The following is a 72,089-nucleotide window of genomic DNA, read 5'->3' as shown; positions in this document are numbered from 1 at the left end:
TATCAGCGTTGTAATATATATATATATATATATATATATATATATATTATTATTATTTATTGTCATAGCGCCATTTATTCCGTGGCGCTTTACAAGTGAGGAGGGGTATACATAATAAAAACAAGTACAATAATCTTATACAATACAAGTCATAACTGGTACAGGAGGAGAGAGGACCCTGCCCGCAAAGGCTCACAATCTACAAGGGATGGGTGAGAATACAGTAGGTGAGATATATATATATATGTATACACACACACCACACATTTATTCTATGTGTATATCTCTATTCTATCGTAATCTAACCTGTCACTCTGATTAAAATGTACGTGGCTGATCATTTGCCGGCTTTTAATCTATCTATCTATCTAGAATATACACTCACTGGCCTCTTTATTAGGTACACCTGTCCAACTTCTTGTTAACACTTAATTTCTAATCAGCCAATCACATGGCGGCAACTCAGTGCATTTAGGCATGTAGACATGGTCAAGACAATCTCCTGCAGTTCAAACCGAGCATCAGTATGGGGAAGAAAGGTGATTTGAGTGCCTTTGAACGTGGCATGGTTGTTGGTGCCAGAAGGGCTGGTCTGAGTATTTCAGAAACTGCTGATCTACTGGGATTTTCACGCACAACCATCTCTAGGGTTTACAGAGAATGGTCCGAAAAAGAAAAAAAATCCAGTGAGCGGCAGTTCTGTGGGCGGAAATGCCTTGTTGATGCCAGAGGTCAGAGGAGAATGGGCAGACTGGTTCGAGCTGATAGAAAGGCAACAGTGACTCAAATCGCCACCCGTTACAACCAAGGTAGGCCTAAGAGCATCTCTGAACGCACAGTGCGTCGAACTTTGAGGCAGATGGGCTACAGCAGCAGAAGACCACACCGGGTACCACTCCTTTCAGCTAAGAACAGGAAACTGAGGCTACAATTTGTACAAGCTCATCGAAATTGGACAGTAGAAGATTGGAAAAACGTTGCTTGGTCTGATGAGTCTCGATTTCTGCTGCGACATTCGGATGGTAGGGTCAGAATTTGGCGTAAACAACATGAAAGCATGGATCCATCCTGCCTTGTATGGAGCATCTTTGGGATGTGCAGCCGACAAATCTGCGGCAACTGTGTGATGCCATCATGTCAATATGGACCAAAATCTCTGAGGAATGCTTCCAGCACCTTGTTGAATCTATGCCACGAAGAATTGAGGCAGTTCTGAAGGCAAAAGGGGGTCCAACCCGTTACTAGCATGGTGTACATAATAGGCCGGTCAGTGTATATATACATTTTGAAGAATATTACGTTTTAAAACTATGTGTAAATGATTAATAACATTTCTGTATGTAAAATCTCATGTTAAAATCGCACTGCAGTCGGATGTAGATCGGGTGTTAGGTGTGAAAAGTCAGATTGTACTCGCACAAGAAACGCCTGACACTCACATGACACTTGCATTGCACTCGTCAGACTTTCCTGCAATAAATAGGACCGATTTTTAAATCGCTCGTGTGTCTCCAGCCTGTGTATGTAATAGTGGTGTGAGATCAGTGGCCAAGGTCATTTAACCCCTTAAAATTCAGTTACTTATTCAAATCATTAAAATCAATGCCAACTTTGATGCCAATTCTCACGGCCAGAACCCATTTGGGAAAAGCTAAAGTGACATGAATTTCATGCAGGGCATCAAAATGCATGTAATAATGGTGTCAGATCAGTGGCCCAAAGTCATTTAACCTCTTAAAAAATCACTTACTTATTCAAATATGTGAAAATGGGCTGTTTGCCCCCTTTGATGCCAGTTTTGATGCCCAGAACCCATTTGTGCCAGGCTGAAGTGATTTGACTTTGATGTGGGGCATCACTAGGTATGTAAATCAGGTGTTAGATTAGTGGCACAAAGGCATTTAACCCCTTAAAAATTGCTGTTACTTATTCAAATCTGTGAAAATGGGCGATTTGCCCCATTTGATGCCAGTTTTGATGCCCAGAACACATTTGTGCCAGGCTGGAGTGATATGGATTTCATGTGGGGCATCAGTAGGTATGTAAATCAGGTGTTTAATAAGTGGCACAAAGGCATTTAACCCCTTAAAAATAGCTGTTACTTATTTGCATGTGTGAAAATTGGTTCTCTGCCCACTTTGATGCCAGTTCTGATGCCCAGAACCCATTTGTGCCAGGCTGGATTGACAGGAACTTGATGTGTGGCATCGCAAGGTATGCAAGTCAGGTGTCAGATCAGTGGCACAAAGCCATTTAACACCTTTAATACCATACCTCAGTGCCCACTTTGATGCCCATTTGTGCCAGCCTTCTAATATTTTTATCTGTTTTTAAGTGTATTCACAAGAGGGCACATGACCGCATAATATTATATACTTAGAATGGTTTATTTTTATTGAAAAACCTGAAAAAAACAGAAAATAAAAAATAGCCGAATAAGAAACTGCTGAATAAGAAACCAACTTCAGCATCGTGGAAAAGCTTCATGATCTCAGGTCAAAGGGGCGAAACCATTCACTGCAGGAGAAGACTGCAGCCGGCCACTGTGCCAGCCTGCAGCTTGTCAGACGGGAGCAGACATTATACTGCTCTGCTCCTATGCTGCGTTCTGCCTCGTCACAGAAGTGGCCCTGGCTCCCAGTGGGCCCCTTCATGTGACAGGGCCCAGGGCGATGGCCCCCTCTGCCCCCCCAGTAGCTACGCTACTGATACGGTATATATATATATATATATACAGTGGGGCAAAAAAGTATTTAGTCAGTCAGCAATAGTGCAAGTTCCACCACTTAAAAAGATGAGAGGCGTCTGTAATTTACATCATAGGTAGACCTCAACTATGGGAGACAAACTGAGAAAAAAAAATCCAGAAAATCACATTGTCTGTTTTTTTATCATTTTATTTGCATTTTATGGTGGAAAATAAGTATTTGGTCAGAAACAAACAATCAAGATTTCTGGCTCTCACAGACCTGTAACTTCTTCTTTAAGAGTCTCCTCTTTCCTCCACTCATTACCTGTAGTAATGGCACCTGTTTAAACTTGTTATCAGTATAAAAAGACACCTGTGCACACCCTCAAACAGTCTGACTCCAAACTCCACTTTGGTGAAGACCAAAGAGCTGTCAAAGGACACCAGAAACAAAATTGTAGCCCTGCACCAGGCTGGGAAGACTGAATCTGCAATAGCCAACCAGCTTGGAGTGAAGAAATCAACAGTGGGAGCAATAATTAGAAAATGGAAGACATACAAGACCACTGATAATCTCCCTCGATCTGGGGCTCCACGCAAAATCCCACCCCGTGGGGTCAGAATGATCACAAGAACGGTGAGCAAAAATCCCAGAACCACGTGGGGGGACCTAGTGAATGAACTGCAGAGAGCTGGGACCAATGTATCAAGGCCTACCATAAGTAACACACTACGCCACCATGGACTCAGATCCTGCAGTGCCAGACGTGTCCCACTGCTTAAGCCAGTACATGTCCGGGCCCGTCTGAAGTTTGCTAGAGAGCATTTGGATGATGCAGAGGAGTTTTGGGAGAATGTCCTATGGTCTGATGAAACCAAACTGGAACTGTTTGGTAGAAACACAACTTGTCGTGTTTGGAGGAAAAAGAATACTGAGTTGCATCCATCAAACACCATACCTACTGTAAAGCGCGGTGGTGGAAACATCATGCTTTGGGGCTGTTTCTCTGCAAAGGGGCCAGGACGACTGATCTGGGTACATGAAAGAATGAATGGGGCCATGTATCGTGAGATTTTGAGTGCAAACCTCCTTCCATCAGCAAGGGCATTGAAGTTGAAACGTGGCTGGGTCTTTCAACATGACAATGATCCAAAGCACACCGCCAGGGCAACGAAGGAGTGGCTTCGTAAGAAGCATTTCAAGGTCCTGGAGTGGCCTAGCCAGTCTCCAGATCTCAGCCCTATAGAAAACCTTTGGAGGGAGTTGAAAGTCCGTGTTGCCAAGCGAAAAGCCAAAAACATTACTGCTCTAGAGGAGATCTGCATGGAGGAATGGGCCAAAATACCAACAACAGTGTGTGGCAACCTTGTGAAGACTTACAGAACACGTTTGACCTCTGTCATTGCCAACAAAGGATTTATTACAAAGTATTGAGATGAAATTTTGTTTCTGACCAAATACTTATTTTCCACCATAAAATGCAAATAAAATGATAAAAAAAACAGACAATGTGATTTTCTGGATTTTTTTTTTCTCAGTTTGTCTCCCATAGTTGAGGTCTACCTATGATGTAAATTACAGACGCCTCTCATCTTTTTAAGTGGTGGAACTTGCACTATTGCTGACTGACTAAATAGTTTTTTGCCCCACTGTATATATATTTATATATACTGTATTTATATTTAATTCAGCGCGAGATATGTGAAAAGCCGGTAATTCAATTGCCGGCTTTTTCTTTCTCCTTCTCAAACCCGACATGATATGAGACATGGTTTACATACAGTAAACCATCTCATATCCCTTTTTTTTTCCATATTCCACAATACTAATGTAGTGTGTATGTGCAAAATTTGGGCGCTGTAGCTTGTAAAATAAAGGGTTAAATGGCGGAAAAAATTGGCGTGGGCTCCCGCGCAATTTTCTCCACCAGAGTGGTAAAGCCAGTGACTGAGGACAGATATTAATAGCCTAGAGAGGGTCCATGGTTATTGGCCCCCCCGGCTACAAACATCTGACCCCAGCCACCCCAGAAAAGGCACATCTGGAAGATGCGCCTATTCTGGCACTTGGCCACTCTCTTCCCACTCCCGTGTAGCGGTGGGATATGGGGTAATGAAGGGTTAATGTCACCTTGCTATTGTAAGGTGACATTAAGCCAGATTAATAATGGAGAGGCGTCAATTATGACACCTATCCATTATTAATCCAATAGTACGAAATGGTTATATGCTATATAATATGATGACTGCAATGTATTAAGAGAATAAAACTGTAATGGGAGGAGGAGGAGGAGGAGGAGGAGGAGGAGGAAGAAGAGGAGGAGGAGTGCTACTTTAAATACAATCATACATATCCGTATCCCTTTATCTGTTTAGTTACCATTAGGGCATCCACCAAATGATGGACACTTTAATTGAAACCAAGCGCCCCCCATTATAGCTAAGTCATATTAGTTTCCATTACTGTCTTTGGGTCTGACATGTAAAATATAGGACGTCAGGGGTGAATATCGCTATTTATCCTGTGTATTGTGTAAATTGCTCCCAAACAATGAATGATTCTATATAGAACTTTGAAATCACACTCCCTGTTGAGCCTCAACCCTAAAGTACTCCACTTTTTTTTTCTTTTGCTGTTATTTTTTGGTAAAAAAGATGGGGTACTTTAGAGGTCCTTTTACCCAAGTCTCTGACTCCTTCCTTTACTGAGGGGTCATCAGGGTGGGATGTGGGGGGCACCGTCAGCTTCATCTGCCTAGGCCACCAACACTCTTGGTCCCGGCCCTGGTATACACTGCAATGATTAGATGCAATTCATGACAGAGGCCGCAGCAACAAACAATGTAACGTCAAGCAGATTTTCTCTGAAAGCGCGGAGTGTTACGCTGAATAATCACATTGCGATACAGCTTAAGGGTATGTCTCCACGGTCCGTCTTGGGGCCGGTATCGGCGCAGCGGCGAAGCCGCTCGGCGATAAGCCCCGCCCCCTTAATGGGACGCGATGTTGCCGGATGTGTACAGTACACATCCGGGATCATCGCACCCCTCGCCATAGGGCCCTGTGATATGCCTTGCGGGGACGCTGCGTCCCCGCAAGGTGTACGGACATGCTGCGTTCTGAAAAGACGCGCAGCATGTCCGGAGTCGCAGGGCCGCCGCGTGCGGGTTTCCACGCATAGTGGAGACGGGATTTCATAAAATCCCCTCCACTATGCTGGAACATCTGGACGCTGCTTGTTTGACGCTGCAGCGTCAAACAAGCAGCGTTTACTGACCGTGGAAACATACCCTAAAGGGGTTTTCCGAACTCAAGACAAATTTCTGCAGTCGCTCTATATGTGACTCCTCACACTGTGTATGTGTATTACATGAGCTTTTCTGCCTCAATCTTGGAAATCCCCTTTAAAGTGAACAGTGCTTATCAAGTCCTTTATTAGGAAAAATAATAAAAACATTCCAAAATTGTACGCTGCTCAAAAATTATTTAAATGAATACTTGTACATCACAATATAACCCCAAACCAGTAAACATTCAGAGATATCAATCTGTCCAGTTGGGAAGTATTGATTCTGAATCAGTGTGCAATGCTTTGGTGCAAATTAAAATGACAACATGTGCAAAAACTCAGGGTCGACACTGGGTGGTTTAGAGGGAGGACTTGCAGGTCATGTTACCCTGGCGCAGAGGGCGCTGTCGGACCACCTTATGCGGCTGTCTGAAATGTCTCCCAATGGGCAGCATTTTGACACCCCTAATGCTATGTGCACAATTTCAGGATTTTTTGCGTTTTTTCGTCCGTTTTCCGTGGAAAAAACGCTAAAAAAACCCACATACATATGCATCCCATCATTTTTAATACATTCCGCAATTTTTGTGCCCATGCTGTGTTTTTTTGTGCAAAAAAAAGCATCGCGGTAAAAAACGCAGCATGTTCATAAATTTTGCGGATTTTTTTCGTTTTTGCAGCTATTTATTGCATTGGGAAGCTCCGGAAAAAAACGCGAAAAATCCGCGAAAAAAAAAAAGCGCAAAAAACACGTGTGGACTTCCTGCAGACAAAGTCCGGCTTTGTTCCGCAAAATTCTGCACACTTTCCTGAACGTGTGCATATAGCCTAAGAGTGAGAATTTGCAGTTCTTTGAGTCGGTTGTTAAACTGACAGCCGCATCGGAGAACAGTTAAAAGGACTGTCCAGTGCATGGAATTCCACTCACATCTTTCAGGCAAAAGTATAATTGAAGTTCTGACCACCTGTACTCCTGGGGACAAGGCGACATGCAGGAGTGTGATGAGGTCACCTGATCATGCTGCTGACGTCAATCCTAATAAAAAAAAAAAAAACACAGTAGCAGTCATAGAGTCCCATCAATATATATAACCTTTATTGAATAAGAATTAAAACCTAAAAATCCAGGTGCAATGACATGAATGGGAAGTGAATGCACGCTCACAATGGCCATACTGAAAGGGCTAAATTGGCCAACCACCCCTGCAACACCATAATGTCAAACCGCATTGCGGCAGGTATCTACAGCTACACTGTTCATGCAGGTGCAGTATCATTCAATAATCAATATGCTGACAATTATCCCAAAAATTAAATTCATGGTACATACCTAGTGAATGCAGGCATGGAAGGCAAATAGCCCTACCCCAAAGCGCGTTTCGCAGCTAACAGCTCCTTTCTCAGGGGGCGTGTGGAGGAAGCGTGGTGTGTGTATATATATATATATATACACACCACCAGCTGGAAATGTCCTACATACTTACACTCCGCGCCACCCATCCCCGTCACCACGCACAATGCATCCCCCATCTGTCTGAGCTGGAAAAAAGGGGGGCCCCCATGTGACCAGGCGCTGGACGTGAGAAGGAGGCCGGCACACGGCTATGGGAAAGGAGGCGCCTGCGCACAACCGTGAACACATTGCGGCCATTTTACATAAGGGCAACAACAAGGGCAACTACAACAATAAGCGCTAATAATAGACAAAACATTGCATGCTATACATATTGCTAGACTGAACAATGAAGGCATAAACATACTTAACGGCAATATTTACAAATATGGCAAATCCGGTTACAGAGGCCAATCGTATTAGCCGGAATTATACAGCACTTATATATACCCCATATACAAAAACCCACATATCAATGTGAATATATATCAATAAATCAACAATACATATATGTAAACATTACCCCATCTTATATCCACAGCCCACCCACATGTATGTACATATAAATATATGAAAATACACATAATTATAAAAATATAGATAGGCGAAAATCCCTCACAATACAGAAGATACACAACTGCATATATACCATATAGAACTACCAAGGAAACATATGCAAACTAATCTAATCCCTAATCTTTTGTATTAATAAATATTTGTTGTATTTTTTCATTAATTTGGACTTCCTTGATTGTTGTTTTTTTCTACTTTCGTTTTTGTATAAGCCCATGAAGGCAGGGTCTTCTCTCCTCTGTACCCATCTGTCACTGTTAGTTTCTTCATTGTAATTTATATTTTGTATGTAGCTCATTTTCACATGTACAGCACCATGGAATCAATGGTGCTCTAAAAATAAATAAATAAATAATAATAATAATGTAATAAAAAGTTGATACATGTAGTATTAGTATTCTACCACTAGGTGGCAGTGATGGCTCACTAATATTCTCGCTGTACTCTGTATGCAGTTTTATATTCATGAATTGGTCCACTTTTAAAGGGAATCTGTCACCAGGTTTTTGATACTTCGGTCGGGTTCACATTGCGTTAACAGCAGACCGTTCAACACACACGTTAACGGGCTGCTGTTAACACAAGTGCCGGTATGGCTGCCCGCTAGCGCAGATAGAGCATCTGCTAGCTCTATCTGCGCTAGCGGTGACGGACCCGGAAACGCTGCAGCCCGCATCTCAGGGTCCGTCACTCAACCCATTGTGGGCGTGCGCTAGCGATGCGTCCAACATTGCAGTCAATGGCGGTGTTAACGGACTACGTTACACCACGTTATGCCGCGGTGTAACGTAGTCTGTTTAACGGACGAGCAGAACGCAATGTGAACCCAGCCTTAGGCCGGGTCACACATGCAACTGCAATGCGAGAAACTCCTGCGGTTCGGACCGGAGCATTCAGCTGCATAGAAATACATGCAGCCGCACACTCCGGCCCGAGTGCCGCTGGCAGTGCCAGGTATTGAGGCGACAGACTCGCCCGAGTTTCTCGCATTGCAGTTGCAAGTGGGACACCGGCCTTAATCTGAGAATAGCATGAAAAAAAACACAAAAATTGAGCTTGACTTAAAGGGAAGGTGCCATCAAAAAAAAAAAATTTCCAACGATTGAGAAAACGTAAGGAATTAATGTTTACATTTTCTTTAAAAATATTATCATTTGTTTATAATTTAGTAAAATATGAAAACTAATTTTAATAGGTTTGGCATTTCCACTTTTAAACACTGGGGGGAGCAGCTACTGACATTTGACAAAAACCTAGTGTACAACTAGCTGACATTACGGCACTGCAGTAATTATGGGCGGAGTCTGCTGACATGGCTGTGAACACAGTGAGAAGCCATTTTGTTGGTGACTGCGGAGTTATACTGACCAGTAGACAGTCACAGAGGATGGCAGGCAGCAAGGATTCTGGGAGATATGTGGTGGAGGGAGCAGGGTGACAGCAGCACAGAGTATTTCAGGAGAGCAGTGTGCTGGTCTATGGGGGGCACCTGTTCGGTGCGCGGAGCAGCCAGGGATTGTACATAGAACGCTGTCTTTCATACACATGGATGGACCGTCTGCTCCACAGAAATCCAGGAAACGTTTTTGTGGATTGATGGCCTGTTCTGATCCAGACTTTGCATACTAAGACCCCATTCCCCTCCTCAGATCTTGTCCTGGCGATGTGTGAAAGCGAGGCGACAGGCGCAGTACGGGGTGACGCTGGGAAGGAAATGTAGCCATATAGTAAAAATAAAAATGAGACCCCTCTCTTCAGCTGCCTCTCCAGCCTTCCCCTGACTGCACCTAACTGGAGGTCATGCTGCCCCCTCTATTACACCAGACCCGTGTGCAGCTTCTCAACCAGAACCACCCTAGAATGGGTCCCCTTTCTGAAGATAATACTGCCATAGTGTTCTCACATAATACCGCCATACAGATCACACATAATACCATCATATAGATCGCAAATAACGATGCCAGTGTTCTCACATAATACCGCCATATAGATCACACATAATACCACCATATACTTCTCACATAATACCGCCATATAGATCACACATAATACTGTCCTATAGTTCTCACATAATACCATCATATAGATCGCAAATAACGACGCCAGTGTTCTCACATAATACCGCCATATAGATCTCACATAATACCGCCATATAGATCACACATAACAGGGGGGAGAGGAGTGCATAGGAGAGGATTAGATACACGGCTCAGCAGTCAGTATCACAAAGGATAGCATTCGATACACAGCTCAGCAGTCAGTATCACACAGGGGAGGATTAGATACACGGCTCAGCTGACAGCATCACACAGGAGAGGATTAGATTACCTCTCCCCCGATACTTACTTCACGGCTCCGCTGCTGAGTCCTTTCTCCCTCCCGTCCTTGGTCTCCTCCTATAACCGCAGGGCTGCTGCGATTATACTGGGAAACTGGCGCTCACAGCACACTGTGAGCTCCAGAAAGATGGCACCGATCTCCTGCCTCTGCTGTGATGTGGACGGCTCAGGGTGCGTGGCCAGATCACAGCAGGAAGCAGCTCAATGTAAAGTATAGGGTCGGACACCGACCGCAGTCTCCTATGCCCAGGGCTGCCGTATTTGCAGAGTGTAAGTGTCGTGCAGCTACACTTACACTCCTGCAAAGCAAAATGGCGGCGCCCAGTGGCTGAAAAAATAATACGGTAATTAAAAAAAAAAATGTTAAAGTTAAAAAATGTAAATTTGTATTAAATATAATTGTTTATATAAACAATCATTTTTAATACAAAAAATAAATTGCAGTGCCTTCCCTTTAAGTTGGTATATATGCAGCACTGTTATGATCCGGTGACCTTGGAGCCGCATGCGAGACTTTCTCAGGAGTAGGTGGTACCTGTACTGACCGCAATCCCTAAACTAACACCGCAACTAGAAGTAGCCGTGGAATGTACCTAACACGTCCTAGACACCTCGACACAGCCGGAGGACTAAATACCCCTATAGATGGAAAAGGGAATTCTATCTTGCCTCAGAGCAGAACCCCAAAGGATAGGCAGCCCCCAAAAAAATATTGACTGTGAGTATAAGAGGAAAGACACACGCAGGCAGAAAAACAGGATTTAGCAAGAGGCACTTCTAGCTAAATAGAAAAGGATAGGACAGAATTCTAAGCGGTCAGTATTAAAATCCTAAAAATATCCACAGCAGATAATACAAATATTCTACATCTAACTAAAGACATAGAAAGTATATCTGCATCTCCTGAGAATCCAGCATGACTGAAAAATCCAAACAAAGTCTAAGCTGGACAAAAACACAATGAATTGCACTGAACTGCAAAGCACACTGCATGTGTGCACAGAGACAAAAAACCAGACACTTATCTTAGCTGAGTTGGCAGCAGGGCATGAGGAACCAGAGAGAGATGCAATCCCTCCAAGTACAATGGACAACTGGCAAGGAATCATGGATCCTGCACACCTAAATACCTAATAGAGCTGAAATCAGCAGAAACACCTGCCCTGGATTACAACCCCAAGACAACTGCACTACCACCAACAAACACCGGAGGGAGCCCAAGAGCAGAATTCACAACACAGCACATAAAACGCATGTTCACATAAAACCTACAAGAGAAAAAATAAGCAAAAACCCTGCTGTAAATAAGTAAAAAGAAAAAAAGTGCATCTAAATAACAGAGTATTTAGTAATACTGTTTTTGATCAAAAATAGCATAAAATCCATCCCACCACGACAAGGTGACTCTGATCGGGACGGTCCTACACTGTCTAATATTAAACCTTACCATGTGTCAATGTTGACCTCAGTGTGAATAAGGGCAGACAACAGGACTGGGCCCAACCAGTAGACACCAGTCTGGGGGAGCTTTATATAATGTGGGGCAGAGTCTCTGATTCCAGCGATGTATCACTGACTGTGCTATTTAGTGTAGTTATTTTAAAATCATTGTTTTATCAGCAGGAGATTATCAGTCGAGGACTACTTGGCTTGCTGCCAAGTAATCCAGCCTTGCCCCCACCACTGATTGGCAGCTTTCTGCCTCTGCACAGTGTGCACAGACAGCTGCTAAACAGTGCAGGGTTATACAGAGCTCAGCTGTCACGATTGGACTAGCGAGTAAACTGGGACCAGGGGCACCTTTCCTGGCCCTAGCTCTAGGGAGCGCCCTAACTCGCCCTGTTCCCCGGGATACCTCAGATGGCGAGGATGCCGGGGCCTCCGCCCTTGCCCTGTCTCCTGACTGCCGCCCTGCGTCTGTCCCCCTCCCCACCCGGGGAAGAGAGGCGCTACCGTGTACAACAGAACACCAACCCAACAAACAGGGGAATGAAGACAAGGGTAAAAAGAAAACTCCACTCACACAGAATATGCTCTCACAAATAACAGGGGTAACCACCAGGGTGTGAAGGACGGGGAGAGTAAATAAGGCAGGTAAGGATGAGGATTATTCCAAGCGTACAAACCATACAACTGTCGCACAATAAATTCCTCCAGCTCTCCAAACACCAGCTCCTCACTACTCCAGGTCTATCAAGCAAGTGCTATCTCAGACAAAGGTCTGATCAGAAGGCCAAGCTTATATAGGAGAGAGGAGTGGCTAACCGAGCACAGCTGAATGCAGGAATTTCCACATGGCCTATTAACCCCTGTCCTGCTGAAAGAAAACAAAACACCATTAATACACAGGAGAAGTGCTTCTTCTCAGCGATGAAGCAGAAGCCATCAGACGCCGTGGTCTTCTGGTACTGCTCTGTCGCGGTAACTCCATGACATCAGCATTCAACAAAACTGGTAGATCCGCAGCAGATAAAAGTTTTTAATCAAAACTGCCACAGCCAATAAAGTAAGTGATAAATCGCTGGAGTCAGGGTCTCTGCCCCTACAGCATGCTGTTCTTATATGTGGTAGCAAAGACTTAGTGACAAATTCCCTTTAATAGTTTTTCTGTATTACATATTCATGCAATGTGCTCTACACGTTGTGTCGCTGCTATAGTCTACTGGTGGTTTTCTTGCATTTTTTACAGGTCAATGATTACTGATCTTACAGTCTATTTAACATCCAGGCAAGTGATTCCCTGGCAGAAACATGGATTTCAGATCATGCCTGGGTGAGGGCACTGGCTTTTTGGTAATGGTGGTAGCTGTTAATTATGTCCCATTCCTCCAGCCTATTCCACACCACTGTACGTAGATTGGAATCACTCACATTGGTGGATACTTCTAATCTAGAAGCTGGCCCACTTACAATGGATATCTGAACTTGTGATTTATTGTTTTTTTTGCCATTTCCAAAAAGTCCATATGTTCTGCGCTCACCTGTAGCACACAGAGACCAAATACATATTAAAGCCCATTATTCAATGTGATGATAATTTCTCCAAGGTTCTCTATGACAACAAGGCCAGTGATCCTATACTGAGGCGCCATTGCTGTATTTTACTTTTATCATTTTACACAATATATCAATGTATACTATAATACTGAAGACAGTGGCTGAATACTGCAGCTTCTAACTCAGAACAGCGATGAAGCATGGTGGCCAGCGCCCGGGTCAGGACAAGTATTGTGCCCTGCTGAACCATGGACCCTTCCATTAGCATTCCCTGAGGTCCTCCCACCAGTCCAGTATGGGACCCCCTATTCCCTACGCAGATTTATAGTATTATAAGGAAATACCAATGTCATTAAACTTTTTGCTTTTCCATAAAATAAAAAAAAACAATTAAGTTATACATTTCCATTTTGTTTACTTTTTTACATTTTTTGTGTGGTTTCTTTTATCTATTTTATTACCAATCACTAAAGCTAACCCTCACCTAGCCCTAACCCTAAATGTATATTTAACCCTAACCTTAGCCCAAGCCCGCTTAGTCTCTTGATTGCTGCCAATGCAGAGAGCAGCAGCTGTGATGAGTTGGTCTGCGCTCTGCATAGGCAGTGGTGGCAGTGACCGAGCTGACAGAGCAGCCGCATATTCATATAAGGAACTTAGCCCCTATTAACACCCCCAAAAAAACAACCTACTGGTACCGCCCCTAAGTATCCACCGCCCTAAGTACAGCATATTAGGTGACAAGAGACAAAATGTGGGGTGAATGAGCCTGTGTATAAGGCCATTGGGACTGATATCCATTTGCCTAACAAGTTTTTGGCCAACAGCAACCAAAACTGCATAGTGAGCATTATCCCAACCCACCAATAGGGGGCGGAAGCCCTACAGGGGCCCAGAGCAGCATGAACCCTAAATATGGCCCTATCTGGGTAATAAGGCTTTCACCCTGAGAAGCAAAGGATCAAACCCCCATGAATGTGAATACTTGGTTTGTTAATACTGGGAATGTTAGAGATGCTTCTTCACACGATAATACTTCCCTCCCACTTATTGTAGCTAAAGTCTCAAGTAGATTTATTATTTAGGGTAAGTTCACGCTAGGCATTATTTTATGCTTTTTTATCCAACTTTCAGCTGCATTTTATAGTACCAGCTTGTTTTTTTTGTCATCAGTATGTTGCGCTTTCCATGGTGTTTTGCGCAATAGAGCGTGTCACATCTTTCACACAGTGTCTACATAATTTATACACAGCATCATTGCCTCCTATTTGATGTACACACCATTCTGTGTCTCTTATATGATGTAAGACAAAAAAGGCAAAGCGCTCCTTGTGGAAATCTGTATATCTAGCTTCAACACCAACTCTGTGACCATTCTTGACCTAAACCCAATTGAGCATCTCTAAAGAGACGTGACATGGCTGACTGAGACCGGCAGGTGCTGGATGGATATTGTTCCCCACTGCGTCAGAGGGCTTATCGCTCCCCAGAATATAGTCAGAAAAGTCATTTTTGTTCAGCTATGATATGGGTATGTCTCCTGATGAACCTACAGAGGGGAAACGCGTCGAGCAAAGCATACTCAAGGCTATAAGCTAAGCACATCTAAATGCTTAAATGTTTACATACTTGGTCATATCTAGTGTCACTGGGTTAATGGCAATTTTTGCACTTTTTTGCACTAATTTTGCACTTTATCTTGCCTGCACATTATCTTGCCTGCCTTATAAATTTCTATTATAGTCTGTCACCTACCTTAGGGTTTAAAAGGGACAGACGACGAGAGCGGGGGCGCCATTTGCGTAGGTTTGTAGGGTGCCAACCCCCGCAGGCAGGTAGGGTGTATTTTCTAGGTACAGCTTAGGTCTATTTATAATCTTCATATGTGCAATACAATATACGAGTCAACATATACACTCGTTGCACAGCCTTTGCACCGAATAATATAGGTGCATTAGCATTCTCTCCATTTAGTGCAATATAGTCCAAGTGACATTTGTTTGTTTTTGTCTTGTCTGTCTAGACGTATGGTCTGCTGATTGTAATTTTTTTCCTCACGATAGGGCCTAATAGGGTCAGTTGGGGCTAGTCTACGTTGAGCGGGGGCGCCAATGCGCAGGTCTTGTGGGGTGCAAACCTCCGCTGCAAGGTAGGAGACAGATAGTTGGTCCTATAGGGAACGAGAGCACCTTGTATCTTTGTTAGCAGACATATATGTTTTTAGGTCGTGTATGTTGTATTGTTTTATTATTGAATTTAGTAAATGTTAAGTTTTATTGGTGTCATTTACTACATTTGTTATAGTGTCATATATCGGTGAGCAGGTTAGAATAGGACACTTTATTTGATGTTCTGTGAGATATGACATGGCTGTCCACCAACGTTCACCATCCAACCTGACAGAAATGGGAGAGGATCTGCATGGAAGAATGGCAGAGGATCCCCAAATCCAGGTGTGAAAAACTTGTTGCATCGTTCCCAAGAAGACTCATGGCTGTACTAGCTCAAACGGGTGAACACCTCCAGTGGAGGACGCGATAGCAGGGAAGATGAAGATCGGTCTCAGGAGCGCAGAAAGAAGACTCGAACACCAGGTTGTATTTGAACCACAACGCGTTTCAACGGATAACACCGTCTTCATCAGGTGGGCAGGTTATTAGTGGTGACAAAGAGGCAGTATTTAAATAAACATCAACCAGTCGCAAAGCTATTACAATTACATATGCCAATGTGTAGGTATAATAGATAATTACAAATAGCCTGTGCACGGTGACACATACACAGAGACAGCAGAGCAAACGCAGCGGGGGGCTATCACATCATACAAACATAATAAAACCAACCTAGGATAAAAAATAAATAAAACAGCTAAATTAATCATAAAAAATAAGCATGAAAACAAAAAAACTATTCCTACACACACACACACACACACACACACACACACACACACACACACACACACACACACACACACACACACACACACACATATATATAAACATACATACACATATACACATGCAAAAAAATGAGAAAATCCCTTACCCAGGAGGATTGTATCAACAGCATCAAAGCGAAAGCCACAGAGTCTTCCTCCCCTAAGATGTCATTGAGTAGGTGCAGTTTTATCACCACCTTTAATCAATCCCATGGAATTGTTAGGAAACTACTGTCAAAATATTGGTTTATTCTTAAAGGGGATCCAGTACTTTCGAAACATATACCTCCTCACCCTATAACAATTTTCCATAAGAATCGAACCTTAGGCAATAGGATTGCACCCAGTAATACTACATTAGCTCCATTATACCTAGGTCCTCAGTTACCTTCGAACTATGGTTGCTTTGCATGCAGGAATCCTAAGTGCCTTTGCTGTGCTTCCATAGTAAATGGAGCACGGGAATTTAAATGAAATACAACAGGCGCCCTTTTTAGAATTCACTCATCTGTTAACTGTCAGTCTACTTACGTAGTCTACCTGATCGAGTGCGGTTGGGGTCTACAATATGTGGGCCGCACCATACAAACGATGCACGCCAGATTGAATAAACATCGACAGAACATAAAAAATGGTTTCTTATTACAGTCTGTCCAAACACTTCTTGCTAATGCACCAAAAAAATTGGAAATCTTTGAAATTAATAATCATTGATCACATATCCGATAACGTGGCAGATCGGTTCAGTAGCCTAATAAAAAAAGAGAGTTTCTGGATATTCAAACTGGGTACGTTGGCCCCTGAAGGATTGAATCTTATGATTGATAAAGTGACACGCTAGATATGGTTCTCTTCTCCTTATTTTTTTGCATGTGTATACGTGTATGTATTTATATATGTATGTGTGTGTGTATGTATAATTTGCTTTTGTTTTTTCTTGCTTATTTTTTATGATTAATTTTGCTGTTTTGTTTATTTTTTTTATCCTAGTTTGGTTTTATTATGTTTGTATGATGTGATAGCCCCCTGCTGCGTTTGCTCTGCTGTCTCTTAAATGCTCTGCGTATGTGTCACCGTGCACAGGCTATTTTTAATTATCTATTATACCTACACATTAGCATATGTAATTGTAATAGCTTTGCGAGTGGTTGACGTTTATTTAAATACTGCCTCTTTGTCACCACTAATAACCTGCCCACCTGATGAAGACGGTGTTATCCGTTGAAACGCGTTGTGGTTCAAATACAACCTGGTGTTCGAGTCTTCTTTCTGCGCTCCTGAGACCGATCTTCATTTTCCTTACTTTCTATTATCTATCACTGTTTTATAGTCCACATATTTTGTGGCTTGTATATACCTTGTACTACCATGATTACACTATGGTATTATCTTTTATGTTGTTATTTGCTTATAATTGCTCTTTGCACTTGTCACTTTTTGCACTTATCACTTTAGTTAGGCTTATAGGTATGGGATGTTTTTATCTCCTTTGATATACATATATAGTTTTTGCACTATTCTTCTGGACCCCATAGGGGTTTCTTTCTCCATACATTTTTTCTAACTTGACCTTCCCAACATGTGCGCATGTTCACTGTGGCTGGAATCCTGATACATTCTCGTGGGCCTCCGTAATGTCCAACGGGTGATATGACGTCATGGGTATTCCCCCTTCACCCGCTGAGACATGTGTGCGGCTTGCGAGGATGTGTCATTTGGGGCCTGCACATGCGCCATCTATTGCCGGGGAGATTTCTACAAGCGGCGGGTATATATGTCATACCTATTGGTACGCCGTATGGTATCCATACTTTAGTGCGCATGCGCGGGTGACGATTTACGGCAGTGACGACATGTATGACGTCTGTCATGTTAATGTGCGCACGCTCCGCCTACGTGAATTAGGAGTGGGAACAGCTGTGCCTTTGGCATATAAGCATTCGTTAATGACACACATACACAGCCCCCGGAAGAAGGCCACGCAAAACGCGCGTCGGGGCTGCTGTGGAGCACACACTGACAGATATTACCATGGGTAAGTTGAGCGACCTTTAAAGGGGTCCTTTACATTTTATACTTTGTGGGATTGGATCAAGGTTATGAAGTATTTCCTGCCCATTATTTACACTGAGGTCTTGGCATATCCATTTATACCCTGCCTTATGGAATAGGCTTTGGATTGTGTATGGTAACAGTGGATACGGACTGTGCCTTTGGTGGTTTGCTCACTTGCTCATTCTGTTATTGCAGTTGTGGTGCTTCCCCCACATGAGTTGATGTCTGTGCTTTTCATGTCTGTTGTTACACTGGTTATTACCATTATGATGACTATGTATTTATTAATAAAATATCTATTTTGTTAAAATTGGTTTGGACATATACTCCTTCGGTTCTGTGTAGGATTTATAGCACTACAAAAAGTGTAGCCTAAACCTAACTGACAACTGGGCGTCGCTATTCCCCTTCCCCCAGGGATGTGTTGTTACAGTCTGATATTGTGAGAGATAATGGTACACTGCCAGACTGTTAATAGAAGAATAGAGACAATTTATTCAATTAAAGCCGCATTCACACATCCGTGTGTCGCAGTACGAGTACAGACGTCATTCACAAACTGGCCACAGTTATTTTGACCCAAAATTAACAACCTCATAAGTGGCGCACCGCCTTGTGAGATGCAGGGCCTAGTATCTCGGAGGATGGTTCAGTCACGGTGACTCCGATGGCTCTAACAATCCCTAGGTTCGGTGGCAATTATAAAGGAGGAGACGACGGATATATGAGACTGTGAGTTATGTTGTTGCCCGCAAAGTATGAGGCTGCAGACGAAAGAAGCATACACCGGGGTCTCGTGCAAACTTGAAAGATGAACTTTACTGAATATTTGTAGCAATCCTTATATTTTTCAATATAACAGTCATGGGTAGCCGATAAATTTTTCTTACAATTGCGACGGTCAAAGCCTTTTCTCGGTCCCAGCCTTGGGAGGATGGTGGTAACTTTTCATTTGACTAACTGTGCTGCATGAAGGGGGAGGATCAAACTGACCTTAATCAGATCGGAGTATCCAGGGAATCTGCTGCGCAGTTCTGCAGTTCCTTCTCTTGTCTCAGCACTCTGTTGCTGCATAACGCGGGGCACTCCGAATAGGGTGCTATTTGTACACCCCACTTGTCCCAATCCAGGAGCCCCAATTTTCTACCTCCTCTCCCCACCAAAACCGTCCATAAAGCCCTGTTTGTCCCGCACGCACCACCTCCAACTGCCATTTATCTTCAAATCAGAAAAACACATTGCAATGCCAAACTAAGGCACAAGAGGGCAGTATAGTACTACAAGTTGTAATACCAAAACAAGGCAGGAGAGGGCAGCATAGAATTAAATAGTTTACCTCCTCCCAAGGCAAGACAAGGAGCCGGTGTCGCAAGTGTAATCATGTAAGGAATAGAGAACACACCATATGATATATAACATACATTAGTAATGGCTTTCCTGGTCACTACATAAGCATATACAGTATGAGGCTGTAAGTTCAGGACAGGACACCTGGGGCCGGTCAGTGAATAACTGTCTGTACTCAGCCTGTGACACATGGATGTGCTGCTGCTCTCTCTTCCTCCAGATGTATGTGATATGTCCGAAGGTGGGTAGAGTGAAGCCAGGGCTGATTTGCTATAGGGATGCCAACACTGCTGGAACGGCGCCGGAACCGGAGGTGAGTATACATTTTATTAATTTAAAAGGGGAAAACATTCGGATTGAGAAGGGTTTGTCTGACTAGTGGACAACATATTTAAGCAAGGTGTGTAACAAGTAAAGCAAAATTCTGCACGACCTGTCAGTGTTCTATTATTCGGGTTGAGGACACTTAGTGTATGTGGGCTAGTGAATTGTGTGTGCCAGGGCTGCTTTTTAGTCCCAGTCCGGCCCTTAATCACCCCCATTATCTGAATGCAAGGAAGAGTGTGAACTTGTGCTAATTGTGCAGTAACACGTTGTCATCTCTGCTCCGTCCTGTCTTCCAGCACAGGGTTAAAATTGCTCCGACTCCATTTCTGGCTTCATGGCTTGATCATAGATGCTGGATCCTGATTCCCAAGAAAATCTCCCCAACCCAAGATTGTGAAAGAAACACACCAAACACTTTTATTGGATGATAAATTGACCGAATTTTATTCCAAATCTCATTATTATTATTTCTTTCAGTGTCTCAAATTTAGAATCAGCCAATTACTATGAAAGAGACACTGAAAATGGCACAACCTCCGACTCACGAAGAATCGTCCTTCAGCACTCAGGAGAGGAAAAACCCCATGGTGGAAACCTCTAGGGAACGATGGCTGGAGGACTGCCCTTCCCTTGGGCTTAGAAGGTTAATGCCGACACATAACAGCAAATTGTACCAGAATTTGTACATTGTGTCATATTTGGTATGGAGAAGCCTAATGCGACCTCTCCAGGCCGTACACATAAAGGTGAAGGTGGCGAGTACCGGACGTGAGGGAGATCTGGCTGCAACATCTGTCACCCCATTGATCGCTAGGGTTAGTTTGATCTGGCTGGCTAGGCGGTATGGCTGATCTGGCTGGCTAGGTGGTATGGCTGATCGGGCTGGCTAGGCGGTATGGCTGATCTGGCTGGCTAGGCGGTGTCCCCTTCCTCCCATTGTGGAGTGATGAAGCTCCAGGTCTCCAGACACATCAAGTACGGCTCCTCATACGGCTGAATGACTGGTGGTTCTGGAATCTTCTCCTGTATCATAGACGTATGTGTTTATGACATCAGCACAGTTGCCGTAGTTACCACAGATGTTTATTGCTGATTGTTCATTGGCTAGAAAGTCCCTCTGTGTTCCAAAGAATTAACCCTTGAATGCCTGGCATTGTGCCTTTCTCCATAAGTCTGTAAAATAAACTTCTCACTAGGCAGGACCATTATCAATATTTTATCATTATTATATTTTAAAGTTACCACCCTAAAAAAGTCTGAATTGTAATAACATCTACAGATTTGATGTGTAACGATCACAATAATTCCCTTAAGCCATACTAAATACATAAACGCACAATATGAGTACAGAGCAGTCCCATAGAGAAATAAATTAAGGGGCTGGAGACAAATGAAAATGAGAAGAAAGCCCCTCATGACTGGGACTGGATGAGAGGTTCAGTTTGGAATGCTTAAAGGGAAGGTGCCATCAAAAAAATTTTTTTTACAGCAAATGAAAAAATGTAAAGAATTAATAATTACATTTTGTTAAAAAATATCATAATTTGTTTATAATTTAGTAAAATATGAAAAATAATTTTAATAGGTTTGGCATTTCCAGTTTTAAACACTAGAGGGAGCAGCTACTGAAATTGGACAAAAACCTAGTGTACAACTAGCTCACATTACTGCACTGCAGTAATGATGGGCGGAGTCGGCTGACATGGCTGTGATGTCTCCTCTCCTCCCCTTCTGGGTGTTTGCTAAGGGATAAGAGCAGATGAGATTTAAGGTACCTTCACACGAAATGACTTTGTAACGATATCGCTAGCGATCCGTGACGTTGCAGCGTCCTGGCTAGCGATATCGTTTAGTTTGACACGCAGCAGCGATCAGGATCCTGCTGTGATGTCGCTGGTCGCTGAATAAAGTTCAGAACTTTATTTGGTCGTCCGATCGCCGTGTATCGTTGTGTTTGACAGCAAAAGCAACGATACCAGCGATATTTTACACTGGTAACCAGGGTAAACATCGGGTTACTAAGCGCGGCCCTGCGCTTAGCAACCCAATGTTTACCCTGGTTACCCGGGGACCTCGGCATCGTTGTCGCTATCGCTGCAGCGTCGTTTCGTGTGAAGGTACCTTTAGGAACACATTCAGCAGCCATTTTCTTAGTGACTGCAAAGTTATACTGACAAGTAAACAGTCACAGAGGATGGCAGGCAGCAAGGATTCTGGGAGATATATGGTGGAGGGAGCAGGGTGACATCAGCACAGAGTATTTCAGGAGAGCAGTGTGCTGGTCTATGGGGGGCACCCTGTTCGGTGCGCGGAGCAGCCAGGGATTTACATAGAACGCTGTCTTTCATACACATGGATGGACCGTCTGCTCCACAAAAATCCAGGAAACATTTCTGCTGATTGATGGCCTGTTCTGATCCAGACATTGCATGCAAAGACCCCATTCCCCTCCTCAGATCCTGGCTTCTCCATCCTGTCCTGGCAATGTGTGAAAGCGAGGTGACAGGCGCAGTACGGGGTGATGCTGGGAAGCAGGTTGGGGGGAAATGTAGCCATATACTAAAGATAAAAATGAGACCCTTCTATTCAGCTGCTTCACCAGCCCTCCCCTGACTGCACCGAACTGGAGGTCATGCTGCCCCATCTATTACCCCAGACCCGCGTGCAGGTGCTCAGCCAAAACCACCCTAGAATGGGTCCCCTTTCTTAAGATAATACCGCCATATACATCACACACAATACCGCCATATACTTCTAAGTCATATAGATCACCCATAATACCGACACATAGATCACCCATAGTACCGCCACATAGATCACCCATAATACCGCCATATAGATCACCCATAATCCGCCATATACTTCTCTTATACCACCATATACTTCTCACACAATACCGCCATATACTTCTCACACAATACCACCATATACTTCTCACATACTGTCATATAGATCACACACAATACCACCATGTAGATCACACATAAAACCACCATATAATTCTCACATACTACTGCCACATAATCACACATAATCCCAAAATATAGTTCTCATATAATATCGTCATATAGTTTTCACATCATTCCACAACACTGATCAAACATAATACCACCAAATAGATCACATATAATACCGTCATATAGATGACACAATGCCATAATACAGATCACACATAATACTTGGCGGCATCATGTGTGATCTATATGGCAGTATTATGTAATAAATATATATGGCCGCATAATGTGTGGTCTTTATGGGAGTTTTATGTGATAAATATATATGCCGCCGCATTATATGTGATCCATATGGCATTGTGCTGGTCTAGGGGGGTCACAGAGAGAGGTATGGTGGAAGGAGCAGGGTGACAGGAGCACAGAGTATTTCAGGCGAACAGTGTGCTGGTCTATGGGGGGAGTGTGCTCACACAACTGTATACTTAGCCTTTACTGGCTTTTGAAATGGGGGACCTCCCCCCCTCCAAAAAAAAAAAAGATGTGGGGTCCCCTATAATTAATAACCATTAAACGCTATGCAGACTGCTGCGGGCTGACATTAATAGCTTAGGAAGGGGCCATGGATATGGTCGCCCCACAGGCTAAAAACATCAGCTCTCGGCCGCCTGTTAGATGCGCCTTTTCTGGCGCTTTGCCTGGCAATTCCCACTTGCTCTGTAGCGGTAGCAAGTGGGGTTCATATTTGTGGGGTTGATGTCACCTTTATATTGTCCGGTAACATCAAGCCCATGGCTCACTAATGGAGAGGCGTCTATAAGACACGTATCCATTACTAATCCTGTAGTTGTATTGTAAATACACAGCCAGAATAAAGTCCTTTATTAATCTTAATTAAACCATAATCCCCGACTCCCTCGTCTCCTGCAACAAAAATAATAAACCACAATGGGGAAAGACATGCAGGGGGAGAGGAGAGCATAGGAGGGAGAGCGACCCATGGGGAGAGAGGAGTGTACAGGAGAGAATTAGATACTGACTGCTGAGCTGTGTATCTAATACTTTCTGGTGTATTTAAACCTGTCCTGTGTATCTACTCCTGTCCTGTGTGATACTGACTGCTGAGCCGTGTATCTAATCCTGTCCTGTGTGATACTGACTGCTGAGCCGTGTATCTAATCCTGTCCTGTGTGATACTGACTGCTGAGCTGTGTATCTAATCCTGTCCTGTGTGATACTGACTGCTGAGCTGTGTATCTAATCCTGTCCTGTGTGATACTGACTACTGAGCTGTGTATCTAATCCTGTCCTGTGTGATACTGACTACTGAGCTGTGTATCTAATCCTGTCCTGTGTGATACTGACTGCTGAGCCGTGTATCTAATCCTATCTTGTGTGATACTGTCTGCTATACAGGACAGGATTAGATACCCAGGACAGGATTAGATAGACAACTCACCAGTCAGTATCACACAGGACAGGATTAGATACACAGGACAAGATTAGATACACAGGGCAGAGGTAGCAGTGGTAGGTGGTATATCGGCCAACGGGTCTGCCACTATTAGCTGTACGCAGGGGCGTTGCTAGGGTCAGAAAAGATTGGGGGCCCAAGACAAAGAGTTGCCCCCAACCCCCTCTTAATTTTTTTTTTAACTCTTCAGATAATACAGTGCTAACTCTCTGAGAACAGATAATGTAGTAGATGTCACCTGCAGTCCTATGTAACACCAGAGATAGCAGTGATAATTCTCTGAGTACAGATAATTTTGTATACAGGTCCTTCTCAAAAAATTAGCATATAGTGTTAAATTTCATTATTTACCATAATGTAATGATTACAATTAAACTTTCATATATTATAGATTCATTATCCACCAACTGAAATTTGTCAGGTCTTTTATTGTTTTAATACTGATGATTTTGGCCTACAACTCCTGATAACCCAAAAAACCTGTCTCAATAAATTAGCATATCAAGAAAAGGTTCTCTAAACGACCTATTACCCTAATCTTCTGAATCAACTAATTAACTCTAAACACATGCAAAAGATACCTGAGGCTTTTAAAAACTCCCTGCCTGGTTCATTACTCAAAACCCCCATCATGGGTAAGACTAGCGACCTGACAGATGTCAAGAAGGCCATCATTGACACCCTCAAGCAAGAGGGTAAGACCCAGAAAGAAATTTCTCAACAAATAGGCTGTTCCCAGAGTGCTGTATCAAGGCACCTCAATGGTAAGTCTGTTGGAAGGAAACAATGTGGGAGAAAACGCTGTACAACGAGAAGAGGTGACCGGACCCTGAGGAAGATTGTGGAGAAGGACCGATTCCAGACCTTGGGGAACCTGAGGAAGCAGTGGACTGAGTCTGGTGTGGAAACATCCAGAGCCACCGTGCACAGGCGTGTGCAGGAAATGGGCTACAGGTGCCGCATTCCCCAGGTAAAGCCACTTTTGAACCATAAACAGCAGCAGAAGCGCCTGACCTGGGCTACAGAGAAGCAGCACTGGACTGTTGCTAAGTGGTCCCAAGTACTTTTTTCTGATGAAAGCAAATTTTGCATGTCATTCAGAAATCAAGGTGCCAGAGTCTGGAGGAAGACTGGGGAGAAGGAAATGCCAAAATGCCTGAAGTCCAGTGTCAAGTACCCAGTCAGTGATGGTGTGGGGTGCCATGTCAGCTGCTGGTGTTGGTCCACTGTGTTTCATCAAGGGCAGGGTCAATGCAGCTAGCTATCAGGAGATTTTGGAGCACTTCATGCTTCCTGGCACCTGCTCACAGTGCCAAAACCACTGGTAAATGGTTTACTGACCATGGTATTACTGTGCTCAATTGGCCTGCCAACTCTCCTGACCTGAACCCCATAGAGAATCTGTGGGATATTGTGAAGAGAAAGTTGAGAGACGCAAGACCCAACACTCTGGATGAGCTTAAGGCCGCTATTGAAGCATCCTGGGCCTCCATAACATCTCAGCAGTGTCACAGGCTGATTGCCTCCATGCCACGCCGCATTGAAGCAGTCATTTCTGCCAAAGGATTCCCGACCAAGTATTGAGTGCATAACTGAACATTATTATTTGATGTTTTTTTTGTTTGTTATTAAAAAACACTTTTATTTGATTGGACGGTTGAAATATGCTAATTTATTGAGACAGGTTTTTTGGGTTATCAGGAGTTGTATGCCAAAATCATCAGTATTAAAACAATAAAAGACCTGACAAATTTCAGTTGGTGGATAATGAATCTATAATATATGAAAGTTTAATTGTAATCATTACATTATGGTAAATAATGAAATTTAACACTATATGCTAATTTTTTGAGAAGGACCTGTATATCACATGCAGTCCTATGTAACACCACAGATAGACATAGCATTTCAGAGTAAGACTATGATCACATGCAGCATTTTTTTCAGTAGCCAAAACCTTTTCTATTAGCAGTAAAAATGTTGCGTTCAAAACCCCTGTTTTTCAGCTTGTTTTGTGGTGTTCTTCACACTTTTTTCAGCTTTTTTTTGGAGTGAGGATGTTTGTTTTGTCTACAGTATGTTTAAGGCCACGTTCACACGCTGAGTGTTTGGTCAGTATTTCACATCAGCATATGTAAGGCAAAACCAGGAGGGTGAGAAATACAGAAGTGCTGACGGGTTTCTCAGGCTATGTGAACACGTTGTGGATTCTGCTGTGGATCTACAGCAGTTTTCCATGCGTTGTACAGCACCATGTAAACGTATGGAAAACAAAATCCGCAGTGCACATGCGGCGGAAAATACCGGGCGGAAACGCTGCGGGTTACATTCAGCAGCAGCATGTCAATTCTTTGTGCGGATTCCGCAGCGTTTTACACCTGCTCCATAATAGGAATCCGCAGGTGTAAAAATGCTGTTGAAAACCGCACAAAAACCGCGGTAATTCCACGATAAATCCGCGGTAAATCTGCAGGTAAAACGCAGGCCTGAGTTCTCTGTAAACAGATGCAGATTCTGTGCGGAAAATTCCGCAGGCCAATCCGTAACGTGTGCACATGCCCTTAATGGTTGGTAGGGGATCAAATACTTATTTCTCACTGCAAAATGCAAATACATTTATCCAATTTATACAATGTGATTTTCTGGATCTTATTTTTTATATTTTATCTCTCAATGTTAAAATTAACCTACCCTTAAAATTATAGACTGTTCATGTCTGTCAGTGGGCAAACTTACAAAATCAGTAAGGGATCAAATAATTATTTCCTTCACTGTACATTTTGTGCTCACTCCTAGGCGCCAGCTTTTCTCTACCATCACATGGTTGTCTCCCTAATCTTTTGTATTAATAAATATTTTTTTTATTTTTTTCATTAATTTGGACTTCCTTGATTGTTGTTTTTTACTATTTTCGTTTTTGTATAAGCCCATGAAGGCAGGGTCTTCTCTCCTCTGTACCCATCTGTCACTGTTAGTTTCTTTATTGTAATTTATATTTATATTTTGTATGTAGCTCATTTTCACATGTACAGCACCATGGAATCAATGGTGCTCTAAAAATAAATAAATAATAATAATAATAATAATAATAATAATAATAATAAATGTAAAAAAAAAATTTATACATGTAGTATTAGTATTCTACCACTAGGTGGTAGTGATGGCTCACTAATGAATTCTAGCTGTACTCTGTATGTAGTTTTATATTCATGAATTGGTCCACTTTTAGGCTTTGTGCACACGATGCGGAATGGGGTGCATAATTTTCTGGACAAAATCTGCATCTCCTGGCAGAATCCGCAGGTGCAGATTTGCTGCGGATTTTGTGAGGTTTTTATGCAGAATTGATGCGGATTTTCTGCGGTTTATACCACTGCGGATTTCTTTAATGGAAGGGTGCAGAAACGCTTCAGATCTGCACAAAAGAAGTGCATTTCCGCGCGGATTTTTCCACACCATCTGCACAGTTTTTTTTTTCACATTGATTTACATTGTACTGTAAATCACAGTGCGGATCTGCAGTGTTTCTGCACGGAAAAATCCGCTGCGGATCCGCAGGAAATCCGCATCGTATGCACATAGCCTTAAAGGGAATCTGTCACCAGGTTTTTGCTACTTAGGCCGGGTCACACATGCAACTGCAATGCGAGAAACTCGCGGGAGTCTCTCGCCTCAATACCCGTCACTGCCGCCGGCGGTTCGGATCAGAGCATTCAACTGCATAGAAATACATGCAGCCGCACACTCCGGTCCCGAGTGCCGGCGGCAGTGCCGGGTATTGAGGCGACAGACTCGCCCGAGTTTCTCGCATTGCAGTTGCAAGTGGGACACCGGCCTTAATCTGAGAAGAGCATGAAAAACACAAAAATTGAGCTTGACTTAAGTTGCTATACATGCAGCACATAAACGCATGTTCACATTGGCCAGCTTTGGACTGGAGTACCTTGGGCCAACCAGAGAAAAATCATTCTTGGAGCCCACCATGCAGTTATGTAAAAATACCGCACGGGACACATCCTCTATATACTACGCCACACGGGACTCATCCTCTATATACTGCACAGCACAGGACACATCCTCTATATACTGCACAGTACACATCCTCTATATACTGCACAGCACAGGACACATCCTCTATATACTGCACAGCACAGGACACATCCTCTATATACTGCACAGCACAGGACACATCCTCTACATACAGCACATGACACATCCTCTATATACTGCACAGGACACATCCTCTATATACTGCACAGCACAGGACACATCCTCTATATACTGCACAGCACAGGACACATCCTCTATATTCTGCACAGGACACATCCTCTATATACTGCACAGCACAGGACACATCCTCTATATACTGCACAGCACAGGACACATCCTCTATATACTGCACAGCACAGGACACATCCTCTATATTCTGCACAGCACAGGACACATCCTCTATATTCTGCACAGCACAGGACACATCCTCTATATACTGCACCACACGGGACTCATCCTCTATATACTGCACAGCACAGGACACATCCTCTATATACTGCAAAGCACAGGACACATCCTCTATATACTGCACCACACGGGACTCATCCTCTATATACTGCACAGCACAGGACTCATCCTCTATATACTGCACAGCACAGGAGGTCCTCTATATACTGCACAGCAAAGGACTCATCCTCTATATACTGCACAGCACAGGACTCATCCTCTATATACTGTACAGCACAGGACACATCCTCTATATACTGCACAGCACAGGACACATCCTCTATATACTGCACAGCACAGGACACATCCTCTATATACTGCACAGGACACATCCTCTATATACTGCCCAGCACAGGACACATCCTCTATATTCTGCACAGCACAGGACACATCCTCTATATTCTGCACAGCACAGTACACATCCTCTATATACTGCACCACACGGGACTCATCCTCTATATACTGCACAGCACAGGACACATCCTCTATATACTGCACAGCACAGGACACATCCTCTGTATACTGCACAGCATAGGACACATCCTCTATATACTGCAAAGCACAGGACACATCCTCTATATACTGCACCACACGGGACTCATCCTCTATATACTGCACAGCACAGGACTCATCCTCTATATGCTGCACAGCACAGGAGGTCCTCTATATACTGCACAGCACAGGACACATCCTCTATATACTGCACAGCACAGGACACATCCTCTATATACTGCACAGCACAGGACACATCCTCTATATACTGCACAGCACAGTAAGTCCTCTATATCCCACTGGCCGTATTCCACTGCTTCTGGCAACTAAGAACACCAAAGCTATGACACAGTGGCAGAAGACAGCGACTGTTACGTATTTTATTACACAGGGAAATTACATTACTGATACCACTCTGGTGGTGAAATAACAAATACCCCTAAGTAATGCTTTAATACTTTATGAAAGTATTGCAATGTGCCATAATTATCTAATGTTCTACTGTGCATAGCTAAGTTAAGTGTCATTTTACAGAAAATATTATATTGCTTGACTTGTGTGTGTGTAGATATATATATATATATATATATATATATATATATATATATACACAGCCCACCAGACTCCAGGCTTATAGCTCTCCTAGACTCCAATTACCAGTACAGAACCCAACACTGTAGAATGTAATGTCATTTTACAGCACTGGTTCCAGTACTTATATGGAAACTAGATGGTGGCCCGATTCTAACGCATCGGGTATTCTAGAATATGCATGTCCATGTAGTATATTGCACAGCCCACATAGTATATCGCCCAGCCACGTAGTATATTGCCCAGTCACGTAGTATATTGCCCAGGCACGTAGTATATTGCCCAGCCACGTAGTATATTGCCCAGTTACGTAGTATATTGCCCAGCCACGTAGTATATTGCCCAGGCACGTAGTATATTGCCCAGCCACGTAGTATATTGCCCAGGCACGTAGTATATTGCCCAGCCACGTAGTATATTGCCCAGTTACGTAGTATATTGCCCAGCCACGTAGTATATTGCCCAGCCACGTAGTATATTGCCCAGCCACGTAGTATGTTGCCCAGTTACGTAGTATATTGCCCAGTGACGTAGTATATTGCCCAGCCACGTAGTATATTGCCCAGTTACGTAGTATATTGCCCAGTGACGTAGTATACAGCACAGAGCCACGTAGTATATTGCACAGCGACGTAGTATACAGCACAGAGCCACGTAGTATATTGCCCAGCCACGTAGTATATTGCCCAGCCACGTAGTATATTGCCCAGCCACGTAGTATATTGCCCAGTCATGTAGTATATTGCCCAGTTACGTAGTATATTGCCCAGCCATGTAGTATATTGCCCAGCCACGTAGTATATTGCCCAGTTACGTAGTATATTGCCCAGCCACGTAGTATATTGCCCAGCCACGTAGTATGTTGCCCAGTTACGTAGTATATTGCCCAGTGACGTAGTATATTGCCCAGCCACGTAGTATATTGCCCAGTTACGTAGTATATTGCCCAGTGACGTAGTATACAGCACAGAGCCACGTAGTATATTGCACAGCGACGTAGTATACAGCACAGAGCCACGTAGTATATTGCCCAGCCACGTAGTATATTACCCAGCCACGTAGTATATTGCCCAGTCACGTAGTATATTGCCCAGTTACGTAGTATATTGCCCAGCCACGTAGTATATTTCCCAGCCACGTAGTATATTGCCCAGTTACGTAGTATATTGCCCAGCCACGTAGTATATTGCCCAGCCACGTAGTATATTGCCCAGTTACGTAGTATATTGCCCAGTGACGTAGTATATTTCCCAGCCACGTAGTATATTGCCCAGTTACGTAGTATATTGCCCAGTGACGTAGTATACAGCACAGAGCCACGTAGTATATTGCCCAGCCATGTAGTATATTGGCCAGTCACGTAGTATATTGCCCAGCCACGTAGTATATTGGCCAGTCACGTAGTATATTGCCCAGCCACGTATGTCACAGGTTAAAAAATAAAAAGTAAACAAATACTCACCTTCCGAGGGCCCCTTGTAGTTCTGTCGTCTGTGTGGGGTGCAGGCGGCAGCTTCCGGTCCCAGGGTGTGATGACGTCGCGGTTACATGACCGTGACGTCATGGCAGGTCCTTCTCGCGCAGGACCTGTGATGACGTCGCGGTCAAATGACCGTGACGACCGCAGGCAGCAGCTTCCGGTCGCAGGGTGTGATGCCATCGCAGTCACATGACCGTGACGTCATGGCAGGTCCTTCTCGCGCAGGCCCTGTGATGACGTCGCGGTCACATGACAGTGACGTCATGTCAGGTCCTTCTCGCATACCATCCTTGCCACCGGAACCTGCCGCTTGCATGGTGCGGTCACCGGAGCGTCACGAGGAGCGGGAAAGGCGAGTATATAATGATATATATATTTTTTTTTTTATTTTTATTATTTTTAACATTAGATGTTTTTACTATTGACGCTGCTTAGGCAGCATCAATAGTAAAAACTTGGTCACACAGGGTTAATAGCGACGGTAACGGAGTGAGTTACCCGCGGCATAACGCGGTCCGTTACCGCTGGCATTAACCCTGTGTGAGCGGTGACTGCGGGGAGGATGGAGCGGGCGCCGGGCACTGACTGCAGGGGAGTAGGGAGGGACTAATCGGACTGTGGCCGTCGCTGATTGGTCGCGGCAGCCATGACAGGCAGCTGGCGAGACCAATCAGCGACTTGGATTCCATGACAGAGGCCGCGACCAATGAATATCCGTGACAGACAGACAGAAAGACGGAAGTACCCCTTAGACAATTATATAGTAGACAAAGAAGAGGGAGCAGGACACAAGACTAATGCAGAGTTAGGCCTCATTCATACTTTTGTATTTTGGTCACCATTTAGCATTGGGATTTGTAAGACAAAACCCAGAGCTGAAGCTACACAGAATATAATAGAAAGAGTCACATTTATTCTTCAAATTACTGACGAAAACACGTCAGTGCAGATGAGGCCTAATAAGCAGTTCCCCACACAGACCAGGAACTATATTTTATGGGCTCGCTCATGCGTATAACACTGCCGAGAGCTATGTGATGTTGTATCGGATAGCACTGGGCCCAGTGTTCTACTATGGGATAGTGCAGATGTGCAATTATTAATGGCAGCATGATGCAAGTGTATCCGATATTCGGATGACACGTACCCATACAAGTCTATAGGTGCGTGCAGTAGTGTAACTAGCGATAGGGGGCAGAGGGTGCTGTTGCCCTGGGCCCCGCGCTCTGAGGAGCCCACCTGGAGCCACACTACATATAACTGTATCCATACCTCCCAACCGTCCCGGATCCGGCGGGACTGTCACGATGTTGACAGTCTCCCCCGCTGTCACAGCGGGGACAAGTATGTCCCGCACTGGTTGGGAGGTGTGCAATGTATCAGCCGGTCATCCCTGCACCTGCAGAGCCTAACACCACATATTGGCTGCTCTGTGCGCACAGGACCTGTGATGAGGTCACAGGAGGGGAGGAGTCAGGGGTCACATGATCGGGACCTCCGTGGATTGCAGGACTCGGCTGTGCTGGTTGCCAACTTGCCATGGTGCTGCTGGATGAGGTAAGTAAGCTGCCTTATGTGTGGGGCAGGGCCGGACTGGCCATAGGGCACTTCTGGCAAATGCCAGAAGGGCCGGTGCCAGTGGTGGGCCGCTCAATCCGCCGCCCCCGCCGCCGCATTCAACTATACCGGCGTATAGACGCCGGTACAGTTGAATGCAATGATGGAGGAGAGAGCGTCTACAGACGCTCCTCTCCCATCATTCTCCGCTCTGCCTCTGACACTGCGGGTGCGCGATGATGTCATATCATCGCGCACCTGCTATGTCCCGGGCAGACTGCAGCTGCTGAGACAGGAGCAGGAACCAGGAAGCAACGCTGGGCACGAGGAGAGGTGAGGAGAGTTTGTTTTTTTTCTGGACTGTGGGGCCATTCTCGGAGGAGGTGAGGGGAGGAAGAGAAGAGATGTGGGCTGTATATAGTTCTCTGTGGGCTGTGCTCTGTGCTGTATACTACTGTGGGCTGTATATAGTTCTCTGTGGGCTGTGCTCTGTGCTGTATACTGCTGTGGGCTGTATATAGCTCTGGGCTGTGCTCTGTGCTGTATACTGCTGTGGGCTGTATATAGTTCTCTGTGGGCTGTGCTCTGTGCTGTATACTGCTGTGGGCTGTATATAGTTCTCTGTGGGCTGTGCTCTGTGCTGTATACTGCTGTGGGCTGTATATAGTTCTCTGTGGGCTGTGCTCTGTGCTGTATACTGCTGTGGGCTGTATATAGTACTCTGTGGGCTGTGCTCTGTGCTGTATACTGCTGTGGGCTGTATATAGCTCTCTGTGGGCTGTGCTCTGTGCTGTATACTGCTGTGGGCTGTATATAGTTCTCTGTGGGCTGTGCTCTGTGCTGTATACTGCTGTGGGCTGTATATAGTACTCTGTGGGCTGTGCTCTGTGCTGTATACTACTGTGGGCTGTATATAGTTCTCTGTGGGCTGTGCTCTGTGCTGTATACTGCTGTGGGCTGTATATAGCTCTCTGTGGGCTGTGCTCTGTGCTGTATACTACTGTGGGCTGTATATAGTTCTCTGTGGGCTGTGCTCTGTGCTGTATACTGCTGTGGGCTGTATATAGTTCTCTGTGGGCTGTGCTCTGTGCTGTATACTGCTGTGGGCTGTATATAGTTCTCTGTGGGCTGTGCTCTGTGCTGTATACTGCTGTGGGCTGTATATAGCTCTCTGTGGGCTGTGCTCTGTGCTGTATACTGCTGTGGGCTGTATATAGTTCTCTGTGGGCTGTGCTCTGTGCTGTATACTGCTGTGGGCTGTATATAGTTCTCTGTGGGCTGTGCTCTGTGCTGTATACTACTGTGTGCTCTGTGCTGTATATAGTTCTCTGTGGGCTGTGCTCTGTGCTGTATACTGCTGTGGGCTGTATATAGTTCTCTGTGGGCTGTGCTCTGTGCTGTATACTGCTGTGGGCTGTATATAGTTCTCTGTGGGCTGTGCTCTGTGCTGTATACTACTGTGGGCTGTATATAGTTCTCTGTGGGCTGTGCTCTGTGCTGTATACTACTGTGGGCTGTATATAGTTCTCTGTGGGCTGTGCTCTGTGCTGTATACTGCTGTGGGCTGTATATAGTTCTCTGTGGGCTGTGCTCTGTGCTGTATACTGCTGTGGGCTGTATATAGTTCTCTGTGGGCTGTGCTCTGTGCTGTATACTGCTGTGGGCTGTATATAGCTCTCTGTGGGCTGTGCTCTGTGCTGTATACTACTGTGGGCTGTATATAGTTCTCTGTGGGCTGTGCTCTGTGCTGTATACTGCTGTGGGCTGTATATAGTTCTCTGTGGGCTGTGCTCTGTGCTGTATACTGCTGTGGGCTGTATATAGTTCTCTGTGGGCTGTGCTCTGTGCTGTATACTACTGTGGGCTGTATATAGCTCTCTGTGGGCTGTGCTCTGTGCTGTATACTACTGTGGGCTGTATATAGTTCTCTGTGGGCTGTGCTCTGTGCTGTATACTGCTGTGGGCTGTATATAGCTCTCTGTGGGCTGTGCTCTGTGCTGTATACTACTGTGTGCTCTGTGCTATATATAGTTCTCTGTGGGCTGTGCTCTGTGCTGTATACTGCTGTGGGCTGTATATAGCTCTCTGTGGGCTGTGCTCTGTGCTGTATACTGCTGTGGGCTGTATATAGCTCTCTGTGGGCTGTGCTCTGTGCTGTATACTACTGTGTGCTCTGTGCTATATATAGTTCTCTGTGGGCTGTGCTCTGTGCTGTATACTGCTGTGGGCTGTATATAGTTCTCTGTGGGCTGTGCTCTGTGCTGTATACTGCTGTGGGCTGTATATAGCTCTCTGTGGGCTGTGCTCTGTGCTGTATACTACTGTGTGCTCTGTGCTATATATAGTTCTCTGTGGGCTGTGCTCTGTGCTGTATACTGCTGTGGGCTGTATATAGTTCTCTGTGGGCTGTGCTCTGTGCTGTATACTGCTGTGGGCTGTATATAGTTATCTGTGGGCTGTGCTCTGTGCTGTATACTACTGTGGGCTGTATATAGCTCTCTGTGGGCTGTGCTCTGTGCTGTATACTACTGTGGGCTGTATATAGCTCTCTGTGGGCTGTGCTCTGTGCTGTATATAGTTCTCTGTGGGCTGTGCTCTGTGCTGTATACTACTGTGGGCTGTATATAGTTATCTGTGGGCTGTGCTCTGTGCTGTATGCTACTGTGGGCTGTATATAGTTCTCTGTGGGCTGTGCTCTGTGCTGTATATAGTTCTCTGTGGGCTGTGCTCTGTGCTGTATACTACTGTGGGCTGTATATAGTTATCTGTGGGCTGTGCTCTGTGCTGTATGCTACTGTGGGCTGTATATAGTTCTCTGTGGGCTGTGCTCTGTGCTGTATATAGTTCTCTGTGGGCTGTGCTCTGTGCTGTATACTACTGTGGGCTGTATATAGTTATCTGTGGGCTGTGCTCTGTGCTGTGTGCTACTGTGGGCTGTATATAGTTCTCTGTGGGCTGTGCTCTGTGCTGTATATAGTTCTCTGTGGGCTGTGCTCTGTGCTGTATACTACTGTGGGCTGTATATAGTTCTCTGTGGGCTGTGCTCTGTGCTGTATACTACTGTGTGCTGTATATAGTTTTCTGTGGGCTGTGCTGTATATAGTACTCTGTGGGCTGTGCTGTATATAGTACTCTGTGGGCTGTGCTGTATATAGTACTCTGTGGGCTGTGCTGTATATAGTACTCTGTGGGCTGTGCTGTGTATAGTACTCTGTGGGCTGTGCTGTATATAGTACTCTGTGGGCTGTGCTGTATATAGTACTCTGTGGGCTGTGCTTTATATAGTTCTCTGTGGGCTGTGCTGTATATAGTTCTCTGTGGGCTGTGCTGTATATAGTTCTCTGTGGGCTGTGCTGTATATATTACTTTGTGGGCTGTGCTGTATATATTACTTTGTGGGCTGTGCTGTATATATTACTCTGTGGGCTGTGCTGTATACTACTGTGTGGACTGTGCTGTATACTTCTACGTGGGCTGTGCTGTATACTACTGTGTGGTCTGTGCTGTATACTACTGTGTGGTCTGTGCTGAATACTGCTGTGTGGGCTGTGTTATCTACTACGCGAGCTGTGCTATAGTATGCAGGCTGTGCTGTATACTATGCGGTTTGTGCTATATAATATGCGGGCTTTGCTATATACTATGGGGAGTATATTATATTCTATGGGGGAGGCCATGTTATGTACTATGTGGCTGTGTTATATACTATTGTGGGGGTATATTATATTCTATGGGGGAGGCTGCGTTATATACTATGGGGGGCTGCATTATATTCTATGGGGGGCTACATTATATATTATGGGGAGGTGGGCTGTATTATATTCTATGGGGGTTACATACTCTGGGGTGGCTGCATTATACTCTGTGGGGTGGCTGCATTATACTCTGTGGGGTGGCTGCATTATACTCTGGGGTGGCTGCATTATACTCTGGGGTGGCTGCATTATACTATATGTGGGCTGCATTATACTGTATCGAGGACTATGGGGAATACGTTATACTATATGAAGAACTATGAACTATGGGGTGCATTATACTATGGGAAGTGAATTGTACTACATGGATGACTGTGGCGGTGCATTATACTATATGGAGCACTATGAGGATTGTATTATGCTATATGGAGGACTATGAGGATTGTATTATGCTATATGGAGGACTATGAGGAGTGTATTATACTATGTGGAGGACTGAGCAGTGTATTTTAATATATGGAGGACTATAGGGAGTGTATTATACTATATGGAGGACTATGGAGCACATTATAATATATGGAGGACTATGGGGTGTATTTTACTAAACAAGTAAAATGCTGCATATTCGGATTGTTTTTGCTGGAACAAAAAGCCTTGTTGTCAGCAGCACATTGCCAGTGTAAACTGTAGATGTGCTGCTGAAAACATGATACTGTATGGTGATCTATTAGTGATCGTTCTGTCTTATCATTATTCCTCAGCTGGTGGAAAGAGGCCGGGAAACAAGCGTTGAACAACTTCAGTATTGTCGATCAAACTCGTTTAGCGGCCTGAACTCAGCGCACGTAAATACAACAGAAAGGCTTTTGTGTGATGTGCAATATGTTAGCATTTGGGGACCCATTTTAAACTTTGCCTAGGGCCCCACTTTGCCTAAAACCGGCCCTGCCTACAAGTGTACAAAGATATTATACAGTCACCATGTGACAAGTGGGCCTGTGTAACTTCAAATGCCAGGGCTGAATTTTAGTCCCAGTCCGGCCCTGGTGTGGGGTCAGGAGGTGTTTACAGTGTGGATGTAGCAGAGCCATGTGTGTATGAGGTGTATGGAGTGGAGCTGAATGTGTACGAGGTGTACGGAGCGGAGCCGTGTGTGTATGAGGTGTATGGAGTGGAGCCGTGTGTGTGTATGAGGTGTATGGAGCTGAGCTAAATATGTACGAGGTATATGGAGCGGAGCCGCGTGTGTGCGAGTTGTACGGAGCGGAGCCGCGTGTGTACGAGGTGTATGGAGCGGAGCGCGTGTGTAGGAGTAGCTATGTGTGGCCATTATACGGTGCGAAGTATCATGTGCGGCCAATATACAGTATGGAGCATCATGTGCGGTCATTATACAGTATGGAGCATCATGTGCAGCTAATATACAGTATGGAGCATCATGTGTGGTCATTATACAGTATGGAGCATCATGTGCAGTCATTATACAGTATGGAACATCATGTGCAGTCAATATACAGTATGGAGCATCATGTGTGGCCATTATACAGTATGGAGCATCATGTGCAGTCATTATATAGTATGGAGCATCATGTGTGGCCATTACACAGTATGGAGCATCATGTGCGGTCATTATACAGTATGGAGCATAATGTGTGGCCATTATACAGTGTGGAGCATCATGTGCGGTCATTATACAGTATGGAGCATCATGTGGGGCCATTATACAGTATTGAGCATCATGTGCGGTCATTATACAGTATGGAGCATCATGTGGGGCCTGTTGTGAATTTGGATTCGGGGCTCCCCCGGTGGCTACTGGTGGAATTGAACTGGTGTCTTCATCTTCTCTGTTCACCTGTTCCCATCAAGATGTGGGAGTCGCTATATAACCTTGCTTCTCTGTTAGTTGCTTGCCGGTCAGCAATGTTATCAGAAGCCTCTCTGTGCTTGTTCCTGCTCCTAGACAACTACTAGATAAGTTGGACTCTTGTCCATGTTTGTTTTTGCATTTTGTTCCAGTTCACAGCTGTAGTTTCGTTACTGTGTCTGGAAAGCTCTTGTGAACAGGAATTGCCACTCTGGTGTTATGAGTTAATGCCAGAGTCTTAAAGTAATTCCTGGATGGTGTTTTGATAGGGTTTTCAGCTGACCATGAAAGTGTCCTTTCTGTCTTCTGCTATGTAGTAAGTGGACCTCAAATTTGCTAAACCTATTTTCATACTACGTTTGTTATTTCATCTTGATTCACCGCCAATACATGTGGGGGGCCTCTGTCTCCTTTCGGGGTATTTCTCTAGAGGTGAGCTAGGACTAATATTTTCCTCTGCTAGCTTTATTTAGTCCTCCGGCTGGTGCTGGGCATCTAGAATCAACGTAGGCATGCTACCCGGCCACTGCTAGTTGTGCGTTAGGTTTAGTTCATGGTCAGCTCAGTTCCCATCTTCCAAGAGCTAGTTCCTATATATGCTGATGCTATGTTCTCTTGCCATTGAGATCATGACAGTTTGACCGGCCCACTAAAGGGTTAAAATCCTTGGCTGAGAAAGGAGAGTAATAAGAAGTCTACATGATGATTTGGTGCTAGGATTGCCTTGGCTGCAATCTCACAACCCAGTCCTCGACTGGAGAGCTATGTCTGTGTTGAGCTGGGGATGTAAGGGGGCTCATGGGGATGTACCTGTGGTTTCCATTTCATCATCTATTCCCTCTGAAATTCCTGAGTTCCTGTCTGACTATCGTGACGTCTTTGAAGAATCCAAGCTTGGTTCGTTACCTCCGCACCGAGAGTGCGATTGTGCCATAGATTTAATCCCGGGTAGTAAATACCCAAAGGGTCGTTTATTTAATCTGTCTGTGCCTGAACATGCTGCTATGCGAGAATATATAAAGGAGTCCTTGGAAAAGGGACATATTCGTCCATCGTCATCTCCCTTAGGAGCCGGTTTTTTCTTTGTGTCAAAAAAAGACGGCTCTTTGAGACCATGTATCGATTATCGGCTTTTGAATAAAATCACTGTTAAATATCAATACCCATTGCCGTTGCTGACTGATTTGTTTGCTCGCATAAAGGGGGCCAAGTGGTTCTCTAAGATTGACCTTCGTGGGGCGTATAATTTGGTGCGAATCAGGCAGGGGGATGAGTGGAAAACCGCATTTAATACGCCCGAGGGCCACTTTGAGTATTTAGTGATGCCTTTTGGTCTTTCAAATGCTCCGTCAGTTTTCCAGTCCTTTATGCATGATATTTTTCGCGATTATTTGGATAAATTTATGATTGTGTATCTGGATGATATTCTGATTTTTTCGGATGACTGGGACTCTCATGTCCAGCAAGTCAGGAGGGTTTTTCAGGTTTTGCGGTCTAATTCTTTGTGTGTGAAGGGTTCTAAGTGTGTTTTTGGGGTACAGAGGATTTCCTTTTTGGGATATATTTTTTCTCCCTCTTCCATTGAAATGGATCCTGTCAAGGTTCAAGCTATTTGTGATTGGACGCAGCCCTCTTCTCTTAAGAGTCTTCAGAAATTTTTGGGCTTTGCTAACTTTTATCGTCGATTTATTGCTGGTTTTTCGGATATTGCTAAACCATTGACCGATTTGACTAAGAAGGGTGCTGATGTTGCTGATTGGTCCCCTGATGCTGTGGAGGCCTTTCGGGAGCTTAAGCGCCGTTTTTCCTCTGCCCCTGTGTTGCGTCAGCCTGATGTTGCTCTACCTTTTCAGGTTGAGGTCGACGCTTCTGAGATCGGAGCTGGGGCAGTGTTGTCGCAGAAAAGTTCTGACTGCTCCGTGATGAGGCCTTGTGCCTTCTTTTCCCGTAAATTTTCGCCCGCTGAGCGGAATTATGATGTTGGGAATCGGGAGCTTTTGGCCATGAAGTGGGCTTTTGAGGAGTGGCGCCATTGGCTTGAGGGGGCCAGACATCAGGTGGTGGTATTGACTGACCACAAAAATTTGATTTATCTTGAGACCGCCAGGCGCCTGAATCCTAGACAGGCGCGCTGGTCATTATTTTTCTCTCGGTTTAATTTTGTGGTGTCATACCTACCGGGTTCTAAGAATGTTAAGGCGGATGCCCTTTCTAGGAGTTTTGAGCCTGACTCGCCTGGTAACTCTGAGCCCACAGGTATCCTTAAGGATGGAGTGGTATTGTAAGCCGTTTCTCCAGACCTGCGGCGGGCCTTGCAGGAGTTTCAGGCGGATAGACCGGATCGTTGCCCACCTGATAAACTGTTTGTTCCTGATGATTGGACCAGTAGAGTCATCTCTGAGGTTCATTCTTCTGCGTTGGCAGGTCATCCTGGCATTTTTGGTACCAGGGATTTGGTGGCAAGGTCCTTCTGGTGGCCTTCCCTGTCACGAGATGTGCGAGGCTTTGTGCAGTCTTGTGACGTTTGTGCTCGGGCCAAGCCTTGTTGTTCTCGGGCTAGTGGATTATTGTTGCCCTTGCCTATTCCTAAGAGGCCTTGGACGCACATCTCGATGGATTTTATTTCAGATCTGCCTGTTTCTCAGAAGATGTCTGTCATCTGGGTGGTGTGTGACCGTTTCTCTAAGATGGTCCATTTGGTTCCTCTGCCCAAGTTGCCTACTTCTTCCGAGTTGGTTCCTCTGTTTTTTCAAAATGTTGTTCGTTTGCATGGTATTCCTGAGAATATCATTTCTGACAGAGGGACCCAATTCGTGTCTAGATTTTGGCGGGCATTCTGTGCTAGGATGGGCATAGATTTATCTTTTTCGTCCGCTTTCCATCCTCAGACGAATGGCCAGACCGAGCGGACTAATCAGACCCTGGAGACATATCTGAGGTGTTTTGTGTCTGCTGACCAGGATGATTGGGTTGCTTTTTTGCCATTGGCGGAGTTCGCTCTCAATAATCGGGCCAGCTCTGCCACTTTGGTGTCCCCGTTTTTCTGTAATTCGGGGTTTCATCCTCGATTTTCCTCTGGTCAGGTGGAATCTTCGGATTGTCCTGGAGTGGATGCTGTGGTGGAGAGATTGCATCAGATCTGGGGGAAGGTGGTGGACAATTTGAGGTTGTCCCAGGAGAAGACTCAGCTTTTTGCCAACCGCCACCGTCGTGTTGGTCCTCGGCTTTGTGTTGGGGATTTGGTGTGGTTGTCTTCTCGTTTTGTCCCTATGAGGGTCTCTTCTCCTAAGTTTAAGCCTCGGTTCATCGGCCCGTATAAGATATTGGAGATTCTTAACCCTGTTTCCTTCCGTTTGGACCTCCCTGCATCCTTTTCTATTCATAACGTTTTTCATCGGTCATTATTGCGCAGGTATGAGGTACCGGTTGTGCCTTCCGTTGAACCTCCTGCTCCGGTGTTGGTTGAGGGTGAGTTGGAGTACGTTGTGGAGAAAATCTTAGACTCCCGTGTTTCCAGACGGAGACTCCAGTATCTGGTCAAGTGGAAGGGATACGGCCAGGAGGATAATTCTTGGGTGAATGCATCTGATGTTCATGCCTCTGATCTGGTTCGTGCCTTTCATAGGGCCCATCCTGATCGCCCTGGTGGTTCTAGTGAGGGTTCGGTGCCCCCTCCTTGAGGGGGGGGTACTGTTGTGAATTTGGATTCGGGGCTCCCCCGGTGGCTACTGGTGGAATTGAACTGGTGTCTTCATCTTCTCTGTTCACCTGTTCCCATCAAGATGTGGGAGTCGCTATATAACCTTGCTTCTCTGTTAGTTGCTTGCCGGTCAGCAATGTTATCAGAAGCCTCTCTGTGCTTGTTCCTGCTCCTAGACAACTACTAGATAAGTTGGACTCTTGTCCATGTTTGTTTTTGCATTTTGTTCCAGTTCACAGCTGTAGTTTCGTTACTGTGTCTGGAAAGCTCTTGTGAACAGGAATTGCCACTCTGGTGTTATGAGTTAATGCCAGAGTCTTAAAGTAATTCCTGGATGGTGTTTTGATAGGGTTTTCAGCTGACCATGAAAGTGTCCTTTCTGTCTTCTGCTATGTAGTAAGTGGACCTCAAATTTGCTAAACCTATTTTCATACTACGTTTGTTATTTCATCTTGATTCACCGCCAATACATGTGGGGGGCCTCTGTCTCCTTTCGGGGTATTTCTCTAGAGGTGAGCTAGGACTAATATTTTCCTCTGCTAGCTTTATTTAGTCCTCCGGCTGGTGCTGGGCATCTAGAATCAACGTAGGCATGCTACCCGGCCACTGCTAGTTGTGCGTTAGGTTTAGTTCATGGTCAGCTCAGTTCCCATCTTCCAAGAGCTAGTTCCTATATATGCTGATGCTATGTTCTCTTGCCATTGAGATCATGACAGGGGCCATTATACAGTAGGGAGCATCATGTGTGGCCATTATACAGTATGGAGCATCATGTGCGGTCATTATACAGTATGGAGCATCATGTGCGGTCATTATACAGTATGGAGCATCATGTGTGGCCATTATACAGTATGGAGCATCATGTGTGGTCATTATACAGTATGGAGCATCATGTGTGGTCATTACACAGCATGGAGCATCATCTGGGGCCATTATACAGTATTGAGCATCATGTGTGGCCATTATACGGTATGGAGCACTGTGTGGCCATATTTTTTTGTTTATAATTATTGTTTATGAAACAGTGTGATCAGTAGTGCTAAATGGGTGTGGTTGGGATGTGGATATGGGTGTGACTAGTTATAAATGGGTGTGGTCAGAGACGTGGCCTAAAACTTGCCGTTGCGCGCCAGAAACTTTGTCCCTCTTTCCCATCTTCAAAAGTTGGGAGGTATGCTGTATCACTGTGCACAGTGCGCCAATACAGATAAACTCAGCGACAAAGCGGGGAGAGTTTGAGCCGAGTGACATTACCATAATCGGACCAATTCTTTTGCATGAGAGAATCGATGGCCGTGTGAACGAACCCTAAACCTCACATGATTGAAGATGTAGAGAACCCTGTTCCTAATGTGGAACATCAAGAAAACAATGACATCCCATCTATAAAAACATGAATGATCGTTATTAATAATGGAAACAGGGGCACTACTCACAAATCTGAGGCTGAGATCTCAAAATTGAACTCATCCGTTAGATTGTCTGGGGTCGGCTCACTATGGCAAGGAAAAGATAGATGTGAGTAGAAAAGAAAATACAGGTCAAGCTCCTGACATAATGACATTAGGCTTCCTATAGATTTACTGTACTGACGGATCTCAAAATATGTCTGTGTATGGTACATTACTAATACGAAATAGTTCATTAATGTAACCTATAGTAACATAGTTAGCAAGGCCGAAAAAAGACATTTGTCCATCCAGTTCAGCAGCCCCGTGAGCGTCTACCTAGCAGCGCAGCGTCCACACTGCCCCTGGCAGCAGCATCATTCAGCGCTCCTCACCCTGCGAGTACCTCGCCTTGCTATAAGCGCCTCATACTGCCCTTCATTGTCTCAGGCGCCCAGCGCTCCCGCTCCCAGGCTATACACCCAGTGTGTGACCCACACACACTACCCTTGGTCTCCAGCTTTTACAACTATATCTGATGAAGGTCTCAGTTGTCGAGACCGAAAACGTTTATAAGTTGATCTGGATGCACCAAAATAAAAATCTACTTTTGAACCTTCCAACAAATTTCTCCTGAGTGCCAAGTATATTTCTAGCTTCTAGTTACTCTCCAGGAAGACATCCAGGCCTCTCTTGAACCCCTCGACTGAGTTCTCCATCACCACCTCCTCAGGCAAGGAATTCCAGATTCTCACTGCCCTAACAGTAAAGAATCCTCTTCTATGTTGGTGGAAAAACCTTCTCTCCTCCAGACGCAGAGAATGCCCCTTGTGACCGGCACCTTCCTTGGTATAAACAGACCCTCGGAGAGATATTTGTATTGTCCCCTTATATACTTACACATGGTTATTAGATCGCCCCTCAGTCATCTTTTTTCTAGACTAAATAATCCTAATTTTGCTAATCTCTCTGGGTATTGTAGTTCCCCCATCCCCTTTATTAATTTTGTTAACCCTTTCATGGGAAATTTCAGGGGAAATTTTCCAGTTTTGAGCTCTAATTTTGTACTTCCTTTTTTCAAGAGCCATCATTTTTTATTTTTATGTCCATATAGACCAGGAGTGGGCAATTAATTTTCCCAAGGGGCCACATGACAGACCGTGACTGTTGTGGAGGGCCGAACCAATAGGCCGAAATTAATTCTGCTCAATTTTAATATATAATTATTATTTATTAATATTCATTGTATCACTTAATAATGAGCAGAACCAGAAGCCTCGCCAACAAAATGGACGAATTAGAACTAATGAACTAATGTTGTTGGAGCATAATTATGACATGGTGGGGATATCTGAGACGTGGCTGGATGAGAGCCATGACTGGGCTGTTAACTTGCAGGGCTTCTGGGTGGAGATAAGGGGAGGGGGAAAAAATAATAAATTACTGATAGGGGTTTGTTATAAATCTCCAAAAATAATGGAAGCAACGGAGAATATCCTCGTAAAGCAAATAGATGAAGCTGCGACTCAAGGAGAAGTCATTATTATGGGGGACTTCAACTACCCTGAAATAGATTGGGGAACAGAAACCTGCAGTTCCAGCAAAGGTAATCGGTGTCTGACAACTATGAGATACAATTACCTTTCACAGCTGGTTCAGGACCCAACAAGAAGGGGGGCACTGCTAGACCTAATATTAACCAACAGGCCAGACCGCATAGCAAATATAAGGGTTGGGGGTCACTTGGGGAATAGCGATCACAAAATAATAAGTTTTCATGTATCCTTTAATAAGATGTGTAATAGAGGGGTTACAAGGACACTAAACTTCAGGAGGGCAAATTTCCAACATATGAGAGAGGATCTTGGTGCAATTAACTGGCACGATATCCTGAGACATAAAAATACACAAAGAAAATGGGAGACGTTTATTAGCATCCTGGATAGGACCTGTGCACAGTATATACCGTATGGGAATAAACATACTAGAAATAGGAGGAAACCAATATGGCTAAATAGAGCTGTAAGGGGCGCAATAAGGGACAAAAAGAAAGCATTTAGAGAATTAAAGGAAGTAGGTAGTGATGAGGCATTAAATAAATGCAAAAAATTAAATAAATTCTGTAAAAAGCAAATCAAGGCAGCAAATATTGAGACAGAGAGACTCATTGCCAGAGAGAGCAAAAATAACCCCAAAATATTCTTTAACTACATAAATAGTAAGAAACTAAAAAATGATAGTGTTGGCCCCCTTAAAAATAGTCTGGGTGAAATGGTGGATGAGGAAAAAGCCAATATGCTAAATGACTTTTTTTCATCAGTATTTACAAAAGAAAATCCCATGGCAGACAATATGACTAGTGATAAAAATTCCCAATTAAATGTCACCTGCTTAACCCAGCAGGAAGTACGGCGGCGTCTAAAAATCACTAAAATTGACAAATCTCCAGGCCCGGATGGGATACACCCTCGAGTACTGCAGGAATTAAGTACAGTCATTGATAGACCATTATTTTTAATCTTTAAAGACTCCATAATAACAGGGTCTGTACCACAGGACTGGGGTATAGCAAATGTGGTGCCAATATTCAAAAAAGGGGCAAAAACTGAACTCGGTAATTATAGGCCAGTAAGCTTAACCTCTACTGTGGGTAAAATCCTGGAGGGCATTCTAAGGGATGCTATACTGGAGTATCTGAAGAGGAATAACCTCATGACCCAGTATCAGCACGGGTTTACTAGGGACCGATCATGTCAGACTAATTTGATCAGCTTCTATGAAGAGGTAAGTTCCGGACTGGACCAAGGGAACCCAGTGGATGTAGTGTATATGGACTTTTCAAAAGCTTTTGATACGGTGCCACACAAAAGGTTGTTACATAAAATGAGAATAATGGGGATAGGGGAAAATATGTGTAAGTGGATTGAGAGCTGGCTCAGGGATAGGAAACAAAGGGTGGTTATTAGTGGAGCACACTCGGTCTGGGTCGCGGTTAGCAGTGGGGTACCACAGGGGTCAGTATTGGGCCCTCTTCTTTTTAACATATTTATTAATGACCTTGTAGGGGGCATTCAGAGTAGAATTTCAATATTTGCAGATGACACTAAACTCTGCAGGGTAATCAATACAGGGGAGGACAATTTTATATTACAGGATGATTTATGTAAACTAGAAGCTTGGGCTGATAAATGGCAAATGAGCTTTAATGGGGATAAATGTAATATGCACTTGGGTAGAAGTAATAAGATGTATAACTATGTGCTTAATTCTAAAACTCTGGGCAAAACCGTCAATGAAAAAGACCTGGGTGTATGGGTGGATGACAAACTCATATTCAGTGGCCAGTGTCAGGCAGCTTCTACAAAGGCAAATAAAATAATGGGATGCATTAAAAGAGGCATAGATGCTCATGAGGAGAACATAATTTTACCTCTATAAAAGTCACTAGTTCGACCACACTTAGAATACTGTGCACAGTTCTGGTCTCCGGTGTATAAGAAAGACATAGCTGAAATGGAGCGGGTGCAGAGAAGAGCGACCAAGGTTATTAGAGGACTGGGGGGTCTGCAATACCAAGATAGGTTATTACACTTGGGGCTATTTAGTTTGGAAAAACGAAGACTAAGGAGTGATCTTATTTTAATGTATAAATATATGAGGGGAGAGTACAAAGACCTTTCTGATGATCTTTTTAATCATAGACCTGAGACAGGGACAAGGGGGCATCCTCTACGTCTGGAGGAAAAAAGGTTTAAGCATAATAACAGATGCGGATTCTTTACTGTAAGAGCAGTGAGACTATGGAACTCTCTGCCGTATGATGTTGTAATGAGTGATTCATTACTTAAATTTAAGAGGGGACTGGATGCCTTTCTGGAAAAGTATAATGTTACAGGGTATATACACTAGATTCCTTGATAGGGCGTTGATCCAGGGAACTAGTCTGATTGCCGTATGTGGAGTCGGGAAGGAATTTTTTTCCCCAAGGTGGAGCTTACTCTTTGCCACATGTTTTTTTTTTGCCTTCCTCTGGATCAACATGTTACGGGATGTTAGGTTAGACTATGGGTTGAACTAGATGGACTTAAAGTCGACCTTCAACCTTAATAACTATGAATTAAGCATGCTGACGTCCCCCTATATATCGTTTGAACCCGAGCACAGCCCCCTCTGTATATTGTATGAGCCCCCCAACAGCCCCTTATATGTGGCATGAGCCCCACACAGCCTCCCCCATATGCGACATAAGCCCCACACAGCCTCCCCATATACTGTATGAGCCCCACACAGCCTCCTCATATACTGTATGAGCCCCACACAGCCTCCTCATATACTGTATGAGCCCCACACAGCCTCCCCATATACTGTATGAGCCCCACACAGCCTCCCCATATACACTGCATGTCGCCCCCATAGCCTCCCCATGTGCAGCATGTCGCCCCCATAGCCTCCCCATGTGCAGCATGTCGCCTGTATATGCAGCACCAAGTGCCACATATCGCCCTCATATGCAGCACCATGTGCAGTATGTCACCCCCCTATGTACAGCACCATGTCACCCTCCCATGTGCAGCACCATGTCACCCCATGTGGGCAGCATCGTGTCCCACCTCCATAGCCTCCCCATGCCCACCCAAATAGCCCATACACATGAGAGAAAAAAATAAACCTCACATACTCACCTCGGTCCCGTTCCCTGGCGCACGTTCCATGATATGATGAAGTGGCGTCATTGTGTCTGCTGTTTCACATGCTGATTGGTGGAGGAATTGGCTGGAGGCCCCTCCTCCACCAGGAGTCAGCGGCGCAGCGCAGAGCCACAGATGGAGACAGCGAGCGGGCGGGCACTGTGCGGCCCATGGACCTCTGATTTCCAGCCCCACGGCTGTCTTGGTACGTGGGCCGGACTGAGACAGTCAGAGGGCCGGATGTGGCCCATGGGCCTCACTTTCCCCAGGTCTGATATAGACATATGAGGGCTTGTTTTTTGCAGGACGAGTTGTACTTTTGAATGACACCATTGATTTTTACACATAGTGTACCTGAAAAAGGGAAACAAATTCCAAGTTCAGTGAAATTGTGAAAAACCCCCCATAAATTCTGACTTTTTGTTTTTAATTGTTTTTACGGTTAGCATTTTGTGATAAAAATGACCTTGCAATATCATTCTGCTCATCAGTATGAAGACGGCGAAACCAAGCGTCCATTTTTTTAACCCCTTAACGACCGCCGATACGCCTTTTAACGGCGGCCGCTAAGGGTACTTAAACCACAGCGCCGTTAATTAACGGCGCTGTGGAAAAAGTGAATAGCGCCCCCCAGAGTCGTATTTTCTCTGGGGTCTCGGTTGCCGAGGGTAGCCGAGACCCCAGAGAACATGATTCGGGGGGTTTTTACCGACCCCCGAGTTGCGATCGCCGGTAATTAACCGTTTACCGGCGGTCGCAACAAAAAAAAAAAACAAAACGCGATTTGCCGTTTAATTTCTCTGTCCTCCGATGTGATCGCACATCGGAGGACAGAGAAATGTGGTCCCCGATGGCCCCCAATAGCCCCCCGATACTTACCTACCTCCCCCGGTGCTCCTCGTGGCTCCCGATGGGCGCCGCCATCTTTTTTTCCGGGAAAAAATGGCGGGCGCACGCGCAGTGCGCCCGCCGCCCGGAAGATCTTTGGGGTCTCGGCTGCCGGGGGTAGCCGAGACCCCAAAGAACATGATCGGGGTCGGTTTGCACCGACCCCTGTTTTGCGATCGCCGGTAATTAACAGTTTACCGGCGACCGCAAAAAAAAAAAAAAAAGCGATCGATCTGTAATCAGAGGACAGAGAAATAGGGGGATTCGGGGACCCTAACATACTCACCCGGTGTCCCTGGGTCCTCTTCTGTCTTCTCCTGCCAGCCGGCTTTTTCATCATGGCGGGCGCATGCGCAGTGCGCCCGCCATCTGCTGCCATCTGCCGGCCGACAGGAGAAGACGAGTTGGGGCTAAAATTAGGGTTAGGGTTAGGGTTAGAGTTAGGGTTAGAGTTAGGGTTAGAGTGAGAGTTAGGGTTAGAGTTAGAGTTAGGGTTAGAGTTAGGGTTAGGGTTAGAGTTAGGGTTAGGGTTAGGGTTGGGGCTAAATTTAGGGTTAGGGCTAGAGTTAGGGTTAGGGTTAGGCTACTTTCACACTAGCATTTTTTGGCTTCCGTCGCAATGCGTCGTTGGAGAAAAAACGCATCCTGCAAAAGTGCTTGCAGGATGTGTTTTTTCTCCATTGGCTTGCATTAGCGACGCATTGCGACGGATTGCCACATGTCGCATCCGCCGTGCGACGGATGCGTCGTGCTTTGGCGGACCGTCGGCACAAAAAAAGCTACATGTAACTTTTTTGTGCGACGTGTCCACCTTTTCCGACCGCGCATGCGTTGCCGGAACTCCGCCCCCGCCTCCCCGCACCTCACAATGGGGCAGCGGATGCGTTGAAAAAACAGCATCCGCTGCACCCGTTGTGCGGCGCTTACAACGCTAGCGTCGGTACGTCGGCCCGACACACTGCGATGGGCCGAGTACGACGCTAGTGTGAAAGTAGCCTTAGGCTTCTTTCACACTTGCGTCGGTACGGGGCGGTCGCAATGCGTCGGCCCGACGTACCGACGCACGTTGTGAAAATTGTGCACAACGTGGGCAGCGGATGCAGTTTTTCAACGCATCCGCTGCCCAGTCTTTGTCCTGGGGAGGAGGGGGCAGAGTTACGGCCACGCATGCGCGGAAATGGCGGACGCGACGTACAAAAAAAAGGTTACATTGAACTTTTTTTGTGACGACGGGGGCTAAAGTTATGGTTAGGGTTGGGGCTAAAGTTAGGGTTAGGGTTGGGGCTAAAGTTAGGGTTAGAGTTGGGATTAGGGTTAGGGTTTGGATTAGGGTTGGGATTAGTGTTACGTTTGGGATTAGGGTTGGGATTAGGGTTATGGTTGGGATTAGGGCTAGGGGTGTGTTGAATTTAGGGTTTTGATTAGGGTTATGGTTAGGGTTGAGATTAGGGCTGTTTTGGGGTTAGGGTTGTGATTATCGTTAGGGTTGTGATTAGGATTATGGATCGGGTTGAGATTAGGGTTAGGGGTGTGTTGGAGTTAGGGTTGGAGTTATAATTTGGGGGTTTCCACTGTTTAGGTACATCAGGGGGTCTCCAAACACGACAGCCAATTTTGCGCTAAAAAAGTCAAATGGTGCTCCCTTCCTTCTGAGCTCTGCCGTGCGCCCAAACAGTGGTTTACCCCCACATATGGGGCATCAGCGTACTCGGGATAAATTGGACAACAACTTTTGTGGTCCAATTTCTCCTGTTACCCTTGTGAAAATAAAAACTTGGGGGCTAAAAATCTTTTTTGTGGGAAAAAAAAATATTTTTTTATTTTCGCTACTCTGCATTATAAACTTCTGTGAAGCACTTGAGCATTCAAAGTTCTCACCACATATCTAGATAAGTTCCTTAGGGGGTCTAGTTTCCAAAATTTGGTCACTTTTGGGGGGTTTCTACTGTTTAGGTACATCAGGGGCTCTGCAAACACAACATAACACCCACAGACAATTCTATCAAAGTCTGAATTCCAAAATGGCGCTCCTTCTCTTCCGAGCTCTGCCGTGTGCCAAAACAGTGGTTTACCCCCACATATGGGGTACCAGCATACTTAGGACAAATTGGACAACAACTTTTGGGGTCCAATTTCTCTTGTTACCCTTGTGAAAATAAAAACTTGGGGGCTAAAAAATCTTTATTGTTAAAAAAAAATATATTTTTTATTTTCACGACTCTGCATTATAAACTTCTGTGATGCACTTGGGCATTCAAAGTTCTCACTACACATCTAGATAAATTCCATGGGGGGTCTAGTTTCCAAAATGGGGTCACTTTTGGGGGGTTTCTACTGTTTAGGCACATCAGGGGCTCTCCAAACGCGACATGGCGTCCGATCTCAATTCCAGTCAATTTTGCATTGAAAAGTCAAATGGCGCTCCTTTGCTTCCAAGCTCAGCCATGCGCCCAAACAGTGGTTTACCTCCACATATGGGGTGTCGGCGTACTCAAGACAAATTGTACAACAACTTCTGGGGTCCATTTTCTCCTGTTACCCTTGGTAAAATAAAAATTTGGAGGCAAAAAGATCATTTTTGTAGAAAAAATGCGATTTTTTTATTTTCACGGCTCTACGTTATAAACTTCTGTGAAGCACCTGGGGGTTTAAAGTGCTCACCACACATCTAGATAAGTTCCTTAAGGGGTCTAGTTTCCAAAATGGTGTCATTTGTGGGGGGTCTCCACTGTTTAGGCACATCAGCGGCTCTCCAAACGTGACATGGCGTCCGATCTCAATTCCAGCCAATTCTACATTGAAAAAGTAAAACGACACTCCTTCTCTTCCAAGCTCTGCGGTGCGCCCAAACAGTGGTTTAACCCCACATATGGGGTATCGACGTACTCAGCAGAAATTGCACAACAACTTTTGTGGTCTAATTTCTCCTGTTACCCTTGTGAAAATAAGAATTTGTGGGCGAAAAAATCATTTTTGTGAAAGCAAATGCGATTTTTTATTTTCACGGCTCTACGTTATAAACTTCTGTGAAGCACTTGGGGGTTCAAAGTGCTCACCACACATCTAGATAAGTTCCTTAAGGGGTCTAGTTTCCAAAATGGTGTCACTTGTGGGGGGTTTCCACTGTTTAGGCACATTAGGGGCTCTCCAAACGCGACATGGCGTCCGATCTCAATTCCAGCCAATTCTGCATTGAAACAGTCAAACGGTGCTCCTTCACTTCCAAGCTCTGCGGTGCGCCCAAACAGTGGTTTACTTCCACATATGGGGTATCGGCGTACTCAGGAAAAATTGCACAACAAAATTTGTGGTTAAATTTCTGTTTTTACACTTGTGGAAATTAAAAAAAATGGTTCTGAAGTAAAATGTTTGCAAAAAAAGTTAAATGTTCATTTTTTTCTTCCACATTGTTTCAGTTCCTGTGAAGTACGTAAAGGGTTAATAAACTTCTTGAATGTGGTTTTGAGCAGCTTGAGGGGTGCAGTTTTTAGAATGGTGACACACTTGGTTATTTTCTATCATATAGACCCCTCAAAATGACTTCAAAGGTGATGTGGTCCCTAAAAAAAACATGGTGTTGTAAAAATGAGAAATTGCTGGTCAACTTTTAACCCTTATAACTCCCAAACAAAAAAAAAAATTGTTTCCAAAATTGTGCTGATGTAAAGTAGACATGTGGGAAATGTTATTTATGAACTATTTTTTGTGACATATCTCTCTGATTTAAGGGCATAAAAATACAAAGTTTGAAAATTGCAAAATTTTAAAAATTTTCGCCATATTTCCATTTTTTTCATAAATAATCGCAATTAATATCGAAGGAATGTTACCACTAACTTGAAGTACAATATGTCACGAAAAAACAATCTCAGAATCAGCGGGATCCGATAAAGCGTTCCAGAGTTATAACCTCTTAAAGTGACACTGGTCAGAATTGTAAAAATTGGCTCGGTCATTAAGTACCAAATTGGCTCTGTCACTAAGGGGTTAAAATTATTTTAGTAGTGAAAAGAAATAGAAATTTGAGAAAAAAATGTTTTTGTGTCACCATCTTATGAGACCAGTAATGTTTCTATTTTTCGGCCGGTGGAGCTGTGTGATAGCTTATTTTTTGCAGGGCTAGATGACGTTTTTATTAGTACAATTTTAGGATACATGTGACTTTTTGATCGCTTGTTACAGCTTTTTTGTGGAATTGTGGCAACCAGAAAAAAGGAAATTTCACATTCTTGAATTTTTCTCTGATTAGGCTCCGTTCACATGTTGCGTTTTTGCTTTGTTTTTAATGCAAATTTTCAGCTGCGTTTTACAGTAGCAGCAAAGTCTATGACATTTCAGAAATCTCACGCACACAGCTTGATTTTTTTTGTCCTCAGTATTTTGTACAAAACCATAGGTTTTGCAAAATGCCTCATGTCACTTCTTGTAGCAATTTTCAGCGTTTTAGTAGTGTTTTTCACCTATTGAAAGCAATCTGTAGTGCAAACAAACGCTGCAAAACGCAGTTAAAAAGCAATGTGTGAACATAGCCTTACGGTGTTTACTGGGTTAATTGTTTTTATATTTTGATAGAGCTGAATTTTTACATTTTTTAAACATTTTTATTTTCAATGGGGTACAAGGGGGATGATTTGAACTTTAAGGTATTTTTTAATTTATTTTTTTTTTACATTTTCACTGTTATTGTTATTGCCCTTCGGGGACTTAAAGATGCGATAGTCTGATCGCCCGTGCTAGATAGAGTGATGCCAGAGCATCGCTGTATATTGCAGAAATCACAGTCTCCTGTGGGGTTTCACAGGAGCTCCGTAATGACAGGCACAGGGGTCATCAGCTCACCCCTTGTTGTCATGGCAATCCGTCGGCGCACCTGTTATGTGATCGCGGGTCGCCGATGGATTGCCATGACAACAAGGGGTGAGCTGATCCCTGCGATCACATAACAGGTGCGCCGACGGGCAAAAGAATGATGCGCACGCATGTCGGCGCCACATGTTAAATGCAGCTGTCAGAGATTGACAGTGGCATCTAACATGCGCCATACATGTAAGGCGGATGTCATGAAGGGGTCAAATACCTGAGGGCCCCCTTCCTCACTGTGTCATGTAAAGTCCTGAGGCTGAGGGCCCCCTTCCCCACTGTGTCACGTAATGTCCTGAGGCTGAGGGCCCCTTCCCCACTGTGTCATGTAATGTCCTGAGGCTGAGGGCCCCCTTCCCCACTGTGTCATGTAATGTCCTGAGGCTGCGGGCCCCTTCTCCACTGTGTCATGTAATGTCCTGAGGCTGAGGGCCCCCTTCCCCACTGTGTCACGTAATGTCCTGAGGCTGAGGGCCCCCTTCCCCACTGTGTCACGTAATGTCCTGAGGCTGAGGGCCCCTTCCCCACTGTGTCACGTAATGTCCTGAGGCTGAGGGCCCCCTTCCCCACTGTGTCACGTAATGTCCTGAGGCTGAGGGCCCCTTCCCCACTGTGTCACGTAATGTCCTGAGGCTGAGGGCCCCCTTCCCCACTGTGTCACGTAATGTCCTGAGGCTGAGGGCCCCCTTCCCCACTGTGTCACGTAATGTCCTGAGGCTGAGGGCCCCTTCCCCAGATGGGAAATGGTGGGAGAGGCGAGACCCACAGTAAATTAAGAGACAGTGGTGAAGGGGGACCACAGGAAATTAAACATTTTCTATGGAGGACCCCAACCTTGTGTTACCTTTAGATTGCATGGGGGGCCTCCACTAACTACCTCAGTGGCTGGAGAACTATGCTTCAGGCTGCCTGCAGGCATCATCTATGTTACTTACACATTACTGCCTGCAGCCAGTCATCATAAATGTCCCTCAGCTCCAGACTATACAGGTCCTTCTCAAAAAATTAGCATATAGTGTTAAATTTCATTATTTACCATAATGTAATGATTACAATTAAACTTTCATATACTATAGATTCATTATCCACCAACTGAAATTTGTCAGGTCTTTTATTGTTTTAATACTGATGATTTTGGCATACAACTCCTGATAACCCAAAAAACCTGTCTCAATAAATTAGCATATCAAGAAAAGGTTCTCTAAATGACCTATTACCCTAATCGTCTGAATCAACTAATTAACTCTAAACACATGCAAAAGATACCTGAGGCTTTTAAAAACTCCCTGCCTGGTTCATTACTCAAAACCCCCATCATGGGTAAGACTAGCGACCTGACAGATGTCAAGAAGGCCATCATTGACACCCTCAAGCAAGAGGGTAAGACCCAGAAAGAAATTTCTCAACAAATAGGCTGTTCCCAGAGTGCTGTATCAAGGCACCTCAATGGTAAGTCTGTTGGAAGGAAACAATGTGGCAGAAAACGCTGTACAACGAGAAGAGGTGACCGGAACCTGAGGAAGCAGTGGACTGAGTCAGGCGTGTGCAGGAAATGGGCTACAGGTGCCGCATTCCCCAGGTAAAGCCACTTTTGAACCATAAACAGCGGCAGAAGCGCCTGACCTGGGCTACAGAGAAGCAGCACTGGACTGTTGCTAAGTGGTCCCAAGTACTTTTTTCTGATGAAAGCAAATTTTGCATGTCATTCGGAAATCAAGGTGCCAGAGTCTGGAGGAAGACTGGGGAGAAGGAAATGCCAAAATGCCTGAAGTCCAGTGTCAAGTACCCACAGTCAGTGATGGTGTGGGGTGCCATGTCAGCTGCTGGTGTTGGTCCACTGTGTTTCATCAAGGGCAGGGTCAATGCAGCTAGCTATCAGGAGATTTTGGAGCACTTCATGCTTCCATCGGCTGAAATGCTTTATGGAGATGAAGATTTCATTTTTCAGCACGACCTGGCACCTGCTCACAGTGCCAAAACCACTGGTAAATGGTTTACTGACCATGGTATTACTGTGCTCAATTGGCCTGCCAACTCTCCTGACCTGAACCCCATAGAGAATCTGTGGGATATTGTGAAGAGAAAGTTGAGAGACGCAAGACCCAACACTCTGGATGAGCTTAAGGCCGCTATTGAAGCATCCTGGGCCTCCATAACATCTCAGCAGTGTCACAGGCTGATTGCCTCCATGCCACGCCGCATTGAAGCAGTCATTTCTGCCAAAGGATTCCCGACCAAGTATTGAGTGCATAACTGAACATTATTATTTGATGGTTTTTTTGTTTGGTATTAAAAAACACTTTTATTTGATTGGTCGGGTGAAATATGCTAATTTATTGAGACAGGTTTTTTGGGTTATCAGGAGTTGTATGCCAAAATCATCAGTATTAAAACAATAAAAGACCTGACAAATTTCAGTTGGTGGATAATGAATCTATAATATATGAAAGTTTAATTGTAATCATTACATTATGGTAAATAATGAAATTTAACACTATATGCTAATTTTTTGAGAAGGACCTGTATATTGCTGTGCTGCTTGGGCAGGACAGCCGACCAATCACAGCACAGATCATTGCCTGAGGTGTGCTATGAGGACACACAAAGAAAACTAATGCTGATTGGCTGCATATCAGCCAATCAGCATTAGGCCACCTCTGTCCACAGGTTATGATGAAGAGCTGGAGACGCAGTACCAGAACCAGGTGAGTGTGGTGGGTGAGCTGCTGTGTGCGTGTGTCTCCTCTCTGCCTCACACAGCGGTGTCTCTGACTGTGCCGGCTGCAGTGAGGGCGGCACTCGGCACACACGCACGCTGCGCACGGGCCGGCTCTTAGCAGATCAATAGAAGTCGGCGTCGGCAGCAGCAGGTGATGAGAAGGAGCTGCCGTGTGGCTGCACTTCACATCATTTGTTCCATACAGCCTGCGCGCCGGTGCCGGCTATAGGACAAAGTGGGCACGGCTCGGTGTATACTACTGGCATGCAGGGCAGGGACAAATGAAGGAGGCAGGGGCTGGGGCCCTCCGGAGGATCCTCCGCTGTACCGGTGCCCCAGTCCGACCCTGACATTGGTCATAAAACCTACAAGAGAAAAAATGAGCAAAAATCCTGCAGTACATAAGTAAAAAGAAAAAAGTGCATCTAAATAACAGAGTTTTTAGTAATACTGTTTTTGATCAAAAATAGCATAAAAGCCATCCCACCACGACAAGGTGACTCTGATCGGGACGGTCCTACACTCTCTAATATTAAACCTTACCATGTGTCAATGTTGACCTCAGTGTGAATAAGGGCAGACAACAGGACTGGGCCCAACCAGTAGACACCAATCTGGGGGCCTTTATATCAGATTCCAGCGATGTATCACTGACTGTGCTATTTAGTGTAGTTATTTTAAAATCACTGTTTTATCAGCAGGAGATTATCACTAGAGGACTACTTGGCTTTCTGCCAAGTAATCCAGCCTTGCCCCCACCACTGATTGGCAGCTTTCTGCCTCTGCACAGTGTACACAAAAAACTGCAAAACAGTGCAGGGTTATACAGAGCTCAGCATTTAACAAAACTGGTAGATCCGCAGCAGATAAAACAGTTTTTAATCAAAACTGCCACAGCCAATAAAGTGATAAATCGCTGGAATCAGGGTCTCTGCCCCTACAGCATGCTATTCTTATATGTGGTAGCAAAGACTTGGTGACAAATTCCCTTTAATAGTTTTTCTGTATTACATATTCATGCAATGTGTTCTACACGTTGTGTCGCTGCTATAGTCTACAGGTGGTTTTCTTGCATTTTTACAGGCCAATGATTACTGATCTTACAGTCCATCTAACATCCAGGCAAGTGATTCCCTGGCAGAAACATGGATTTCAGAGCCCGGGTCAGGACAAGTATTGTGCTCTGCTGAACCATGGACCATTCCATTAGCATTCCCTGAGGTCCTCCCACCAGTCCAGTATGGGATCCCCTATTCCCCAAGCACATTTACTGTATTTTAAGATAAAAACAATGTCATACTTTTCCCTTTCCATAAAATTAAGAAAAAAGTTATACATTTCCATTTTGTTTACTTTATTTTCCATTTTTTGTGTGGTTTCTTTTATCTATTTTATTACCAATCACTAAAGCTAACCCTCACCTAGCTCTAACCCTAAATGTATCTTTAACCCTAACCTTAGCCCAAGCCCGCTTAGTCTCTTGATTGCTGCCAGTGCAGAGAGCAGCAGCTGTGATGAGTTGGTCTGCGCTCTGCATTTTGGCCTGAGTAGCCGCTCCCGGCTGAAAAAGACTGGGGAATGAATGAAACGAAGGTAATGTAGCTTCGGTGACTAGTGGTGCCGTCACCGAAGCTGCGCCCTCTGGTGGCATATCCTCATATGGACTGTGACGTGGGAACTTTTCTGAATATTTTCTCATGCTACAGTTCAAATGAGTTTCTGCCACCAGGGGGCGCAGCTTCGGTGACGGCACCGCTAGTCACCGAAGCTACATTACCTTCGTTTCATTCATTCCCCAGTCTTTTTCAGCCGGGAGCGGCTACATTAGCAGCGCTCCTGGTTGTAAATGTATTTAACCCCATTCAGATGGATTTACAGTGTGCGACTTGACTGTACAGCGGACAGGTATGGGATATTGTTGCTTTTTTATTTTGGATTTTTTTTTACAGGAGATCGAGGGTCTTCAGGTGGATTGAGCGTACAATATAGATAATAAAACCCTGTGTCTTTCTTTCATTAAAATACTTTATTCTTAATGTGTGTGTGTATTTTTAACCCTTTCCTACTTTTAGATTAATAATGGATAGGTGTCTTATTGACTCCTCTCCATTATTAACCAGGCTTAATGTCACCTTACAATAGCCAATAACCCTGGTCCCTCGCTAGGCTATTAATATCTGCCCTCAGTCACTGGCTTTCCCACTCTGGTGGAGAAAATTGCGCAGGAGCCCACGCCAGTTTTTTCTGTGATTTAACCCTTTATTTTAAAAACTAGAGCTCCCACATTTTGCACACACAAACTACTAACATTATTAGTGATGAATATGTAAAAATATAAAGGATATGAAATGGTTTATTGTATGTAAACAATGTCTCATATCCTGTCGGGTTTGGTAGGATTAGACTATCTCTTGAAGCTCATCAAGAGAATGCCAAAAGTGTGCAAAGCAGTCATGAAAGCAAAAGGTGGCTACTTTGAAGAACCTAGAATATAAGACATAATTTCAGTTGTTTCACACTTTTTTGTTAAGTATATAATTCCACATGTGTTAATTCATAGTTTTGATGCCTTCAGTGTGAATGTACAAATTTCATAGTCATGAAAATACTGAAAAATCCTTAAATGAGAAGGTGTGTCCAAACTTGTGGTCTGTACTGTACATATACTGTATATGTGTGTGTGTGTCTTACTGACGTTTATATACATACACATCTGTCAGCCATCTGTCAGTGCCGGAGCACGGTTACAGCCGCAGCTCACTATGTACTCAGCGATGACTGAAGCTGCTGCAGCCGTACTCTATGACTGAAAGCCGGAGGCCGCCAGGAGGAATAAAGGTCATTTCCACCTGGCAGCCGGACTGTCGGCTGCACAGCTTTAGATTGCTATTAACCTGCAGATTAACCCCATATCTGCAGGTTAATAGTGTGAAAAACTTCAACTGCCGCTCAATGGTTAAAACCAGAATGCAGCACTACAAAAAGTGTAGCATAAACTTAACTGACAACTGGGCGTCGCTATTCCCTTCTCCCAGGGATGTGTTGTTACAGTCTGATATTGTGAGAGATAATGGTACACTGCCAGACTGTTAATCGAATAATAGAGACAATTTATTCAATTAAAGTTGCAATTCACACATCTGTGTCGCAGTCCGAGTACAGACCGTCATTCACAAACTGGCCACAGTTATTTTGACCCAAAATTAACAACCTCATAAGCATATACAGTGTGAGGCTGTAAGTTCAGGACAGGACACCTGCGGCCGGTCAGTGAATAACTGTCTGTACTCAGCCTGTGACACATACAGTTAGGGCCATACAGGGTGGCACATGTTAAGGAGCTGAAACGCCTAAACCCTTCATCCAATTTTAATGTGGATACCCTCAAATGAAAGCAGAAAGTCGGAACTTCAACTGCATCTGAATTGTTTTGTTTAAAATTCATTGTGGTAATGTCTATAACCAAAATTACAAAAATGTTGTCTCTGTCCAATTATATATGGACCTAACTGTGGATGAGCTGCTGCTCTCTCTTCCTCCAGATGTATGTGATATGTCGGAAGGCGGGTAGAGTGAAGCCAGCGCTGATTTGCTACAGGGATGCCGACACTGCTGGAACGGCGCCGAAACCGGAGGTGAGTAAATATTTTATTAATTTAAAAGGGGAAAACATTTGGATTGAGAAGGGGTTGTCTGAGTAGTGGACAAGTGGATATCCAACATATTTAAGCAAGGGGTGTAACAAGTAAAGCAAAATTCTGCACGACCTGTCAGTATTCTATTATTCGGGTTGAGGACACTTATTGTATGTGGGCTAGTGAATTGTGTGTGCCAGGGCTGCTTTTTAGTCCCAGTCCGGCTCTGAGTCTCCCCATTATCTGAATCCAAGGAAGAGTGTGAACTTGTGCTAATTGTGCAGTAACACGTTGTGATCTCTGCTCCGTCCTGTCTTCCAGCACAGGGTTAAAATTGCTCCGACTCCATTTCTGGCTTCATGACTTGATCATAGATGCTGGATCCTAATTCTCAAGGAAATCTCCCCAACCCAAGATTGTGAAAGAAACACACCAAACACTTTTATCGGATGATAAATTGACCGAATTTTATTCCAAATCTCATTATTATTATTTCTTTCAGTGTCTCAAATTTAGAATCAGCCAATTACTATGAAAGAGACACTGAAAATGGCACAACCTCCGACTCACGAAGAATCGTCCTTCAGCACTCAGGAGAGGAAAAACCCCATGGTGGAAACCTCTAGGGAACGATGACTGGAGGACTGCCCTTCCCTTGGGCTTAGAAGGTTAATGCCGACACATAACAGCAAATTGTACCAGAATTTGTACATTGTGTCATATTTGGTATAGAGAAGCCTAATGCGACCTCTCCAGGCCGTACACATAAAGGTGAAGGTGGCGAGTACCGGACGTGAGGGAGATCTGGCTGCAACATCTGTCACCCCATTGATCGCTAGGGTTAGTTTGATCTGGCTGGCTAGGCGGTATGGCTGATGGAGCTGGCTAGGCGGTATGGCTGATCTGGCTGGCTAGGCGGTATGGCTGATCTGGCTGGCTGGGCGGTATGGCTGATCTGGCTGGCTAGGCAGTGTCCCCTTCCTCCCACTGTGGAGTGATGAAGCTCCAGGTCTCCAGACACATCAAGTACGGCTCCTCATACGGCTGAATGACTGGTGGTTCTGGAATCTTCTCCTGTATCATAGATATGTGTGTTTATGACATCAGCACAGTTGCCGTAGTTACCACAGATGTTTATTGCTGATTGTTCATTGGCTAGAAAGTCCCTCTCAGTATTTCAAAGAATTAACCCTTGAATGCCTGGCATCGTGCCTTTCTCCATAAGTCTGTAAAATAAACTTCTCACTAGGCAGGACCATTATCAATATTTTATCATTACTGTATTTTAAAGTTACCCCCCCCCCCCAAAAAAAAAAGTCTGAATTGTAAACACATCTACAGATTTGATGTGTAGCGATCACAATAACTCCCTTGAGCCCTACTAAATACATAATAAATACATGTGAGTTCAGAGCAGTCCCATAGAGAAATAAATTAAGGGGCTGGAGACAAATGAAAATGAGAAGAAAGCCCCTCATGACTGGGACTGGATGAGAGGTTCAGTTTGAAATGCTTAAGGGTTTACAGGGTGGTCAATGGTGGTGAGAAAAAGGGGACGGAGGATGAAGGGTATTTAGTGGGAAAGTGCGGGAAAGAGGGGTAATTTTGGGTCAGAATATCCAGAGCGGGATGATGTTTTTAATAAAAAAACATTTCTTGTCACAGTGTCTGTTGGCGGGGGTCAGCAGTGCCACAGGCTGATCGCCTCCATGCCACGCCGCATTGATGCAGTAATAGATGCAACAGGAGCCCCGACCAAGTATTCAGTGCGTTTACTGAACATACCTTTCAGTAGGACATTTTTGATTTTAAATTAATTTTTCAAGCTGGTGTTAGGCTACGTTCACATTTGCGTTGTTGTGTGGTGCGTCGGCAACGCATCGGCGACGCAACGCACAACGCATGCAAAACGCATTGTTTTTTGACGCATGTGTCCTTTTTTTGTATGAAAAAGGACGCACAAAAAATGCAACTTGCTGCGTCCTGTGCGCCCTGACGCGTGCACCCAAAAAGACGCATGTGTCAAAAAACGCATCACAACGCATGTCCATGCGCCCCCATGTTAAATATAGGGGCGCATGACGCATGCGGCGACGCTGCGGCGCCCGACGCTGCGTCGCACAACACTAATGTGAACGTAGCCTTATAAAGTATTCTAATTTACTGAGATAATGACTTTTGGGTTTTCATTGGCTGTAAGCCATAATCATCAACATTAACAGAAATAAACACGTGAAATGGATCACTCTGTAATGACTCTATATAGGGGGTGGGGGGGCGGCGGACACATAGATCTTTATTTTAAACACTATTATTCATATTTTCTCTGCAGCAAACGCTGCTGCAGGGAACATATGAATCGCGGCTTCAGCACCATGTGGGGGGGACAGCGCTTACTGTAGCGCTGTCTCCTGCACGCACACGGACCCCAGACGGAGACCGTCCGTGTGAGGTGCGTGTTTTACACGGACCCATTGACTTTAATGGGTCCGTGTAATACGTGCGCTCCCACGAACACTGACATGTCTCCGTGTTTGGCACACGGAGACACGGTCTGCAAAAAATCAATGACATCTGCACAGATGCATTGATTTTTATTGGTCTACGTGTGTCAGTGTCTCCGGTATGTGAGGAAACTGTCACCTCACGTACCGGAGCCACTGACGTGTGAAACCGGCCGTAATTGGTGGTTTTTTGGAAGGCAAACCTCCAGCCATCTTTGGAGCCCTAGCCTCACAATGCTGTGTTAGGGTAAGTTCACACTACACGTTTTTTTCTGCAGCAAGACCTGATGTCTTGGCAGGAAAGAAGTTGAGAAAAAATCAGGTTTTGCTTGGGTTTTCTTGCGTTTTTTTGCTGTGTTTATGGCATGCTAGATTTGTCTCTTGTGCATGCTGATAAAGTTTAGTGCAAAAAAAAAAGTTCTATTCTACCAGGTTTTGGCACTAAAAACACAGCAAAACCAGATACCTGCATTTTTGCTGCAGATTTTCAGTTCTTTTTCACCACCTGTTCATGTCAATGGGTGAAAAAGCTGAAAAAACATGAAAGAAGTGACACTCTCTATTGCGCAAAACACCATGGAAAGCACAAAATACTGCTGACAAAAAAACAAGCTTGTACTATAAAATGCAGCTGAAATTTGGATAAAAAGCATAAAAAAAGCCTCGTGTGAACTTACCCTAAATAATAAATATACTTGAGACTTTAGCTACAATAAGTGGGAGGGAAGTATTATCGTGTGAAGAAGCATCTCTAACATTTCCAGTATTGTTGTTTGGGGGTTTAATAGGGTTTTTTTTCTTAATTTTATGGAAAAGCAAAAAGTATAATGACATTGGTATTTCCTAATAATACAATAAATCTTCTTGGGGAATAGGGGATCCCATACTGGACTGGTGGGGGGACCTCAGGGAATGCTAATGGAATGGTCCATGGTTCAGCAGAGCACAATACTTGTCCTGACCCGGGCTCTGAAATCCATGTTTCTGCCAGGGAATCACTTGCCTGGATGTTAGATAGACTGTAAGATCAGTAATCATTCGCCTGTAAAAAATGCAAGAAAACCACCTGTAGACTATAGCAGCGACACAACGTGTAGAACACATTTCATAAATATGTAATACAGAAAAACTATTAAAGGGAATTTGTCACCAAGTCTTTGCTACCACATATAAGAACAGCATGCTGTAGGGGCAGAGACCCTGATTCCAGCGATTTATCACTTACTTTACTGGCTGTGGCAGTTTTGATTAAAAACTGTTTTATCTGCTGCGGATCTACCAGTTTTGTTGAATGCTGAGCTCTGTATAAGGCCGGCGTCACACTCAGCGTATGAAAATACGCTCCGTATTTTACGGCCGTAATACGCAGAAATGTTCCAAAAATAGTGATCTGTATGTCATCCGTAGGCAGGGTGTGTCAGCGTATTTTGCGCATGGCATCCTCCGTATTTAATCCGTATGGCATCCGTACTGCAATATTTTCTCGCAGGCTTGCAAAACTGACATCTAATGGATTTATGTGCTCAAATGTTCGTTAAAACACATATACAGTGTGCATATATATATATGTCATTGAGACACACACACATATATATATATACATATATATATATATATATATATATATACGGTACAGGGGCGTAGCTAGGGTTTCAGCTTAGGGGGGGCGAAACATCTGAGTGGGCCCCTAACCAGCTAACCCTGATTACAGCTACCGTTGCGCACTTATTGTGAATATAGGGGAACCTCATAATGTGACCCTACTGTTATTGAAAATAAATCTATATACAAAAACGAACATTGACTTTACCGCCATATTGGACCATATGCACAATAATAATGTCCCCTAAGTTCCCCCATGTACTGCTCCATTATACACAGTATCGTGAACTTAAAGCTTCCCTATACACAGTCTATGGCTCCCACAGCTCCCCTATACACAGTATGATGATTCTATAACTCCCCTGTACACCGTATGATGTCCCCACTGCTCCCCTCTACACAGTATGATACCACTGCTCCCCTATAGATAGTATGAGCCCAATGCTCCCCTATACACAGTATAATGCTGACAGAACTCCACTATAGAAAGTATAATGCCCCCCAGAGCTCCCCTATATACAGTGTAATGGGCCAACAGCTCCCATATGCACAATATGCATTCACAGTTCCCTATACATATACACAGTATGATGGGCCAGCAGCTCCCGTCAAACAGTATGATGTCCCTCACCGTTCCCCTGTACACAGTATGATGGGCCCACAGCTCCTTTATACACAGTATGATGGGCCCGCAGCTCCCTTATACACAGTAGGATGGGCCCACAGCTCCTTTATACACAGTATGATGGGCCCGCAGCTTCCTTATACACAGTATGATGGGCCCACAGCTTCCTTATACACAGTATGATGGGCCCACAGCTCACTTATACACAGTATGATGAGCCCACAGCTCCCTTATACACAGTATGATGGGCCCGCAGCTCCCTTATGCACAGTATGATGGGCCCGCAGCTCCCTTATACACAGTATGATGGGCTCGCAGCTCCCTTATACACAGTATGATGGGCCCGCAGCTCCCTTATACACAGTATGATGGGCCCGCAGCTCCCTTATACACAGTATGATGGACCTGCAGCTCCCTTATACACAGTATGATGGGCCCGCAGCTCCCTTATACACGGTATGATGGGCCCGCAGCTCCCTTATACACGGTATGATGGGCCCGCAGCTCCCTTATACACAGTATGATGGGCCCGCAGCTCCCTTATACACGGTATGATGGGCCCGCAGCTCCCTTATACACAGTATGATGGACCCGCAGCTCTCTTATACACAGTATGATGGGCCCGCAGCTCCCTTATACACAGTATGATGGACCCGCAGCTCTCTTATACACAGTATGATTGGCCCGCAGCTCCCTTATACATAGTAAGATTGGCCTGCAGCTCCCGTATACACAGTATGATGAGCCCACAGCTCCCTTATGCACAGTATGATGGGCCCGCAGCTCCCTTATACATAGTAAGATTGGCCTGCAGCTTCCTTATACACAGTATGATGGGCCCGCAGCTCCCTTATACAGAGTATGATGTGCCCACAGTTCCCTTATACACAGTATGATGGGTCCACAGCTCCCTTATACACAGTATGATAGGCCCGCAGCTCCCTTATGCACAGTATGATGGGCCCGCAGCTCCCTTATACACAGTATGATGGGCCCACAGCTCCCTTATACACGGTATGATGGACCAGCAGCTCCCTTATACACGGTATGATGGGCCCGCAGCTCCCTTATACACGGTATGATGGGCCCGCAGCTCCCTTATACATAGTATGATGGGCCCGCAGCTCCCTTATACACGGTATGATGGACCCGCAGCTCCCTTATACACAGTATGATGGACCAGCAGCTCCCTTATACACGGTATGATGGGCCCGCAGCTCCTTTATACACAGTATGATGGACCCGGAGCTCCCGTATACACAGTATGATGGGCCCGCAGCTCCCTTATACATAGTAAGATTGGCCTGCAGCTCCCGTATACACAGTATGATGGACCCGCAGCTCCCATATACACAGTATGATGTGTGCACAGCTTCCTTATACACAATATGATGGACTCACAGCTTCCTTATACACAGTATGGTGGACTCACAGCTCCCTGTCATGATTTGGATGCCCCGGTCATTTACTCATCCTCTGGTGTAATCACTATTTTGTGGCACTGCTGCAGTGCCGCTGCTCAAACTTGTGAGTGCTGCTTCTGACAGGCCAGAAGTTAGAAGCTATGTCACAAGCGCTCAATGTAAGACTATGAGGCTATGTGCACTTGTTGCGGATTCGTGTGCAGATTTACCGCGGATTTCCTGTGTTTTTTGTGCAGATTTCACCTGCGTTTTACCACCTGCGGTATCCTACACAGGAGCAGATGTAAAATGCTGTGGAATCCGCAAAAGAATTGACATGCTGCAGAAAATACAACACAGCGTTTCCGCGCGGTATTTTCCGCACCATGTGCACTGCGGATTTGGTTCTCCATAGGTTTACATGGTACTGTACACCAGATGGAAAACTGCTGTGAATCCGCACCGTGTGCACATAGCCTGAGAGTGAGAAGGAGGCCAGAACGAGGCTCCCATAGACTCACATTGATCAGTGACCTCTGCGCTGCTCCATGAAACACTGGAGCCTCGGACAGGTCACAAACTGCAGGAGACGGAGCCGAGCGGAGACTAAAACAGATGAAAACGCCATTAGGTGAGTATCAGACAGGGGGCAGGGGATTTTCAGCACCGCTCCAGCAATGAAATAAAAAAAATAATGCTGGAGTGGTGCTGTAAATGTGATGCAGCTCTTGGTTACTGTATGGGGGCTCCTTATACTAATACTCATAAAAGACCCAGGTGGTATGTATCAAAGGCCCCCTACCCCCCATCTCCAGCCTCCCCAGACAGCAAATATTACATGTGATGAAGTACATATATCACAACTAAACATTATAATATTCAGCCCCCAGTGACCTGTCCCCCCTCCCCCACTTCAGCCCCAATACCCCCATCATCTCACATCCACCCCCTCAGTGCCCTGTCCCCCTCACTCACTTTCAGCCCCCACAATACCCCAATGGTCTAACACTGACATACCTGAATTTAATAAACCTAATAAGTTCCATCCCCAGCACTTACTGATGAAGTTTGCAGGCAGAACCAGGAAGTGTTGAAATGCAAGGTGTGGGCACTAGGACCCAGCGTGCCTGAGCCAATCCCAGCGTGCACAGAGTGAAGAAAAACTGCAGCCAGGAAAAGCTACGATGCTGAAGTTGGTTTCTTATTCAGCAGTTTCTTATTCGGCTATTTTTTATTTTCTGTTTTTTTTCAGGTTCTTCAATAACAATAAACCATTCTAAGTATATAATATTATGCCGCAGTCATGTGCCCTCTTGTGAATACACTTAAAAACAGATAAAAATATTAGAAGGCTGGCACAAAAATGGGCATCAAAGTGGGCACTGAGGTATGGTATTAAAGGTGTTAAATGGCTTTGTGCCACTGATCTGACACCTGACTTGCATACCTTGTGATGCCACACATCAAGTTCCTGTCAATCCAGCCTGGCACAAATGGGTTCTGGGCATCAGAACTGGCATCAAAGTGGGCAGAGAACCAATTTTCACACATGTGAATAAGTAACAGCTATTTTTAAGGGGTTAAATGCCTTTGTGCCACTTATTAAACACCTGATTTACATACCTACTGATGCCCCACATGAAATCCATGTCACTCCAGCCTGGCACAAATGTGTTCTGGGCATCAAAACTGGCATCAAATGGGGCAAATCGCCCATTTTCACTGATTTGAATAAGTAACAGCTATTTTTAAGGGGTTAAATGCCTTTGTGTCACTGATCTAACACCTGATTTACATACCTACTGATGCCCCACATGAAATCCAAGTCAATCCAGCCTGGCACAAATGGGTTCTGGGCATCAGAACTGGCATCAAAGGGGGCAAATAGCACATTTTCACAGATTTGAATAAGTAACAGCAATTTTTAAGGGGTTAAATGCCTTTGTGCCACTAATCTAACACCTGATTTACATACCTAGTGATGCCCCACATCAAAGTCAAATCACTTCAGCCTGGCACAAATGGGTTCTGGGCATCAAAACTGGCATCAAAGGGGGCAAATCGCCCATTTTCACAGATTTGAATAAGTAACAGCTATTTTTAAGGGGTTAAATAGCTTTGTGCCACTGATCTAACACCTGATTTACATAACTACTGATGCCCCACATGAAATCCAAGTCACTGCAGCCTGGCACAAATCGGTTCGGGGCATCAAAACTGGCATCAAAGTGGGCAAATCACCCATTTTCACAGATTTGAATAAGTAACAGCTATTTTTAAGGGGTTAAATAGCTTTGTGCCACTGATCTAACACCTGATTTACATACCTACTGATGCCCCACATGAAATCCATGTCACTCCAGCCTGGCACAAATGGGTTCTGGGCATCAGAACTGGCATCAAAGTGGGCAAATTGCACATTTTCACAGATTTGAATAAGTAACAGCTATTTTTAAGGGGTTAAATGCCTTTGTGCCACTGATTTAACACCTAATTTACATATTTAATGATGCCCCACATGAAATCCATGTCACTCCAGCCTGGCACAAATGGGTTCTGGGCATCAAAACTGGCATCAAAGTGGGCAAATTGCACATTTTTACAGATTTGAATAAGTAACAGCTATTTTGAGGGGGTTAGATGCCTTTGTGCCACTGATATAACACCTGATTTACATACCTACTGATGCCCCACATGAAATCCATGTCACTCCAGCCTGGCACAAATGGGTTCTGGGCATCAAAACTGGCATCAAAGTGGACAAATCACCCATTTTCACAGATTTGAATAAGTAACAGCTATTTTTAAGAGGTTAAATGCATTTGTGCCACTGATTTAACACGTGATTAACATACCTAATGATGCCCCATATGAAATGCATGTCAATACAGCCTGGCACAAATGGGTTCTGGGCATCAAAACTGGCATCAAAGTACTCAAATCACCCATTTTCACAGATTTGAAAAAGTAACAGCTATTTTTAAGGGGTTAAATGCCTTTGTGCCACTAATCTAACACCTGATTTACATACCTACTGATGCCGCACATGAAATCCATGTCACTCCAGCCTGGCACAAATGGGTTCTGGGCATCAGAACTGGCATCAAATTGGGCAAATTGCACATTTTCACAGATTTGAATAAGTAACAGCTATTTTTAAGGGGTTAAATGCCTTTGTGCCACTGATTTAACACCTGATTTACATACCTACTGATGCCGCACATGAAATCCATGTCACTCCAGCCTGGCACAAATGGGTTCTGGGCATCAGAACTGGCATCAAATTGGTCAAATCGTACATTTTCACAGATTTGAATAAGTAACAGCTATTTTTAAGGGGTTAAATAGCTTTGTGCCACTGATCTAACACCTGATTTACATAACTACTGATGCCCCACATGAAATCCAAGTCACTGCAGCCTGGCACAAATCGGTTCGGGGCATCAAAACTGGCATCAAAGTGGGCAAATCACCCATTTTCACAGATTTGAATAAGTAACAGCTATTTTTAAGGGGTTAAATAGATTTGTGCCACTGATCTAACACCTGATTAACATACCTAATGATGCCCCACATGAAATGCATGTCAATACAGCCTGGCACAAATGGGTTCTGGGCATCAGAACTGGCATCAAAGTGGGCAAATTGCACATTTTCACAGATTTGAATAAGTAACAGCTATTTTTAAGGGGTTAAATGCCTTTGTGCCACTAATCTAACACCTGATTTACATACCTACTGGTACCCCACATGAAATCCATGTCACTGCAGCCTGGCACAAATGGCTTCTGGGCATCAGAACTGGCATCAAAGTGGGCAAATTGCACATTTTCACAGATTTGAATAAGTAACAGCTATTTTTAAGGGGTTAAATGCCTTTGTGCCATTGATTTAACACCTGATTTACATATTTAATGATGCCCCACATGAAATCCATGTCACTTCAGCCTGGCACAAATGGGTTCTGGGCATCAAAACTGGCATCAAAGTGGTCAAATCGCCCATTTTCTCAGATTTGAATAAGTAACAGCTATTTTTAAGGGGTTAAATGCCTTTGTGCCACTAATCTAACACCTGATTTACATACCTACTGGTACCCCACATGAAATCCATGTCACTGCAGCCTGGCACAAATGGGTTCTGGGCATCAGAACTGGCATCAAAGGGGGCAAATTGCACATTTTCACAGATTTGAATAAGTAACAGCTATTTTGAGGGGGTTAGATGCCTTTGTGCCACTGATCTAACACCTGATTTACATACCTACTGATGCCCCACATGAAATCCATGTCACTCCAGCCAGGCACAAATGGGTTCTGGGCATCAAAACTGGCATCAAAGTGGACAAATCACCCATTTTCACAGATTTGAATAAGTAACAGCTATTTTTAAGAGGTTAAATGCCTTTGTGCCACTGATTTAACACCTGATTAACATACCTAATGATGCCCCACATGAAATGCATGTCAATACAGCCTGGCACAAATGGGTTCTGGGCATCAAAACTGGCATCAAAGTACTCAAATCACCCATTTTCACAGATTTGAAAAAGTAACAGCTATTTTTAAGGGGTTAAATGCCTTTGTGCCACTAATCTAACACCTGATTTACATACCTACTGATGCCGCACATGAAATCCATGTCACTCCAGCCAGGCACAAATGGGTTGTGGGCATCAGAACTGGCATCAAATTGGGCAAATTGCACATTTTCACAGATTTGAATAAGTAACAGCTATTTTTAAGGGGTTAAATGCCTTTGTGCCACTAATCTAACACCTGATTTACATACGTACTGATGCCCCACATGAAATCCATGTCACTCAAGCCTGGCACAAATGGGTTCTGGGCATCAAAACTGGCATCAAAGTGGACAAATCACCCATTTTCACAGATTTGAATAAGTAACAGCTATTTTTAAGGGGTTAAATAGCTTTGTGCCACTGATCTGACACTTAAAATACACAGAAAGTGATGCCCTGCATCAAACCCAGGTCCCTTCAGCCTGGCCCAAATGGGTTCTAGGCACCAGAACTGGCATCAAAGTGGGCAAACAGCTAATTTTCACAGATTTGAATAAGTAACTGATGTTTTTAAGGGGTTAAATGCCTTTGGGCCACTGATACGACACTTAAAATACACAGAAAGTGATGCCCTGCATCAAACCCAGGTCCCTTCAGCCTGGCCCAAATGGGTTCTGGGCACCAGAACTGGCATCAAAGTGGGCAAACAGCTAATTTTCACAGATTTGAATAAGTAACTGATGTTTTTAAGGGGTTAAATGCCTTTGGGCCACTGATACGACACTTAAAATACACAGAAAGTGATGCCCTGCATCAAACCCAGGTCCCTTCAGCCTGGCCCAAATGGGTTCTGGGCACCAGAACTGGCATCAAAGTGGGCAAACAGCTAATTTTCACAGATTTGAATAAGTAACTGATGTTTTTAAGGGGTTAAATGCCTTTGGGCCACTGATACGACACTTAAAATACACAGAGAGTGATGCCCTGCATCAAACCCAGGT

The sequence above is a fragment of the Ranitomeya variabilis genome, chromosome 1, assembly GCF_051348905.1.
Source record: "Ranitomeya variabilis isolate aRanVar5 chromosome 1, aRanVar5.hap1, whole genome shotgun sequence".
Lineage (NCBI taxonomy): Eukaryota > Metazoa > Chordata > Amphibia > Anura > Dendrobatidae > Ranitomeya > Ranitomeya variabilis.
Note: the sequence above shows the minus strand (reverse complement) of the source record.